Source organism: Cryptomeria japonica, chromosome 5 (assembly GCF_030272615.1).
Source record: "Cryptomeria japonica chromosome 5, Sugi_1.0, whole genome shotgun sequence".
Lineage (NCBI taxonomy): Eukaryota > Viridiplantae > Streptophyta > Pinopsida > Cupressales > Cupressaceae > Cryptomeria > Cryptomeria japonica.
Window position 1 is genome coordinate 895,733,807 of NC_081409.1, and position 72,089 is coordinate 895,805,895.

At 38.5% G+C, this 72,089-nt stretch overlaps 1 protein-coding gene across 1 annotated transcript; it reads right to left on the minus strand.

Moving 5' to 3' along the window:
• Nucleotides 1–3,994: 3,994 nt before the first annotated feature.
• Nucleotides 3,995–53,769, minus strand: LOC131033598 (chloroplast envelope quinone oxidoreductase homolog). The gene is made up of 5 exons (XM_059220286.1): nt 53,704–53,769; nt 25,251–25,392; nt 5,653–5,744; nt 4,839–5,060; nt 3,995–4,582 (listed from the first exon to the last, which is right to left on the minus strand). Exons 1-5 carry the CDS (start codon nt 53,767–53,769, stop codon nt 4,109–4,111), a joined length of 996 nt encoding a protein of 331 aa, XP_059076269.1. The 3' UTR covers nt 3,995–4,108.
• Nucleotides 53,770–72,089: the final 18,320 nt, after the last annotated feature.

The following is a 72,089-nucleotide window of genomic DNA, read 5'->3' on the forward strand; positions in this document are numbered from 1 at the left end:
AGGAAAATTTTACTTGCAGAATTTCTTATGGAATAGCCAACCACTCATTTTGAAACTTGTACCTCTTTTATAAAAGAAATTTCAAATTCCCACTACCTAATTTTTAATTGAAAAAAAAGAGATTCTCTCCCAATTTGGCCTCCATGCAAATTGATTAGGCTTAGTGGGAGGAGTTACATGCAAGGGTGGTGGAGAAGCCTCTAGAAGCTTCTTATTCCTCCTACAACATGTGCCTTAATTTGGGTGAGGGAAATTAAATAACCAATTAAAATATATATATATTCTCCATGTGTGTGTGTGGTTTATTATTTTTATTCCCTTACAATATTCATTCAATAGTTTATCCAAGGAAATATAATAGAGTTTTGTATTTAAATCAAAAAGGTGATAAATGAGGGTTGTGACAAAATCCCATGGATAAGTTGGTTAGCCTTCCCATGATGGAATAAATATATCCCAGAGCATCAAGAACTAGGATATAAAGAAAGGGACCAAGTGGGCAGCCTTGGCAAATAGATCTTTGCAATGGGAATTGAGGGGAATGGGCACCATTAATAGCTAGTCTAGCATTTGCATCCATGAACAACATTTTGATGTGATCCCAAAATTTTGGGCCAAATCCCAACCATTGCATCATGTTAAGAATAAAGGGCCAATGAATGTGATCATAGGCTTTATCAAAGTCTAGTTTGATAGTAAGAGCATCTTGGGCAGTTTGTTATGTTAGTGTAGGTTTTTTATTTTCCTTATGTTATGAGGTATTTATTTTTCCTACACATATATTATTTAAGCTTGCTTAGGTTAATAGGAGTGGTTTATATGAGGACACGTGGCGAAATACTTCAGCTACATGTGTAACTCTCCACCTCACATGGGTAGTTGAGTTACACACCCTCTTTTGGCTTGTTGTGCCACCTCTCATAACCACTATTTTGTCATTTCCTAAGTGAGTTATGGGGTAGTTGGGTTTCACACTCTCTTTTGGCCTTATGTGCCAACTTTCTCAACTCCTTTTTTGTCTTCATGTAAGGAGGTTATGCCACATGTTTTGGCATTTACCAAGAAGGTAAAACCTCCCACTTTTTAGGGGGAATAGGAGTTAATGCACCCCTTGGATGTATATGCTTATATTTTTCTATATAATAAGCACTATACTCTCACCTTCACTAGTTAAGTTAGTGGAGTGATAGCTCGGTGAGAATCTTCTCCAAATTTTCCTCTTTGTCTCTATTTCTCTCTCATATTGAAATTATCTTCATTCAGCTATTTTGATTTTCGATCATCTGTTATGTGAGGAGTTGCATGTGATCTACGACCGACATCAGATCTTGGCTCGATTCTCGATTCTCGCTTCTCGCAGAATCTCACATGTTAGGCCTTTTCAGTTGTTTCCGAGGCCAATACTAGATTATCAAGGATAAATCTCCCTCCTAAAGATTTCGTTGTCTCTGGTCACACTATCATTTGAGTAATAGGTTTTATTCCTCAAGGCAAAACTTTTGCTATGATTTTGTAAGATGTATTAAGCAAGGTAATAGACCTAGTTTCAACACTTTCAAGATACACGTAATAGAAATCTTCTAGAATGTAAAGCCATAAGGCTTGGTAGAATTCAACTGGAGGGCTTTTGTCCATAGCCATGTTATAAAGAGCCTCATCAAATTCCTCCATGGAAAGAGGTCTATCAAGAAATTCACTAGGTATATCAATCATCAATCTTACGAGGGATGCATCATCTATAAAAAGTTGTTTATAATAATCCAAAAAACTTTGCCTGACGCCTGAGTGGTTGTCTAAGAAGCAATCAGCAGATTTGATGAATGAAATTTGTTCTTTTTTGTGTTTATGCTTCAAACAGTGGAAGAAAAAGTTCGATCCTCGGTCCCCGTCCTTCATCCATTGGAGACGAGCACGTACTTGTGCACCTTTACCTTTGTAAATCTCCAATTTTCTGAGTAAATCTTCTATATGGGCGGAAGATTGCTGAAGTGTAAGGTCATGGGGATTGGTAGCAAGATGATAATGATTGTGCTCAAATTTTCGCGTTCTGGCTATGCCTCTAAAATCTGTATCTTCCAACACCGAGAGCTTGTCAAGGTTTACTAATTTCTCCTTCTCCATTGTGTCATGTTGCCTTGCTTTTTTCACTGTTTAAGCCTTGGGATTTAGCGAGCGGTTGTATCCTCTCTCTAATGATTGCTCAATTCGTGGGGTTTTGGGAGAGGTTGTTTTGACACAAGGCGGGAAGACACAGTTGTGCCCTTCGTCCGCAGTCCAACCTTTCTCCCTTTGCAACGTTTTACTCCCAATATTATTCTGCAAATCTGGTTTCCTTCGCATGCCCTACAAATCCAATCTCCTTTCACTGCTAGGGTTTCTTGGCTTATTCTAATCTCCTTTGTTGCTAGGGTTTCTTCGACCGCTATTCTTGTAGAAGATTTGAACTATTGAATACCTACTTCAACAACTTTAATATTAAACTAAACCAAATACCCTTCAACACCACACTAGCAATCGATTTATTATTATTCAAAAGATGTTGTAAATTGTTTCTCATCACAATGATAAATTATACTAAAAATAAGTCCATAGCTTTAAAGCGTAATCCGAAACTTAAAACACGCTTGAAAAGCAAAGGCGATATCAAAATATTTAAACATCTGAGTTGCTTAAATCTGGCTAATTTTAGTGTACTCCAACCTAATTGTGCTTAGGGCATAGATTTATCTTCAAAATTCGATAAGCTGGAAGGCTCTAGCAAGCGGGAGGTTCGTAATGGTTTAACAAAATTGAATGCAATAAAATCTGGTGAGTATCCAGGATCTTGAATATTTTACTTGATAAAATGTACAATTTAGAATTACTGATGAAGTAATTGTTCATCTCCAGAGAAAGTAGATTTGGTTTACCAAAGACCATTTGTCGAATCTGCAGAAATTTGGTTTTTTATTTTTAATATTTCATTAACATAACATAATTTGTATAGTACATCTATAATGAGATGCAAATTATCCCTCCTTGGCTGGGTCAATATGATAGATTTGTATATTATTGGTTTACCATATTCAAATGGAAATTAGAGTAGCTTGTTCTTTCATGTTAGATCTAAAGGTTGAGCGATTGTTTTTCTATAACCATTTAGACACTCTCGTACTATAGTTATACACATACCCAGGCCTAGCTCTCTGCTGGAATAAAACCTGATGGAATGTAATATCGCTGTAAATAAAATGAAGAGTGATAACTACATGGAAAAGAGCAATTTCAAGGACGGGAAGAAAGTTACCATTAAAAAAATTCAGTATTTGCAATTATAAAACTCGTCTATAACAAGCATTTCAACTCCATCGAATGCAATGTTTAGAGATACTATGCTGATATGATGATGTCCACTGGAATTTTTTTTGATAAAATATGAACCCAAGAATAATTATTTACTAACTAATCTGCATGGTAGCTAATTTATACGATTGAAACCTAACAAAAAAGAATTAGATATCTAGAAACAAAGTAGACCCACCATCCGAATGTGTGGAAGACAAACGTTTTTTTAACATGAAGCACCCAAATTACAAGATAAACCGAGAGTCAAGGGCATCACCGTATACTGAGCTGCCATAAAAATCATTATCCTCTGTTTCTTCGAAATTTTCCACAGGAAAACTAATATAATAAAAATTTCTATTTATATGAACTGGACATACAAAATGCTGAACTTATGAAATTCCAACTGCAACAGGACTTAAACTGATTATATTTGGAGAACCATAGAACTCTAGGACCAAAAGATAACTTTCATAAGTCTACATCTGATTCTGTATAAGTTGCATAACAATACAGTATTTACAGAGTAGCAGACTGTAGAGAGAGCAGCCACAAGCATATGCAAAAATACTATCAAACTAAACACATTGCATGGCTTATTCATCTACATAAAAACATTGTCTCTAGTATGTAATACATAGAGTAGCCACCATTAGTTTGCCTAGATAAGCAAGAAGTACACTTTTATATAACAAAATTGGAGATAGAATCTACCATTGCTTTGTCCCAATCAATCTGATCATTTTGCTATTGAAACACACGCTGATTCTCCCATATCTAAATCTTAGTTGCAGAATGTGACCACAATTTTTCCTGTGGCATGCCTCTCAGACATCTTTGTCCATGCATCCTCTACCTTTTCGAGAGGATGCTTTGAGTCAATGTGAGTTTCTAATTTACCCTCCTTGGCTAAATCAACCAGTAGCGAAAGGTCCTCTTGGATGCTTGCAATAAAATATGGCACAAGTTGCTGCTTGGCTAGAGTCACTTTATGTACGAAACTTATTGATAATGATGTTAGATTTGGGGTTAGACCAATCACCTTAGAAGAGGGGCTTAGATTAGGTTTAAATGTTGACCATGGTATATTGTTAGCACAATGAATCACGACATCGTATTTGCGCCCCGAGGGACTCTTCAAGGCTGCACCTTGAACAGTTTTATAGTCCAACACTTCATCAGCTCCCAACCCCATAACCAAGTTCATATTGCGGGCACCACAAGTGGCAGTAACATGTGCTCCTCCAAGCTTTGCAATCTGTGAAATAAACATACAAGAAGTTGGGTGATTTTTCATAGAACTTTAAAAAAAAGAAGAAGAAATTGAGATCAATATTAATTTCCAGTGGAGATACGTTTGTAGAAAAAAATGAGAAAGAAAACCAGTTTCAAACAGTAACCACTAAATTCTTTTCTAACCATAGACGAACTGGAGTCTTTGGAAATTTTCATCAAGGAAACATTCATATCTCAAACGACTATCAAGTTTGAAACATGGTCCAGGACTTTTATACCTGAACAGCATAATGCCCAACCCCTCCAGAAGCAGCGGTGACAAGTACATTGATTTCTTTACCACTACCATCAAGCTTAATGCCTGCAGAATCACGAATCGCCTGCAGTGCTGTAAGTGCAGTCATAGGCAAGCTCGCACCATCTTCAGCAGAAACCTCTATGGGCCTCTTTACGGTCATGTTTGCAAGAACCAGAGCATATTCTGCAAGGTCCCCTCCATTCTGCCATGTAATATAAATCACTCTTAATTATCTTTCAAGCAATTTCATTTTAACATAATATTTTATATAATACATCTCATGAAACAAAAGAAATGGCTAATTGAAACCTACATAACCATATAAGCACAGTTTAAAGTCTTTCAAAGGAATCAGATTACAAAGCTGAAACAGAGATTCTACAAACAGATGATGACACAATATCAAGCTGAATAGTTCTAGGCCAATCAGTGATCTAAAAACAAGTTCATCCTAGCTCACATATATATTGTAAATTCTGACCCTTGCATTCATTCTATTCATAAAGATACTTTAGTTAAACAAACAGGGATGAAGTCCAACGAAATTTTGGAATAAATTTAAATTACATAGGCTAAATTCCAAAACAAGTCAAGTTGGAGTAAACTTAATGCTGGGATTTTAGGGTTGTAAACATTTTAACACTTTTAACACGTTTCCAACTCTGTTCCATGGATTGTTGGCAAATCGGAAATGCAAACAATGGCAATAAATGAAGAAAAAAGAATAGTAGAACATCAATTTGCAACATCACTAATATTTCACTGATGTAATGTAATGGTTAAGTGGTACTTACCTTCATTCTGAGAAAGCTGACTATCTTATCACTTGCTTTAAAGTTCTTCACATCGGGTCCAATTTCAACAATCTCCCCAGCTATGTCTGTCGCTGTAATGAATTAGGAAAAAACAATCATTTTAGTAGTTATATGCCAAAATCATTTCATTTGTTTAAATTAATTTTAAATACAACAATCGTGGTAACCACTAAACATGAATTACGAGATTGAAATGAAGAATGTGAATTAACAAACAAAGAAACTATGTGAAATGTTACAAATGACCAAATTCGGTGATGGGACAGGAAAGAACATTCAGTTGCAATAGTGTTGACGTGTATTTTATACACAATCATACATAGAATAAAATACCCAAAGGCATCTTATCCTCTCTTGAATAAAGTCGCTAACTGCTGAAGATTCGCGAGAAGGATCAGTTAGGATGACTCCAATGTTCTTGTAAGTAGGGTCTCTACGTGTGGATAAGCACCAGTGGTCGTTGTGATTTGTTGTGTCATCAAGGGGCCTTACGTTGCCGAAGATTTTGTTGAACTAAACAAGCTTTTCAAAAATAACAAAAGGATAGGGTTTTGCAAGAGGTCTAATATCACAGATGAGCAACAGGACCAGATGTTTGCTACCATGCTCCTGATTGAAAAGACTAAGGAACTTGAACTTACATGGGACGCAGCTCTTCTAGATGCATTTGATCAGGTCATCCACTTGGAAGAAAGAATGAAGAATCTTCTCGAGATTCCAATTGCTGAGATCGAAGGAATCATATCAAGATTCATTGCATATGCTAAAAAGGAGCATTGGAAAGGGAATAAGATTCTAGATGAGAGGTTGTTATAGATGACATGGCACCTTAATTGTCATTGGTCTATGTCTCCTAGATTTTTGTGCCAAATTTAATATTTGGCTATGCATTTAATATTGTTCAATAAAAGGGGGCTATTTGTAATAAACCCTAATTAGGGTTTAGGTGTCATGATCTTGACCATTGATCTGCTTTTGATCTGGACCATTCATTGTAATTGAGGATGCTATTTATACCCTCATTTCATTTCATTTTGTCATGAGAAATAGCTAGAAAATCAGCATTAGAGAGAGATTAGAGTTTAGAAGCAATTTACTTTTTGTAGCAAGATTGAGCTTTGAAGAAAGAATTCAAACAATTGTTGTACATGATGGCTTTGAGATCAATGAAATATTGAAGTTATGGTGTTTTGTTGCAATTCTCTTGGTTATCTTCATGGTTGTTCAATTTTCTTGAATCATTTCTCGATCAAAGTAGTGTGTTAATTCGAAGGACAAAGTGTTGGACTTGATCTTTGGTAGGATTCGCTTTCCAAACCACTAGCTTCTTGCTGATTGTAGGAACGCCTTGCGTGGTCGACTGGAGAATACTCGAATCACTTAACCTTCAATCGTTATTGTATCTTGGATATGTACCTTCGTGGTAGTGTCTTTGATCTTTGATGTATTGAAGAATCATTTGTTACCTTAGAAGATCGCATCAATTTTAATTGAGTTGTTACTTTATGGCAAAATTGAAGTTGGTAGAATCTTGCCAAGTCTTGTCTACATGAAGTCATTCTTAGGGTTAGACTAGATTAGACCTCTCGCAAAACCCTATCCTTTTGTTATTTTTGAAAAGCTTGTTTAGTTCAGCAAAATCTTCGGCAACGTAAGGCCCCTTGATGACACAGCAAATCACAACGACCACTGGTGCTTATCCACACGTAGAGACCCTACTTACAAGAACATTGGAGTCATCCTAACTGATCCTTCTCGCGAATCTTCAGCAGTTAGCGACTTTATTCAAGAGAGGATAAGATGCCTTTGGGTATTTTATTCTGTATATGATTGTGTATAAAATACACGTCAACAGAATTGGCGCTAGAAGGAGGGCCCTAGTATCCGAAGTTCGAAAATTTTGAAGAAGAATACATTTCAAACATGGTCATGAATCACGATGGTGTTGCCACATGAAGGATTGAATCAAGTATTGCAACCAAATTTGCAGATAGACAACACTCAAGAAGATATCGTTTCAGGATTGAATCATCTAGCGTGGAATGTAAGGAGAAGTGAAGTTGAGTATAGCGGAGTCAGAATCATCTTGGAACAAGAAGAAGATAGAGCTGAAGAACATCAAAGGATCGTAGCTAGAGAACTTCGCAATCAAAGGAACCCACAATAATCTTCGCAAGACTTCACGCTGGATCGCATTGGTTCTTTCTCGCCTGAGAAACATCAAAGATTATTGAGGTCGACACCAGGCGTCAAGAATCTAAGTGAACTTCAGTTTACTTCCAAGGCGAAGCGAGTTAAAAGAGAGGACACTCCCAAAGAATTCGAACTAAGATTGGAGGAATCTCCCGAGTCATCACAAGTTCTTCAAGAACAAGTACAAGCGGCAATCCAATCAAGTATCCAGGCAATTTCTCAAACAAAAGACCAGGCTAGTTCATCAAGTCCCGTTTCAAACATTCAAGCCGCGAAGAGTACGATGGCTCACCAGGCTCCGCCTCCTCCTCCTCCTCCTCATATGCTTAATGGTGCAACTTGGCTAATCAACAATCCATCACCATTGGAATTTGCAGTCTATCATGATATGCCAAAGAATCCAGAACACTTTTGTTCCAAATTCAATGTCAGTGATTTCAATCGTACGGGGGAGGATCATATCAAGATGTTCGAAGATCATCTTCGTAACAGACAAATCGAATATGGAGATGTAGCATGTAGGCTTTTTCCCTACTCATTGGGAGAAGAGGCATACTTCTGGTTCATTCATTTGCCTATAGGGTCAATCAGGACTTGGGACGCGATGAAAGATGCATTTATTGCCAAGTTTGGTGTACCAACCACACCGGCTAAGTTGTATAGACAGTTTGTTGAGGTCCGAAGGAGAGAACATGAACCAATCACTTCTTTCAACAACAGGTTTCACCGCGCATACACGATGTTACGGCATCCTTATCTCATTGCGGACCCAAGGGAAATTTACTATGGAGCTTTAGATCATCTCACTGCTATGTTCGTAAGAACACATCCTACACCGAATGATCTAAACGCAGCATATGCAAAGGCTATTGAAGTAAGTAAGCACATGGGACAGAATATCACCGGGCCACAACTACACATAGGACCTGTCGCAGCACCAAACCAGATGCAGTCAGTTGGAATGGCGTTGGCTAACCAGACTCCAGTTATGAATCTGATTCCACAAGCAACATATCCAAACATATAGCCTACAAATCAATTGGTTCTCCACCCTGGAGTCCCGATTTCACAAGCTCCACCAGCACAACCTGTGTACCTACAAAATGCAACAAACTCGTCAAGGACACAAGAAGAAAAGGATGAAATGAAAGAGTTGATTGAACAAGTCAAGAAACTATCAACCGAAGTAACTCATCTAAGGAACCAGAATAATCAACTCCAAAGTATGCAGAGGGCCAACCATGGCCAATATGCGAACAATCAAAATTTCCAAGAAAATAACAACCAAGGTTTCAGGAATAATTATCAAGGAAATAATAACCAAGGTTTCCAGAGGAGACCATGGAATACGGCTCCCAATAATGGAAATGTGGTGACGCCATTAGATAACCCACCAAATTCTCAGAATCAAGAAAATCCTTCTACCAGCAAAGTGTTTCTAGCAGAGGCGGCCCTGTCCAGTTGGTGTAGACTCCACAATACAAACCAACATTCTGAGTTGCAGTGTCCTGAATTCAAGATCGCGGCCGACATTTTTCAACAAGAGATGCGCAGCACTGATCCACCTGAAAATCCGCCCACGACAGGATACGAAATGGTCCCAACCACACAGTACGGTCAAGCCATGATTGTTGAAAGCTGCAAGTATTCACAAGAAGAAATTAGTCAAGCACAAAATGGGAGATTTCCACCAGAATCTACCAATGGACCAATGGTACCTCCAGGATCTCAGTTCCCACCTGCATCTGCAAATGGACCCATTGAAGATTCAGAGTATTATTTTCCACCATTGAACAACAGTGTCTTAGTAGAAGGGATAAAGGAGGTATTTCACCAATCTTCGGGAGGTGTGAACCAAAGAGTTTATCATAGAAATCAGAGAAATCGAGAACCTCTAACTACGTCGATCCCTCCAAATAATTTCTCTACTCCGCCGGATCCCCAAGCCAGCAACAATCCGGAGTATCCACAGAACACACAAGAATACAGACAGAGGAATATTGCACCCCCCGTGGGTAATGAAATGAAAAGATTAGCAGCGTTGGTGTTAGATGAACTCAAGAAAGTTAAAGTGAGTCTACCACTCTACGAGTTGCTCAAGGTTTCAGAAATCAAAGATGCAGTGATCAATAGCCTAAGTGAGTCTAGTACAGTAAGGTCAAATGTTCAGGACTCAACCAACAGGACTTGAGCCACTATCAATGTGACCCAAGAGGAAGCCGATGACCAAGGACAATCCGAACAAAATGAATGCATGGTCCAGACCATAACCTTCCCAGCCAAAAGGGAAGATATGTTGGAAGGAAAGGTATTACTCAAAAGGGGCGAGACTAAGAAAAATCAGCCTACTATCAAAGAAGGCCTCGCCACTAACCAGATTCTGCTAGAAAAGGAAGTCGCTATTAGGAAAGATGTGGTCAAGAAAGGAAAATCCACAAACAAAACCGATCACTCAAAAGAGGAGAGTCTGATAAAGGACGATCATTCAAAGATCCATGAAGTGAAACATCAAGAACACAATGGGGATTCTTCAGCCCCTTCCCAAGGAAAAGATGAACCGGCCCCGTTCTTGCTATCAGTTAGAATCTTCGGGAAATTACTACACAATTGCCTTTATGATTCAGGAGCTTCCAGTAACGTGATGCCCCTAGCTGTCTGTCAAAGACTAGGAATAACTCCCACTCCTACCAAGAGAAAGGTCACTCAGCTAGACAAGACAGAAGTTCCAGTCATGGGCGAGTTGAACAATATTCATATGCAATTAGCCGCGGACCCGAGAGTTCAAAATTTCATAGATATTTCAGTGGTGGATATTCCTGATTCATATGGGATGCTCCTAAGTAGAGATTGGTCGCGAAAATTGAATGGGTATGTGTCAACTGATTTTGCACACATGTGGCTACCATGGAGAGGAGTCCCGAATCAAATCAAGATTGACAGCACTCCGAGATTGAGACTTATGATAACTGAGTATGGGGAAGACAATGAAGTCCTTTTCTTAGAATCTGATCTAGGGACATACAAGCCTAAAGTAGAGGAAGTCCTGATGATACAAAACATACAAGACAAAGACGACCAGCAAGAAGTGATAGAATCTACAGAAATTGTTGTTGAAAGTGACCAAGGATCCGACCAAGAAGATGATGGAATGTTTGAAAATTTCAGAAGGTTCGTACATAGAAACATCCAGCAAAGTGTGCAACTAGGTAACTTAACATCCGTCCGAGATCTGCTTCTTCCAAATTGGTGTAGAATACACAATGTCGTCCATTCAGAACTATCTTGTGCTTTATGTCAGACCGCATTAGAGCAAGTATACAAAAGAGCCCCACAGACGTTGATTATAGAAGAGGTTCAAGATTTAGAAGCGGAAAGCTCCTCAGGAGATGAAACTTTATCCGACACATCCATCGAAAGTCAAGAAGACCAAGAGACGGAAGATCAAGGAAGTGCAATATGGACATTAAGGTTCGATGGGTCTAAGTCTAAACAAGGATCTGGAGCCGATTATGAATTGATTAGCTCAACGGGAGAAACCTACCTCGCCGCTCACAGATTACAATTTCCTTGCACCAACAATGTAGCTGAATATGAATCCTTGATTCATGGACTATTATTAGCCATCAAAAAGGGGGCGAAAATACTGCAAGTATATGGAGACTCAGAAATAGCTATAAGGCAAATCAGGAAGCAGTATGTGTGCCATGACAAAAGATTAACTAGATACAGAAATCGAGTCTGGGATCTCATTGAAAGTTTTGAAGCTTTCAATATCAATTCTATATACAGACATCAGAATCAAGTGGCTAATTCCCTTGCACAAGCCGCCAGTTCTTTGATACCATTAGCAATGGAAGGATTGAAGAAATTCACAGTTGAGTTAGTATCAGTACCTTCGGTTCCAGATAACATCACCAATTTTCAAGTTTTCGAGGACGACAAGCACATCTTAGATTTCTTAACCAACACAGATGTCTTCTTAACCCAGATCATTGATGAAGAGGAATTGGGAGAAGCGGAATTTGATGCTAAAGGTGTTCTGAATTTAAAGACAAACACTATTCCAAAAGGAATGGTAGAATTAGAAAGAATTTTTGATCCTGATAAATTGAAAGAAAAGAAGAACCACAGCATGGAAGGAAATATGTGCGACACAATCAATCTAGGTGATGATATACAAGCTAAGAATGTATTTATTGGAAAGTCCTGCACAGCAACCGAAAGAAATGGGATTCTGAAAAACATGAGAGATTTCCCAGATGTCATTGCATGGAGTTATGAAGATCTCAAGACTTACGACACTGCAATTATCACCCACACAATCCCATTGAAGCCAGGAAGCAAGCCATTCAGGCAGAGACAAAGGCCAGTTAATCCTTTATTGGAACCATTGATATACCAAGAAGTTAAGAAGCTGCTCTCAGCCAAGATCATCTTCCCAGTAAGACACTCGACGTGGGTCGCCAACCTGGTACCTGTCAGAAAGAAAAATGGAGAGATCAGATTGTGTGTTGATTTCAGAAATCTCAACCGAGCATCAGAGAAAGATAATTATCTGCTACCATCACTAGATGAAGTGTTACAGATTGTCAACGGGTCGCAGATGATGTCCTTTCTAAATGGATATTCAGGATATAACCAAGTTCTAGTTGAACCTGAAGATCGACTAAAGACTGCTTTCACCACCAAGTGGGGAACATTTGCGTACAAGAGAATGCCTTTTGGACTCATCAATGTCGGGGCCACATTTCAGAGAGCCATGGATATCGCTTTCAGGGACTTAATTGGAAAATGCATTATTATATATATGGATGATATCACAGTTTTCTCCAGGTAGAGAGAAGATCATGTGGATGACTTAAGAAGAGTCTTCCAAAGGTGCAGAAGATACGGTGTCTCTCTCAATCCGAAGAAATGTATATTTGGAGTAACAGAAGGAAAACTTTTAGGACATGTCATTTCAGAAAGAGGAATCTCCATTGATCCTGAAAGGGTAAAAGCCATATCCACCATCAATTTGCCGGCTAGCAAGAAAGAACTCAAATCATTTTTTGGTAAGATCAACTTTGTCAGAAAGTTCATTACCGGATTTGCCGAGATTGTTAGACCTTTGAACGAGATGCTGAAGAAGGACGCAAAGATTGAATGGTCACCACAAGCTAAAAGGGCATTCGATGAGATAAAGACGGCCATCACAAAAGCACCAGTATTAATCAGTCCTGATTATCTCAAGCCCTTCTATTTATATTCCTTCGCTTCTGACTACACTTGTGCCGCTATTCTGACCCAGAGAAGTGAAGAAAGGGATGAAAATCCAATTGCATTCATGAGCACCCCGCTGAAAGATGCAGAACTCAGATATCCTAACATCAAGAAATAAGCATACGCACTGGTAAAGGCCGTTAAGAAATTCAGACATTACCTCCTAAGGGCCAAAATTTATGCAATAGTACCAGATGCAGCAGTCAAGACTCTTCTCATGCAGAATGAACTAGGAGAAAGAAGAGGAAAGTGGGTCGCCATTATCCAAGAATTTGATATTGAAATCCAGCCCATGAAACTTGTTCGAGGACAAGCTTTGGCACAGACATTGGCGATTGATGGACCAGGTTTAATCCAACAAATTTATGAATTAGAAGATGTCACTCCCGATGAATGGTACGAGGATATCGTGACATACCTGCTTAACAATAAATGTCCTGCTCGCATGACACCCACGCAGAAGAGAGCACTAAGAATAAAGTGTCAACATTACATGCTTCAAGGATCTGTTCTATATCGCAGAAATCATGAAGGAGTATATCTAAGGTGTGTTGGCAAAGATGAAGCAAAACAGATAATTGAACATTTTCATTCCAAGTTTGGAACCGGACATGGAGCCAACCTCGCTACAGCTCATCAGATCCTGAGAGCAGGATATTACTGGCCTACACTTTTCAAAGATACATTTAATCATATCAGGACTTGCCACACATGCCAAGTCGCAGCCTTTAGAGAAAGGAATCCTGCCATGCCATTGAATCCAGTGATTGAAGCTAGACCATTTGCCAAATGGGGAAAGGATTTTATTGGTGTCATCAACCCCACATCCTCGGCACAACATAAGTATATCATCACAGCTACAGATTATTGTACCAGATGGTCAAAGGCACAGGCACTCAAGGTTTGCACTACTGAAGTTGTAATCAAATTTCTAGAAGAAAACATAATCACAAGGTTTGGATGTCCTTACGCGTTGGTTTGCGACAATGGATCGGCATTCACGTCATTGAGATTCTCGAATTGGGCTTTTGAATATGGAATAACCCTCAAGTTTTCATCAAATTATTATCCTCAAGGTAATGGGTTAGCTGAGTCAACCAACAAGAACCTGCTCAGCGTTATCAAGAAATTACTAGAAAGAAGTCCGAGAGAATGGCATACCCAATTGAGATTCGCCTTATGGGCAGACAGAATTAGGACCAAGAACGCGTTAGGCATTTCACCTTATTTTTTGGTTTATGGCCAAGATCCAGTCTTTCCCATGCAACTCAGGATCCCGACTTTGAGATTTATTCAGGAGTACATGGAAGACACTGATGTTGTTCAAGCCTGATTAACGCAGTTAATGAATCTGGAAGAAAAGAGAGATCAAGCATTGGAGAATTTTGCAAAACACCAAGGAGTGGTGAAAAGATGGTTTGATCGACAAGCTAGAGTCAAGGCGTTCCGGATCTCAGATCTCGTCCTGTATTGGGACAAGGCACATGAGAAAAGAGGAGAACATGACAAGTTTGATAAGCTTTGGAAAGGCCCTTATCAAATTTCAGAGATTTTGGGAGAAAATGCATTTAGGTTGAAGACTTTAACTGGAGAAGACATCCCATTGCCTGTCAGTGGGAGGTATCTCAAACATTATTTCCAATCCTGAGATGCCCAAGGCCTTCCCTTGTACATAGTTAGTTTAGTTTGCTTTCGTTGTTTTCGTTTGTTTGCTTTTCTTCTTGTTTTGGTTTGCCTTTCGCTTTGTTTTCGTTCTTAGTTTAGGTGTTTTGTCTTAGGTTAGTTGTTTTGTCCTAAGGGGTATCCATTTGATATTGGGTGATTTTGTCATGTAACGCTCTGACTTCCTGCTAGGTTGTTGGTTGCACTTGGACAATCATGAGGTCTTTTGGAATTACAAAGGGAGTTTCTTTTAATAAAGCTTTGAGTCAGGACGTATTTACATTGAAGCAAGATTAGCTTATTGAACTCACGTATTTTTGTCCTCCAGTTATTATATCTTTTCACACTTATAATCTCCAAGTCATTATGGTTTCCACACAAAGCTGTGATCAGTGAAAAATCTAAAGTCTGACTTCAGCGCCACCGCAATCCTCAAACCCCAGTGAGCTTCACTGCTCGCGAGCCAAAGAATTGACGGGACTAAAAGCAGTATCAAAAGAAAAGATGAGAAAATGAGAAAAGAGAAAAAAAATCAAAAGAAAAATGATGAGCTGAAAAGAAATATCAAATTGGCTAAAGGGAATTTACGAATAACTCCATCGGGGCTATAGACGACTAGCCGGCAATGGAGCAATGTTCGTGAGCTTGCGGCGATAACCTCGTCGGGACTATGGACGTCTGACTGGCAACGAGGCTCTATCTAAGATGCTTTTGGAGTCTAGACAAACTATGTAGCTTATCACAGGGGAACCTGGAGATCATGATTGTCTTGTTGAGGGGAATTAACGCATTTGCACACACATGGATAACTGCGGACTTGATACTTTGTCTCAATATGATGGTCTCTTCTTGTAAATGTTTCTTAACTCCTGGTTTTTGTTGAGGGAGGTTTTCTGAGTTTTCTTCTAGAAAGATTGATTCCCAAATGTTTTTCAACATTTCTCAGTGGTGTCGCCAGATGTTGTGACCATTTCACACATCGCCCCATTAAAATGGGGGCCCCCCTCTTTTTGCTCGTGTTGCCTGTTCTTTTTCTCTGCTTTTTAGGGTTTTGGTAGTTTGTCAGTTGTCTGGATTTAGGGTCAAGCCTTAGGGTTTCTGTTTTGTCCTTTTCAGGCTAGAGTCCAGTCAGTCTTGAGAGCTTTTTTTGAGCTTCCTCTCGTAGGATGCAATTTTGAATAAAGAGAATTCGCCAGAGGCTAAGAGAGTTGGTCTATTTTCAATTGGAATTTTGAATGAATTTGTCTAAGTGTTGATGATGAAATTGTGAATTTTGTCCAATTGAGTAATTTTGACCAAATTTTGAGTTTTTTGATATTTGATCCCGAGCATTGGAAATGACTTGTTTTTGCCTTGTGAAGTGATTAAAATCCCAAAATCTTGATATTTTGGCCTGTAGGAGCAAAATCGCTCCTGTCCCTCAGTGAAGGACCGGAGCTCGTTTTCAAAAATCTTACTGTCCCTGCAGGATCAAGATGATCTTTCGAGTGGAAGTGGTAAAGGGAGGCATGATCTTTCCGTTGAATATAATTTGAAGAATTTCATGAGCACGGAAATGCCCCAGGAGTAAAAATCGCTCCTGTCCCTCAGTGAAGAATCGGAGCTTAAAATCAAACATTGCCTTGTCCTTGCAGGATTTGAACAACTTGACGATTTGAAGAGATCAAAGGAGATATGTTTTATCAATTGAATATAACTTGAAGTGCCTTTGTGAAGGAAAATGGACCAAAAATGCAAAGTTTGCTCTTGTCCCTCAGTTAGGGACCAGGGCGAAATTCAGTATAGCTCCCGTCCCTCTCCCAGGGACCAAAGTGAAATTCCTCATAGGGCAAAATTTGGGTAAAGATTGAGCAAGTTTTGAGTTTGAAGCAAGAAAGGAGGATGAAATGAACCCGTTGAAGACAAATTGAAGATTACAAAACATCAACAGGGGACTCCAATTGGCCTAGGCGCTCCTGTCCCTCAGTCAGGGACCAGAGCGATTTTTGCCTTAGGTCAATTTCTTGCCAAGTTTGAATGAATTCCAAGCCATGGATGAATGAAAGGATGCACAACAAGACCATTGAAGATAATTTTTTAAGTTGGCAAAGTGTAGTTGAGCCTGAAAATGCAAAATCGCTCCTGTCCCTCAGCCAGGGACCAGGGCGAAATGATGATTATCTTGCTTTCATCCCAAGTTTTAGACCATTCCAAGTCAGGATACAAGGAGGCAAAGATATTTTGAAGCGTCTTGACGAAGAACAAAGTTATAAAGATCGCCAAAATGAAGGGTTTGCACTAAAATGCCCTAGTTCGCTCCTGTCCCTCAGTCAGGGACCAAAGCGAAAATGTTCAAATGAGGCCAAATTTGGGTTGCTATTCACATTTTAAATATTTGAGAGGGAGTGAAGAGCATCATTTTAAGCCTTGAAGATAATTACAAGTTGATATGATGGAAGATTTTCACTGTATACCCAAATTCGCTCCTGTCCCTCAGTCAGGGACCAAAGCGAAATTCCTATGAGGGCCTAAGTTTTGAAGGTTTATCAAGTTTCAAGTGGCCAAAAGGGATCAAAGGACCTCATTCTACATGGTGAAAGCAATTGCAAGTTGATACAAGCAAGGATGAGCCCCAAAACATTGAAGTTCACTCCTGTCCCTCAGTCAGGGACTAGGGTGATAATCATCATACTAGCCAATTCTTTCAAAAATCACGCCAAGTCAAGGTTGTACAGGGTTGCACAGGGTCAAAGTGATCTTGAGAAGATGATATGCGAGAAAATCAAACATCAAAAGGTGATCAAATTGAACCAAGAAGCTATATCGCTCCTGTCCTTCAGGCAAGGACCAGGGCGATTTTCACATAATCACTCATTATCCTTCAAGATCACGTCAAAGCCAAGGTACACAAGATCAAAGATATCGTTTGGAAGGCGATGAACGAGAATTTGAGGTTAAGAACGAAGAATTTTGGCTAAGAGCATAAAGATCGCTCCTGTCCCTCACCAAGGGACCAGGGCGAAATCCATCTAAACATCTAAATGCCTTGTTAAAAACGAATAAAGCAGGCGTGGAATGAAAGGACAACGTCATTACTTGCCATATGATGAAGATTGGTGATTGAACAAGCAAGATCAAGGAGAAAACACCAAGATCGCTCCTGTCCCTCGCCAAGGGACCAGGGCGATATCACCTCAGGAGGCATTCATTTACAAAGTCAAGTTAACCAAGTTTGAAATTCCCAGCAAAAATGCCAATTTCAACGTAAAGATGGAGATTTTGAACGTCGAAAGCACGAGATTCCAGGCTAAAATGGTAATTCGCTCCTGTCCCTCAGTCAGGGACCAGAGCGATAATGGTTTGCATCTTTCCCTCCTCCAATTTTGGCGCTAAACATTTTTTGAATTTTTATTAAATGCTAAAAATCGATAAATTGGAATATTTAATTGATAGCATTTAAAATTTGCGCAAAACATTTATTTAATTAATTTTGCCTATTTAAAAATCGAAAAAAATTAATTATAAAGGCAATTAATTAATTTATTATTATAAAAAATTGGAGCGTTTGGATTTATTTTATAAAAGTCGGCCCTTGTTATATATTTAAAAATCATTTTAATTTCTTTATTTTGGCAAAGTCGGCCTAGAGGTAAATGAGAGGTGAGCGCTTATAAAAGGAGGGTGAAAATTTTCATTTTCACATTATCATTTTATCATCTTTCATATGCGATTTTGGAGAAGTGCGATTGGTATTCAAGTGGAGCGAATTTCCATTCCAAGGAAGGCGCAAACATCGTCAAGGGAGTGCGAACTTGAAGTTAAAGTAAGGCAAACTTGCCAAAGACATTGAAGATCACATCAAAGACCCCAAGGGTGGCGAATTGATAAGGAGGCCGTTCATTTGAAGAGGGATCACGTTGAAGCCATCTAATTTCGATTTTTGCCTAGGCGATTCTCTTTATTTTGCATTTTAGAGTTAGCTCTCAAGTGAGGTATGGCGATGTGATCCCTTGTTTTAAATTTTGAATAATTTTGATCGTCATTGCTTCAAGTTTTGAATTTTGAAATTTTGAATTCCAGTAGCTCAATCGTTTTTTAGGAAATGATAACTCAAGGATTTATCATGAAGTTTCCTAAAATTAATCTAATCTATGTTATGCATTGCAATATCTAGTTACTTATTATGAAATGTTGTGTAGGTATGGCGACCCCGAAGGCGGGAGCATCCACCAGTCGTCCAGCTCTCATGAAGGAAGATCAAAAGAACGAAGAACTGGAGACCAAGATCGTGTCTAAGTGGAGCAACATTGGAGATACCAACTTGGGCAACTTCAGCACGAAGAAGTTTTGAGAGGTCCCTTACATTGGCAAGCCATCACCTATCGCCAGGAGGATAATCGAAAGTGGCATCATTAAGGCGGCCGGCTTCCCTCCAGCAGTACAATGCCATGAGTTGATGATCGAGTGTGCTCGTCATTATGATCCTCAATCCAGAACAATCGTGTCCAAGGAAGGAAACACTTTAGCTTATCTTTCAGAAGAGGCTATAAGTGAGGCTTTCCATCTTCTAGAGCACAGAGATATTGTCTACAAGAGCATAGAAGGAGCCAGGTCGATGTACGAAGATGATCCAGATGCTTGCCTAAGCATCATTAACAAGAACTGGTTACTCAAGAGTCGTCCTCGCCTGAGCAAGATACCGAACACACCACATAGGATCGATTTCCAGGAGGAGTACAGAGATTTGATTACAATGCTCAACCGAGTCACAGGAGCCCCTCAGGCCTTCTACTTTGAGAAGTGGATGTTCTACTTCATCCAGGTGATAGTTTAGGGTAAAGGAACAATTCATTGGGCTATAATGATTAGCCATTGCTTGGACGTACAGTTGAGGAGACTAAAAGCTACCAAGTCCTTCCACATGAGTTCATACGTTATATATGCTTTGATTAGGAGCTTTGAGTACGCAGGACTACCTCACAGAGGAGTGATTGGAAGAGGACCCGGTGAGGTCAGAGTTTGTGATTCCTATGTCCACTTGCATCATCCGCCAGGAAGCAACTACAAGCTAGTTAATGATACCTTCACGATGAACATCACAAGGACATTGCAAGGCGGGATCCACAATAGATTATCTCAGGATGCACAGGAATTAGTAAAGAGGTACGGTGCTTGGTTTATCCAATTTCTGAAGTTTACTTATATCAGAGTTCATGGATGTCCTTCACCTCCATACATGTTGCCGAGATATCCGACAGACAGAATAGTGTTACTTGAGGTAACAAGACAGTTGGCAGCTTATGCGAAGGCTTTCAGACACAGACATGGAAATGGAGTTCCCGTACCTATCATATTGGGCAATTCAGTTGAGGTATGTCCTAATGCTTTAGCCATGGATGATGCAGAGAAGGAGTTAGCTTTGTATTCTTTTTCATTCTTTGCCTTGAGAGAAAGCTTTGATCCGAATGGATATATAGAGGAGACAGTCGGTAGGAAATTTAAGCATGAGTTTCAGATAGAGGATTTTGTGATGAATCTCTTGGATGATCTTGAAGTAAAAAGAAAGATGCATTCTAGATTGCCTTTGGATTTCATCAGGAAATGCAGGATTTACAGAGTGACCAACCAAGCTCAGGACAGTGGCAGACATCTCCAATCATCCTATGATCGAGAAAGCAAATCAGTAAGGTTAGATTGGAATGAGCCCGAGGTTGTGGATCTAGATACTTTAATGGCTCCAGTCTTGTCTTGTACTCGCAGATGGGTTGATGTACAGCATCAGAAGTTGAGAGAGCAGGGCATAGCTATGACTTTCACCTTGGAGGAGAGACCAGCCGAAGGTGGAGCTAGTGTAAGCGAAGGCAATCCTAATCCTAGAAATTCAAGTGAAGGCAACCTTCGAAGTGCAAGTGAAGGCAATCTCCATCCAAGAGGCTCGAAGAGGAAAGAGAGACCTGGAAAGAGAGAATCTTCCAAGAAGAAGCAAGAGGCCAACCGAGATCGTTCATCTGGCACATCTTCTCAACAAGAGAAAAGGACACTTGAAGTGGAAGAGTCTATGGAATCGATGGTACAGAATGATAAAGAAGGACAGGCACTGCAGGGGTCGCCAGATGGATCTCTCCAAGATTATGAGCTACATGAAGACAAGAATAATGACAAAGTAACATCTCCTCCCAGAAAAGAAGAAGCATTGCATAAGGAGATACAGGTTAGAGAGACAAGATCAGCCATCCCAGATTGGTTGAAGGAAAGATTAACAAAAGTGATCGTGATTGAGGATGAGGACAATGTAATTGATTTAGAGAGCCTTGTTGGACATTCTCAGGAAGTGACAGAGAAAAGGAAGGCTACCAAGATGTCCAAGATGATTAGAGATGAGACTGGATCCAGAAAATTATAGATAGCTACACCGGCGGTGGACAAGTATGAAGGTGAGATCCTAGCAGAGGAATATGATATAGAGACATTTGAGCTAGGTCCATCCACAGCCGAGCAGACACTAGATGATGCCACAGATTCCTTTGAGGCATTGAAGGACAAGCTTAGAGAAGAAATGGAGAAGAGTAGAAAGCTTGAGAGAGAGGTCGGTGCATGGAGAACATATTTTAGCCATCTCAATCAACCTTTAGGACGTCAGGATCCAGCAAGATCACCCATACAGGCACTTCCCCTTCAATCAATTGGTGAGGCAGAGAGATTCAGGAGTATGGTCCAGCGTATGAGTACTTGGATGGATAAATCTCATACAGTTGCCGTAGAATTTGCAACAAGGATGATGAAGACTATTCATAGGGCTATTCAGGTTCTTGAGATCATCCACAATTTGATGATAACGGTAGCCGCTTTTGCTCATACCAAAGATGTTATCATTCCTGTCTTGAAAGTAATCAGACAAACATCGAGGAAGGTCTTAGCACAGGAAAAGATTATGGATGGAGGACCTCACAGTTTACTTCGGTGGTCAACCTTACTCCAGATGAAGGAAGTTCTCTTCGAGGACATCAGTACTAGATGCAGTCATGTTGAGGAGGTGATCAACCCGATCCAGGACAGAGTATTTGAGGTACTACGTACCATTCTTGGCAGGAGGATCGAAGTTGAGACAGATGTGGATTTGCAGGAATTGGAAGATAGAATCAAGGTCATCTTTTGCAAGGACGCTAATATCACAGATGAGCAACAGGACCAGATGTTTGCTACCATGCTCCTGATTGAAAAGACTAAGGAACTTGAACTTACATGGGACGCAGCTCTTCTAGATGCATTTGATCAGGTCATCCACTTGGAAGAAAGAATGAAGAATCTTCCCGAGATTCCAATTGCTGAGATCGAAGGAATCATATCAAGATTCATTGCATATGCTAAAAAGGAGCATTGGAAAGGGAATAAGATTCTAGATGAGAGGTTGTTATAGATGACATGGCACCTTAATTGTCATTGGTCTATGTCTCCTAGATTTTTGTGCCAAATTTAATATTTGGCTATGCATTTAATATTGTTCAATAAAAAGGGAGCTATTTGTAATAAACCCTAATTAGGGTTTAGGTGTCATGATCTTGACCATTGATCTGCTTTTGATCTGGACCATTCATTGTAATTGAGGATGCTATTTATACCCTCATTTCATTTCATTTTGTCATGAGAAATAGCTAGAAAATCAGCATTAGAGAGAGATTAGAGTTTAGAAGCAATTTACTTTTTGTAGCAAGATTGAGCTTTGAAGAAAGAATTCAAACAATTGTTGTACATGATGGCTTTGAGATCAATGAAATATTGAAGTTATGGTGTTTTGTTGCAATTCTCTTGGTTATCTTCATGGTTGTTCAATTTTCTTGAATCATTTCTCGATCAAAGTAGTGTGTTAATTCGAAGGACAAAGTGTTGGACTTGATCTTTGGTAGGATTCGCTTTCCAAACCACTAGCTTCTTGCTGATTGTAGGAACGCCTTGCGTGGTCGACTGGAGAATACTCGAATCACTTAACCTTCAATCGTTATTGTATCTTGGATATGTACCTTCGTGGTAGTGTCTTTGATCTTTGATGTATTGAAGAATCATTTGTTACCTTAGAAGATCGCATCAATTTCAATTGAGTTGTTACTTTATGGCAAAATTGAAGTTGGTAGAATCTTGCCAAGTCTTGTCTACATGAAGTCATTCTTAGGGTTAGACTAGATTAGACCTCTCGCAAAACCCTATCCTTTTGTTATTTTTGAAAAGCTTGTTTAGTTCAGCAAAATCTTCGGCAACGTAAGGCCCCTTGATGACACAGCAAATCACAACGACCACTGGTGCTTATCCACACGTAGAGACCCTACTTACAAGAACATTGGAGTCATCCTAACTGATCCTTCTCGCGAATCTTCAGCAGTTAGCGACTTTATTCAAGAGAGGATAAGATGCCTTTGGGTATTTTATTCTGTGTATGATTGTGTATAAAATACACGTCAACAAATAGAAAAATATTTCGATAAAAAAGACTAGGTTTTTGAAGTAACTAAACACTGAGCACTAAAGCAACAAAAAACAAAACTTAGACTGGGTAAATCTAAAGGGTCAAACCCCAAATTATATGATCCAAGTGCAAATACAAATATCCAGTGAACCAAGGAATCCATGGGGAGTCATTAAAAATTAAAAAACCATATATCAAAACTAGATACCAGTTGTGTCACAGGTTCATAGCAACACTCAGGCTAGAGTTCCTCCTAAAGAATACAAAATTTACATCACAAAATTGTTTTCCATTTTATATTGCTAGATTTACCAGGAAAACTAAGAAATAACTTCGAAGTTTTAGCTACTCTTTTAAAGGATATTTTTATTTCTGACTAAATTTTAGCTACTCTTTTAAAGAATATTTTTATTTCTGACTAAGTTTTAAAAAATAGACCTGAGCCTGCTCAAATGTTTACAGACATTACCTACATTATGCAAAATCCTGATTTCTTTTTATTTATGAAATCATGCAACAAGAAAAGGTAATCTAAGGATATATACCAGTGCAGAGTGACCCCAAGCATATTTACATACGCTTTAGTTCCTTTGTAATCACTCTTCATTTTTGGATCTTATTTTATTCCAAAAATTGCTAAACTCCAATTTATCAATATAGTTGAATTGTGAAGAACTCTCAACCATTTATGTGCATAATATACCTAGAAATACTGACACTCTTGAAAACAAGGCCTAAAAAGACATTATTCAATCAAAAGATGTAATATTTGATTTGGAACTGATAAACGTAATTATACGGTCCAATCAAACAAATAAATAACCAATTGATGACATTGGGATTATACTCATTCTTAGACTTCTTAATTATAGTGCTCTTAGTCCCATTTTATGAGCTTTACACGAGGTTTGATCTACTTAAAGAAAGTCAAGATAGAGCACAAGTTATCATTTTCTGCAGTCAGAGATTTCCAAGTTACTCCTCAAATACCTTTATACCAATCACTCCTAGTTTTTATCTAGTCCAGCTAATCCATTTAGCTCTCTCAAATGTTTTCACTTCTTTGGTTGATCTCTCGCCATGGATCTTTGAACCATAGTAATGTGATAAACGCAGAAGTTCTATTTTGGACAGACCTATCTCTCAAGACTCAGACTTCCTAGAAACTCAGAGTTTAGTGAATCAAGCCAAACAGACTCATTTTGTGTGAATTGGACTAGAACTCAAGAGTTCCTGCCAAGATCGGAAGAGTCTATCTAGTATGGTTGGAACTTACATTGGGAATCCATATGCAATTTTATGATCTCATAGACAGTAGGAGACTTATACTGGAAGCTTGTAATCTCTACATTAGCAGATCCCTGAATTCGACCTTGAACACTTCTGGAGTTGGACCCACAAATATATATCCTATTTTTACGATAATGGGATATACCAATTGTACACAGAGGGAGATACTGCCAAACTCTAACAAATGGTTAGGGACTATAAAGTCCCGAACTTGACAACAGATTCAGTATGTAGATCTCATGGATGGTTGTCACATATGAAAGGAACTTGCTGCTTTGCATCCACGTCTTTCCAAGCAGTTGCTTTGTCTCTACTCTTAGAGCACAAAAGATCATAACAACATTCAGAGCTGTTCTTTGCATTGACAGGCACTCACTAGTTTTTCTTCTCTTCGGTAGTATTGTTACACATACTCAGTTTTTCTAAAAGGCTTAAAATAGGATCAATTTCATTTTTCAATTAGTGGTTCTTTTTGTTACACAGATCCTGGTTTAATCCAGCTTCAGGATCTAAGAATTATTCGGATTTTCAGATCCAGCAGACTTAATGGTCTTCTCTAATTGATATTCTGTTGCAACTTACATCATGCATTATCTAGTTAGGTTATACATCCATAGAAACAGTGTTTTAATGAGTAGGACAGTGAGATCAAACATACATCATGCAAATATTGTTGATCTCTGAAACTTTATGCAAGAAAATGGCCTTGAAATACAAAGATCTACTCTCTTACCTGGAGTACAAGGTAATCCACTAGGATAAATTGGACGAAATTTGCCTTGTTGACATTTGCAATCAAATGGATTCAAACTAGCTGCCTCCAACTTCACCAACAGTTCACCTTTCTTTGGAGTAGGGATTGGAATATGCACAAGCTGCAATATGCAGAAACATTGTCTCATGCATCTTTGAATAAATATACAAGCTAAATTGTGATGCAACAGCATGAAATTTACGTGCATTCTTTACAAACTGATTTCACAATAAGTCATTCTTTATCAGGTGGAACAAAAGGATCAAATATTTGCAGCCATAACAAATGAGCAGACTGCCATAGATTACATGGTTGAAACATCTAAAAAAAATCCTTAAAGAAGTTCAGTGAGTGTAATTTATTTTCGTAGCCTTAGCTTATAAATAAATGTCAATTTTGCAGAAGTGACTGATGCAATTTAATAGGTTCTTCAGACCCCCAAAATCTGAAAGACATTTAGATTGGTTGTTGTCATCACCATCACAACCACCACCATCATCATCAATAAGTTGCTTATGATCATGATAATTATTATTTTCCAATTTAAGAACTAGCTCTGTCAGACGCAAATATTTATTTTAGTGCATGGGCTTCCTCATTCATCTGGTTAGAAATTTGGAGACAAAAGTACTTTATATTCCTTGTAGTAGATTTCTGGATAAGATCATGTGCAAGTTTTTAGATCAATGTTTCGGATCACACTCTGTGATCCATCGTCAGGATGAATGAGAGCATAAGAAGCAAAAAATGAGATGTTGCAGACCAAGAGGAACCTTAAAAAGGTGGGAGAAGGGAAAGGAAGGAAACAAGAGAGTACGCAAACCAAGGGGGAAATAATAATAAAAAACTAAGATAAAGATAAACTTAAATAATAAACCTCAACCAAAAACCAAAAAGACAAGTAAAATAACAAAGGACCAAAAGAAATTTAACACAAAAACACCAAAGAAACCAACACACAAAAAAGAAGCAAGAAACTAACCAAAACAAAAAAGACTAAATACAACAAAAAGCCAAAGAGAAACCTATAAATATAATAAAAACAAACAAATACTAATAGTAATGAAAAGAAGAAAAATAAGAATAAAATAAAATAAAACTAAAACTATACAAACACACTCCCAAACATAATTAAATAAACAAACAAAAAATGAATCCAATTATATATATATATATATGAGAAAATCATGATTCAGAAGCTGAGAACCAGCTTGCACGAACAAACAGTGAAAATGGCAGATGAAGCAACCCAAAAAAGTGCCATTGGAATAAATAGAGCAATAAGCTCTTTTTTCTAAACATATTTCCCGTCTTTGGTTGTTTTATGGTTTGTGCTGGGAAAAGTGTTTGGGTATGTTTTTTAATTTTGAAGGTAGCAGAAGAATATTGATTGCAAAAAGAGGACAGAAAGTTGTTAATCATTCCTGCTCTTTTCATGATCAATATTCCACTGTCACATCCTCACCACAATCTAAACTTAAGGGCATCAATCTCTTCAGTAGGAAAAATAAATTGCATGCCCTTGATCTCAATTTCAGATCTTTGATCTGTTTCAAGTGTATATATGCACAAAGTAATTTGTATGGGCTTTCTATCTTGTAAGATAGAATATTTACTAGGCAAGTTGATCACCTTGTTGGAAAATCTGATGTCAAAGAGGCCTAATCTAAACAATTGCAACTGAATGCCACGACAGAATATCAATCAGAACATTAGAACACAAAAAGCAAGACACCAAAAGTAATAGTTAACAAGTGGGGCAACAGTTTAAAATAGGAGCAGAAGTTAAATATAAAATCAGGAAGATAAAACTAGGACTGCCATTTGGTTTTTGAAAGCATGGCTATGCTTATAGTATTTCCTTTCATTGTTATAAGTAGATGTTTAGATCATTGTTAAGGTGGCAAACAATAGATCAAAAGAAAAGAATCCATGAGAGTGTAGAAGAAGAAATTTAAAGTTTTGATTCGAAGTTCAAATGATGTTGAAGTGGAGTAACAGATTAATTTGATTTAATATAAAGAGAAAATTGTTCCAATAAGTCTTGAACGGATTTTAGATCTTTTTGAAGGGAATTTATGCTTTTATATCTTGTTCTGCCCCCATTCCATACAAAATTAGGTAACAATTAGAAAGATTTAAATCAAATTAATGAATTCTGAGAATTTAAGAATGAAAGATAATGAAAAAGTTATTGCGGTAAACATACAATGAATAAAATGAGAACATATAGTGAAAAGTAATGTGATTGTGAAGGATATCTCAGGACCCGTTACACCCAAGTGGTTGTATATTGTTATTACTTTGAAGAATTCAATACTTAAAGAGTGAAGAGTTGATTGGATCATTACTTACCGATGAAGGTATAGTGTATGGGTGGTTTAGATCTAGTGTTTATGTCAAAGGTAAAGATCAACAATAATTAAAGAGAAAGCACTAGTTTTTCTCAAAGCAATAAGGAGGAAATCATAGCAAGGGCTTGGTTCTAACTTCAAAGGAAGAGGACAAAGTATAAGTGTATATGGTGAAAATGGATAGCAATAAACAACAATATTGAAAGACTAAAATGGATTCAACCACCAAACCCTAGCCTAACAATGAACAAAGATCCACCATAACATATGAAGATAACCTAAGACAATGCAAAATAACTCAAAAAAATCACAAAGATTATACCATCACATGTCCACTAGGGTTTTTGATCTCCATTCTTCCTATCTCCATTGATCTTGTTTGATATGCTTGCTCTCAGATTTTTGTATGCACAAGAGCTCAACAAAGAACGGAATGTGGTTGCAAGTAGGATCGTAGTGTAGCCAAGTCCTCCAAAATTAGTCATTAGGGTTTGGTAATGAAGAAAGCATCTCCTTAAATAGAAGACACAATAGAAAATGGAGGGTTAAGATTGAGAGGTGTAAAAAGAGAGGTCGGCTAGGATTAGAGGGTAGGTATAAGAAATACCAAAATAATGAAAGGGGTAGGTAGTGTAGGAAATAAGAGATGAATGACATGTGTCATGTGTAGAAAAGGTTAATGAATTAATTAAATAAATAAAGATTTATTTAATTAATAGAAGAAGTAGGGCAATTAAATAAATAAAATATTTATTTAATTTAGGAAAGGGATAATTTAAATAAATAAATGTATTTATTTAAATGAGAAATAAGGCTAGAAGAGGATAAATGAATTAATTAAATAAATAAAGATTTATTTAATTAATAGAAGAATTAAGCTAAAGTAATTAAATAAATAAAATATTTATTTAATTAGACATGACAATTTTAGGTGTCTACATTTTGCCCCTCTTTGAGACAATGCGGCTTGTCGCGTTGTTTCAAAGAAGATAAGATGAACTGATACAGAGTTGCCCCAGGATGGGAATGATATGCCCCCTCGAGAGATTGGATGAAAAAGTCTGGAAAGATTGCAGACAATCTCGCGATAAGAAAGATGGGATAGAATGGACTGATTGGATAAAGTGACAAAGTCACGGGATGAGGAAGACTGACTCGGGAAATGAGGGCGAGGGCCAGGGTAGGCTATAAGATAGACCACGGGCAAAAGACATCCTCATTGTCATTCACACCCTTACGAGATCACAGTGCAGAGCGAGAAAAGAGCAGCAGCAGTCAGCAGCGATGGCATTCGTTCATAGATTCGACCGTGTCCGTCGATTCCAGCGACCAGCCGATGCAGGAGAGCCAGTAAGTACCCGAAAACCTCCTCGTACTTTCACGCATTTCAAGTTTTGTCATTAATGCATGTTTAGGAGCAATAAATGCGCTAGAAATAGGGTAGTTTAAAAGTGCAAAAATGCGCAACCGCGTCTGTGTCAGCGCCAGGCGCGTCTGTGTCCAACAGGCGCGTCTGTGTCGGGTCCAGGCGCGTCTGTGCCTGGAACCGCGTTTGTGTTGAATGCGGACGCGTTTGTGAAATTCAGTAGCGTCTGTGTTTTTTAATAGCGTTTATGTCATGCAGGGACGTCTGTGTTCCCTGGTCGCGCTTATGTCTGGCATAGGCACGTTTGTGTTTAGGAAGCGCGTCTGTGTTGCAGAAGCGCGTTTATGCAGTCTATAAGCGCGTTTATGAGTTAAAAGCGCGTGTGTGTTGAAAAAGTGCGTTTTATGTGTTTAAATGCATGGTTTTAGTCCTTTAGGTCAAATCGGCGGTTCTGTGATGAACATACGCTGTCGATTGGATAAGCTGCTGAGAGGATACACTCCAGCAGGTCCTCTAGGAAGATTAGGATAGATCAAGGCACTTTGTGATGAACAGGGAGCACCAGGATATGCAGCACTTTGTGATGAACAGGGAGTGCGAATGTGAGTGACACTTTGTGATGAACAGGGAATGTCACACACGTAGTACTTTGTGATGAACAGTGAGCACTACTAGGATAAATAGCAACACTTTGTGATGAACAGTGAGTGTCACTAGGGTAGATAGCCATATGCATTTGGGTAGCGAGTAGCATTTGGGTAGCGAGTAGCATTTTGTGATAAACAGTGAATGCCACGATAACTAACAAGATTGATTTGCTTGACTGCAGGAGTATTTGCCGATGTTGGAGTCACGGGAGAGATTCCCATCGACTCAGAGACTGCGTCCAGAGTTGTCCATCCAGGACATGATTTCCATTGAGGAGATGGGTCTCACATATATGCTCTATGTGCCCGAGTTTCGGGCAAACATGGGGTTGCTGACTGCATTGGCCGAGAGATGGCATTCAGAGACATGCACGTTTCACCTGCCGATGGGTGAGATGACAGTGACACTGGAGGATGTATACAGGATATTACATGTTCCTATTGATGGAGAGTTGATCCCCTACGACCGTGACGGTGACAGGGAGGCCTTGAGACGGGTTTTTCAGGATCCTGAGTTGGAGATGAGAGCAGGGCATGTAGCCTGGGACACCATGACTGCCACAGGATTGGCATTGCCGGCAGTTATTGGGGGAGTTATCAGTGGATACCTATGTCCAGACAGGGCCACACGAGGATTGGCAGTGGGCTGGGGAGGGGCCTTGGAGACGCTGATGGCAGAGCACACTAGGTATGCATGGGGGCCATGTGTCCTAGCACATTTGTACTATGAGCTGCATCAGTTTGTATACCACGGATCAGTGGGGCTGGGCTGCGGTGTGACTCTATTGCAGGTGTGGGCCTATGAGCACCTTCCAGTGACGAGGCCGATTCATTTCAGAGGCAGAGGACAGGGACAGAGTTTTGTTCATTTGTATGCCATGATCACATCCCAGCCTCGGATTGGGAGATTGGAGCACTGGAGGAGAGTCATTGATGACATTGATATGGTGATCTGGAGGCCGTACCTGGGGTGCGAGGAGTGGGGGGACGATGCACTGGAGCTGCCCTACACCTTCCGGAGCAGGTACCTGATTGGGCGGACGCCCTATATATTAGAGAGACAGCTGGTGGATAGGGTATGCAGGCAGTATGGCCGGATTCAGAGGATGCCCCGAGGCTCGGGTATGTATGCCTGTACTGTTAGAGATCAGGTGCAGTTTGGCCCACTGCTATCTTATGATCAGGCAGTGATGCAGCTAGCGGAGATGATGCCGATGCCATGGGACATGTGGCCAGAGGTAGATGATGCAGGGATGGACGCAGAGTACTCTGCGTACTGGGCAGAGCATCCATTTCCGAGGTTGACAGATCCGGCAGAGCCAGTGGATGGAGAGGGTGGAGGAGATGATGATGAGGGAGGAGGGGATGCAGGTAGGGGCCGGCGGAGGCGGAGGGGAGTGGTGGGAGAGAGACGGGTAGCACCTCGGAGGGAGGGAGGTCAGGAGAGAGCAGCTCCAGTGGTGAGAGGACGGGGTGGACTGCCCCTACAGGTGCCAGCAGCACAGGGTCCCAGAGAGGGACAGAGACAGGTGCAGCCAGAGGGACAGAGACAGGTACAGCCATAGGTACCTATACAGGCACAGGGACAGGTGCAGGCAGAGGCACAGGGACAGGCACCTGTAGAGGAGGAGCCACAGGCAGGGACGGAGAGTGGAGACTCCGAGGAGGATGAGGTGGTGAGGCTGCGGGAGATCTGCCAGGGCCAGGCAGATGAGATTGAGGATTTGGTTCGAGAGAGGAACCACCTCAGGATCAGGGTCCGAGATACAGAGCGGGAGAGGGATCAGGCCATTCAGAGATATACCGAGGCCGAGACAGCTCTGAGGGCAGGTAGGCGGGCAGCAGAGGATGCAGGGGCAGGCTACGCCTATGTTTTGCGAGCGGGAGAGGAGATCGCCTACTGGAGGGATCTATATTATGCAGCCGTGCCAGCAGAGCAGCGGGCTAGGAGCTTCCAGAGGTCGTCGCGCACAGCGACGGCTACGGGAGGGAGCCGCAGGAGACAGGCATCCAGCGGTGGGGTTATGGGGCCTCCACCACCACCAGAGGGACAGGGGGATCCAGGGGCAGGGCCATCTACAGCTCAGACTCCGTCGAGGCGAGGTGGCTCCGAGGGAGGGAGTTCCTCATAGCTATAGTGGGCTCCCATTGTATCAGTAGATGTATCATTGTTGTATTGTAGACACCTGCGGGTGATTCTTTTGTAGCCATATGATTCTTTTGACATCATTGTATTATGACACATTTGATTGATTATATATATGAGATGATTCATCTTTTGCGGCAGCTATATGCATGTGTACCTTATGTGATGAGATGTTCTTATGTGATGCATGTTTTATGATATGGATGCTTATATGATGCAAGGCCATATATTTTTGTTCTTTCATGTTGTATATGTGATGCATGATGCGAATGAAAATGTATGTGATGCAAATGATTATTTACATAATGAAAATGTGAGATGTGCTAACATGTGTTGTATGCAGGATGTGATGCCATTATAATATCTATATGTATGAAATGCTTATATGTGGTGATGCAGGTGCAACTATATGAAATGCAAATGTTTTTGGTGTGTCATTATACTCAGTCATGTGATAGCGGGCTACGCGGACTCGAGAAGGACAATGGAAGTCAATCAAGAAAGGGGGATGGAAGACAGAAGATATGAACGTGAAAGAGCTTCTTGTGCGTTATCATCATTGAGCTTTATTATGGCAGAATAGGTTATGACAATCGAGGCATATGTTCGGCCCAGAAAATCATTGTACCTGTTTGCATGGAGATAAGACAGTCACAAACAAGGAATGCCCCAGTTCACACTAGACTCACAGTGTCCTCATATCCTTGGACAAGTCATAGTATTACTAAAAGACAATCCACAGACAGCAAATGCAAATAAGTGACGATACCCCATCCTCGCCTTTCTAGTCAAAGACATCCTGGAGATAGAATCTCTAGTCAAAGACATCCCGGAAAAGCTAAAAGACATGTCACCAAAAAGATAAAACCAAAAGAAAACCAAGACTCGACACCCACATCCACTGTAGTCCTTAAGTTTGTGTCTCTTGTCACTTGTTTAAGTCAAATTTTGATTGTGGTCACAATGTTCACTTTCACAAAAAGGATAGATAGCACTGAACCATATGTTGTCTGAGTCTGTTAAAAGATTTGATTTTGTTGAAGCCCATTGTTGCTGCTGTGTCTCCTCGGAAACTGACTGAATCCATGAAACTGATACCTTATTGTGGAGAAGATGGAACTTTATTGCGGATCTGCGATGCAAAATGTTGCTTTATTGCGAATTGTGCGCGGATAGACTGAAGAGAGCTGAAAGAAACTGTATTCCTCGAAACATGTGATGTTCTCGGTTCCACACCCATTACTAGACGCAGGAATTGGCCGTAGTCACAGATAGGATCTGATTTATTATGGATGGAAAGAGAGTGAAAAGGGAGGGTTTATTATGAATGGCTGACCAATCTTGGGTAGATCAATAACCAGCCATGATGGGAATGGGTAAGTTTATTGTGAGTGAATTGGTCGTGATTGTGTGCGAAGTGAAAGAATGAAAGGGAATCCTGAAAGAGGGAGGAGCAAAGTCCCTACGCATGGCGCTGGTGACCCAGTTTTCACCATGGTACTTGCCCAGGGCGCCACCGAAGTGGTTTTCACCGTTGGACGAAATTATTTCTCTTTACTTTTTTTTTGGATTTTGCAATTTTTTTGTTGTCACAAGGCGCCTGTTTGCCAGGTTTTCACCAAGTAACGATTTTTTTGTTTTAAAAATTTTTTTTTGTATTTTTGAATTTTTTTTGATTTTTTTTTTTTGTGTTTTTGCATTAGGATACTCAAAAAGAGCTTATGTGTAGAACCTGCGAAGGTGCATGCTGTTGATAGGATCCTCCAAAGATTCACCTTCTGTAGTTGAGAGCTGATATGCCCCAGATCCATATGCTGCTGTGATGATGTAAGGACCAAGCCAGTTGGGTTCAAATTTGCCCTTCTTTTCTCTATCTTGTTGATTCTTGGGGTTCTCTCTGAGGACTAAGTCACCTACCTCAAATGTGCGAGGCTTGACCTTGTGATTGTAACTGCGACTCATTCGTTGTTGGTAAGCCTTGAGATGATTAAAAGCAGTATGTCGTCGTTCCTCCAGCAGTTCTAGTTCTTGTAAGCGAGAGACCCTGTAGTCTTCATCGTTGATTATGTTTCTCAAGGAGACCCGTAAAGAAGGTAACTTGACCTCAATAGGCAAGATGGCTTCAGCACCATAGACAAGTGAGTAAGGTGTAGCTCCTGTAGGTGTGCGGACACTGGTACGATAGGCCCAAAGTGCGGGATTGAGTTGGACATGCCAGTTACGGCCAGCGTCGTCGACTGTCTTTTTAAGTATTTTGAGAATTGTTTTGTTAGACGCCTCAGCTTGGCCATTACCTTGGGGGTAATATGGTGTGGAGAAACGATGAGAGATATGGAATCGCTCACAGAGTTCACGAACATCCTGATTCTTGAAAGGACGCCCGTTGTCGGTAATAATGGAAGTAGGAATCCCGTATCGGCAAATGATGTAGTTCAGGATGAAAGTAGCGATTTGTTTCCCAGTAACTTGCGTGAGAGGCACGGCTTCAATCCACTTTGTGAAATACTCTGTGGCTGTGATAATGAATTTATGTCCGTTGGAAGAAGGAGGGTGAATCTTGCCTATGAGATCGAGTCCCCACTGACAAAAGGGCCAAGGAGATGCAAGTGGCTGTAGTTCTTGTGCTGGTGCGTGTATGAGGTCTCCATGAATTTGACACTGCTTACACCTCTTGACAAACTGATATGCATCTTTTTCCATAGTAGGCCAGTAGTATCCAGTCCTGATGAGTTTCTTGGCCAAGGTAGGACCACTAGTATGCGGACCACATATCCCTTCATGCACTTCTCGTAACGCAATCTGAGCTTCGTCACTCTCTAAACATCTAAGGAGGGTGCCATCTAGACCTCGTCGGTATAGGATATCAGCTAGGATAACGTATCGGGAGGATTGGCGGATGAAAGTGCGGCGTTGGTTGTTCGATAAATCGGGAGGTAAGATGTTGTCGCGAAGGTATGTGAATATGGAACCATATAACTGGGATTCAGGACCAACAACACATATCATTTCCGTGAGAGTGATCTCATATGACGGAATCAGCAGGTTGTCAACCAGGAACTCATAACAGGTCTCATTTTGTGGTAGGTCAATGAGTGAAGCAATTGTAGCCATGGCATCAGCAGCGCGATTCTGTTCTCTTGGTATCTGCTCAAACTCTATCTTTGCAAAGTGTTGTTTCAGATCATCTACCAGTTGTTTGTAAGGCATTAGCTTTTCATCTTTTGTTTGATAATCATCAGTTGCTTGACGGATGACAAGTTGAGAATCGCCAAAAACACGAAGTTCCTGGATCTTCCACTGAACTGCAATTCTTAACCCCGTTGTTAATGCCTCGTATTCCGCTATATTGTTGGTGCAAGGAAATGATAAGCGGTATGACTTTGGTATAGAATCGCCTTGGGGAGTTATAAAGAGTATACCCGCTCCTGCCCCGTGCTGTGTGTATGAGCCATCAAAGTATAGTTGCCATGGCTTTGCAGGTGATATTGTTAGAATGGACTCATCTGGAAATTCTGACTGTAGAGGAACATCATCTATCATGGGAGCATCTGCCAGTTGATCTGCAATGGCTTGTCCTTTGATTGCTTTTCTGTCCACGTATTCAATGTCGAATTCACTCAAAATCATTACCCACTTGGCCAGTCGCCCAGTAAGTGTAGCTTTGTTGAGCAGATATTTTAGTGGATCAATTCTGGCAATCAACTTGGTCTTGTGAGTGAGCATATAATGTCGTAATTTTTGTGAAGCGAAGACCACAGCGAGACATGCACGCTCAATTGGTGTGTAGTTGAGCTCATATCCCACCAATGTGCGACTGATATAGTAGACTGCTTTTTCCTTGCCGTCAGGTATTTGCTGTGCTAGTAGTGCCCCCAGTGCTGTTGGAGTAGCTGATATGTAAAGTAGCAATGGTTGATTCGGAATTGGTGGCATCAAAACTGGCGGGTTCAAAAGATAGTCTTTAAGTGCCTGAAAAGCCTGTTGACAGTTCTCGTCCCATTTGAACTTAATGTTTTTGTGTAGCAGGTGCTGGAAAGGATTACACTTATCTGCAAGTTGTGCTATGAATCTTCGTATGGACTGGAGTCTCCCTTGTAAAGACCGAAGTTGACTGATATTCTTGGGTGGCGGCATGTCCAAGATAGCCTTGACTTTTGCTGGATCCGCTTCTATTCCTCTTTTAGACACAATGAATCCTAGGAGCTTCCCGGAGGTTACTCCAAAGACACATTTCTTTGGATTTAATCTTACCTTGTATTTTTCCAGCCTATCAAAAGCAACTGAAAGTATGTCCAAGTGTGTATTTCTGTCTATTGATTTAACCAAAAGGTCGTCGACATAATCTTCCACCTTTACATGCATGAGATCATGGAAGATAGTCGTCATGGCTCGTTGATACGTGGCACCTGCATTTTTCAGCCCAAAGGGCATGACATTCCAGCAGAAGGTTCCCCATGGACAAGTGAATGATGTTTTATGTTGATCTTCAGGTGCAATCCTGATCTGATTATATCCAGAGAATCCGTCCATTAAAGATAACATCTCATGGCCTGCTGTGAGATCAACAATTAAATCAATGTTTGGTAATGGGAAATCATCCTTCGGACAAGCCTTGTTGATATCCCTGAAGTCTGTACATATTCGGATGCTGCGATCTGGTTTGCTGACAGGTACTAAATTGGAGATCCATTCAGGATAATCAATTGGGCGTATGAATCCGACATCTAGTAATTTCTCCAGCTCTGCCTTGACTAATAATGCCACCTGTGGATGCATTTTTCTCAATTTCTGTTTTACTGGTTTTGCCCCCGGTTTGACTGTTAAATGATGCATTACTAAGTCGGGGTCTAGTCCAGGCATATCAGCATAAGACCATGCGAAGTTGACTTGTCGTTCCTTAAAGAAGCTTATGAACCTTGCTTTCTCGGCCTCTGTCAATGATTGAGCCAAAAATATGTTGTGTGGAACCTCTGCTGTACCAATGTTTGTCTTTATAGTCTCCTCTACCAACATGGATGATTTTTCCTCGTATGATGCGGGGAGAATGTCAAGCCTTCCATCTTCGGGCGCCTCAGAGAGGTTTTCACCCTCAGATACGTCCTTTCTTTTTACTTTTTTAGAGTCAGAGAGCGCCACAGTGTGGTTTTCGCCATAAGACCCTTGTTTTGTCTTTATTTTCACATTTTTGCGACTAGAAGGCCCGACACCCTCACCAAAGTATGCCATGTTATTTAGCTCTATGGCGTATCCTGCTTTATGGTCTCCAAGAGGAAGATCATCGCGAATGCCAAGATAATCCACAATAGCTTCGTCATTTTGAAATGTATCAAACTGTGGTGGTCCATCTTGATCCCAGTCAATGAGTTGGGGGTGAACGAGGGGAAGGTCTTTAGTGTTTTTAGAATCCGCAAGGCTAATAGTGAAGATGTGGTTATATTCAGGTATGTCAAGGTAGTCATCGAGGTCGTCAATGGCACTCTCCTCATCAGTGTCGATCGTGAGTGAGTCCAAATTATCATCACTAGTAGCACCCTCAGGGACAGGTGTCCTCATCCTATGTGATCCTGACCTAGGGCCCTGAAACGAAGCTTGTGCGGGATCCTTATGGGTCGGTTCTTGACCAACTCTGAATTTCTTGTAAAACTCCTCCTCCTCTGTAGGTTCATCTGGCTCTCTAAATGTCTCATTGAGTTCATAATCGCTGGAGGATTTGTCTGAACCCCATTCCCACTCATTGGAGTCTGTGGAATAATTATCCTCTTGTTGAACTTCAGCCACTTTGACTCGCCATATCTGTTTTGTTCTCTTGTTTTGAATCTTGGGGTTTAGAAAACCAAGCCCCTTAGAGCGTTCCCTTCTTGTAGTTAGCTCAGGTTGCAGAGGCTCCATGACACCTTCTTTGCGTAGTCCGAGAGGACTTTTTCCATCATACCCGAATCTCTGCAGAATTTTGAAACCTTTACCATAGTTTTCACAGGGTATTATAATTTGATCATGTGTATCATCTTCAGCATCCTTATATAGCATTTTATATAAACTTTCTTCCTCTAGTTCGCCCCATTTTTGAAAGACGGTAGGATCCCATTTGAGGAGCATGATGGAGATTTGCTTATTTGGATGTGGTCTCCCATATTCCTTGGGGGAGTTCATGACTTGTCGTAAGAACATTGTTTGATTCAGAGTATATTCTCCCATGCCTTTGTCTTGAAACTTGGCTCTAAGTTCACCTTGTTTGGATGTCGAGGGCTTTAATGACTCAGGATCAATATATGCTGAAGAAGGAGTAGCCTCACGATTGCTGGGAATGATAATCTCAGTATGTGATCTCAAGTTATTACAATATATGAATGGATTTGGATCACCATTGACCGTTACCTCGACTCCATTATGAGGAAATTTGATGCACTGATGGTATGTTGATGGGACCGCTCTCATTTCATGAATCCATGGACGTCCTAGCAATATGTTATACGTGAGGTCTAGATCCAGGACTTGACAAATCACGTCCTTTGTTACTGGCCCTATTCTGAGTGGTAAGATGACCGTGCCCTTGGACGAGCGCTCTTCATCATCATAAGCCTTAATAGTGATTTGGTTTGTAGCATTCACAACTTTGTCAGAATATCCCAATTGTCTGATGGTGCTCAATGTACAAATATTAAGACCTGCTCCTCCATCTATCAGGACTCGTTTTATTCGGTGTTTATGTATGAAGGCTTCAATATGTAGAGGTGCATTGTGAGGCTGACTTATGGAGGCGTCATCGGCTTCTGTAAATGTGAGGGAGTGTGGAACGGATAGGTATCCCACCATGGCTTGAAACTGATCCACGTTTAGATCCGTAGGGACAGCAGTATCTCTCAAGGTTTTGTCAAGGACAGCTTTATGTGCAGGAGATATACGTAAGAGCTCAAGAATAGAGATGAGTGCGGGTGTTTTCCCTAATTGCTCTACAAGATCGTACTCAGGCTTAGTTGACGGAAGATTGGTATTCTTAGAAGAGGTTCCTGGCAATGTGATCTTACCTCGACGGGTTGTAACATGACATTCAGAGGTAGCTTCGGATGAAGATCCCACACCTTTTAGGACAATTTTAGGTCGCTGAGGAGGATTCTCAGGATTTTTATTTTTGATAGTAATGGTAGAAATATGATTGTCCATTGAGATGTGATTAATAGTGGAATCATAATTGTAAGATGTTCTGGTGTAATTGGCTTGATCCTCTGTGACTTTGCCTTTTCCCTTGTCATGTTTTGGGAATGGTTCCTTAAACACCTCATGCTCTTGGTTAGATGAATGTCCCTCAATCTCAATATCTCCTCTGTCAATGAGATCTTGTACAATGTTTTTCAATCGATGGCAATTACTTGTCTTGTGACCCTTGCTCTTATGAAATTCACAATATTCATCATCATTCCACCAATTCGGTTTTACCTTTGGTTCATATGGAGGAAAATCTGGGACCGTGATCACTTTGTTTGCTACAAGCTTTTTGAATACTGATTCAAGTGGTTCTCCCAATGGAGTGTACTTCCTTCGTGGTCTAGCAGCCGTTTGATTGTTCACTTGATTGTTGGTAGAATTTGATCCAGAAAAGATGAACTTTGGTCTCACTGTGTTAGCATCAACAACACCATCATTAACTGTGTTCTTGTTCTTGTTCCAAAACTTTGGTTTGTCTTTTCCCTTAAAGTCCTCTTTGTTTTCTTTGAATAGTTTGATAACTCCTTGTTCAATTAAGACTCTTTCTGTTGCTAGGCCCTTTTCAATGACATCCTTGAATGTAGACAAACAAGCTTTTCTGAGATCATAACCAATAGCCTTGTTAACATTTTGTGTGAACATTTCCACCATTTGTTTTTGCGGGATTTCACAAGAGCATCTGCTAGCTAAGTTCCTCCATCTTTGCAAAAATGACGCAAAAGATTCTCCTTCTTTTTGTTTCGTATTGCACAAGGTAGTAACTGAGACATCTGTTTCAATGTTGTAAGAGAAATGTTGAATGAATGCCTCTGCCAAGTCACCCCATGACTTAATACCAGGAGGTAATTGAGAAAACCATTCCATCGCTTGATCTCCTAAGCTCTGTGGGAACAACCTCATTAAGTATGTTTCTTCTGCCGCTACCTCAATGCAAGCTGTGAAGAATTGTCTTATGTGTGCCTTGGGATCTCCTCTCCCTCTATATTTGTCAAATTTCGGTGTTGCAAAGTGCGGAGGAAACGGAGGCATTGGAATGCTCTTATCAAAGGGATAAGGGCATATATCTCTCATAGTATATGTGGGTTTTGATGTGCCCATGTCTTCCACTTTCTTTTGTAGATCTCTAATTTGTTGCTCCAAATTATTTTTGGGAGGAGATGGATTTCTTGTAGCATATCCCATGTTTGAAACACCCATTTGAGGAGGAGCTTGTTGCATGTATGGATGATACTGATCGTAGACATGTCCATATGGAGGTCTATATTGTTGCGACATGTATGGAGCACTTGGCATAATTTCTTGTTGAGGAACCCCATATCTGTTTTGTGTGTATAAACCATATTCAATGGGCCTTTCATTTTCCATTGTGTTGCCCCCAATTTTGGCATGAGGTCTCCTTGTGTCAAAATTTTGAGGAAGTCCTTGAGTATCCATTTGTCTTGGTTGACCCATATCTTGAACATGTGTTTGAACATAAGGCCTCCATGATGGTCTTTGAGTGTAAGTATCGTGCATTTGAGCTTGTGTATGTGGGATTGCTGGTTTCTGAAGCAAAACTGATGGTGACTCCGGCATCATATTATTTGGTCCTCCACTATTTGGTTGAGTTTGTTGTGAAGGTCTACTTTCCATAAGTTGAGATAAGTCAAAATCATGTGGTATCTTAGCTCCACTTTGTGCCATCATGTTTAGAAAGTATTGACGATCTCTCCTCATTATCTCTTCAACCAATCTATTGAATTGAGGATCCATTATAGATTCTTGTATGTCTCCTGATAGTATTGAAGAATTGTCCACATTATCATTGTGTGTAGCGTTGTGTATAGCGTTTGCGCTTTCCATATTTGGATTGTGTCTATAAACATTCATGTCTGGTAATGTAGTGTGCTCAGGATTGTAGAAGACATCATTGTCATACTCATAAGAACTCATGTTTACGGGTCCTTGAGCTTCTTTAGCTTTTCTCCTAGATTTTTGAAGACGGGTTTCAACCATGAACTAGGTGTTAGACCAATATGTGAGAGACTTAGACGAAAATGACAAGAGTATGTAAGACCAAGAGTTGTATGGAGTGTAAATGAATCTGAAGTTTACTTGCAATGTCCAAAGTGTAAGACCAAGTATGTATGTTGTAGAGTAGGTGTGACTTCCAAAGAGAAGATAGTTTCTCTTGATGAGGTAAGCTGACCTTGACTCTAAGTAAGACCAAATGAGACCCAAAGGTAAGAAACCTTGATGAGGGATCACTTAGCAAAGTGTTGTAGTATGTAGTGTGTTGACAAAGTATAGTGAGGACAAGCAAGTGACCTTTTTGACTCAAGTTTAGACAAGCATGACTGTAAAATGAGGTATGAAGCAATGATGGACTGTGTAAGACCTTAGAACAGGCTGAATGCTAGATGAACCTGAAGAGATAACCTAGGAAGCTCAAGTGTGCCGAAACTGATTTCTTTGTTTTCTTGACTGTTAAACTTTTTTCAAATCCTGACACAGACGCCTCTGTATACTTCACAGACGCGGTTTTAAGACACAGACGCTATTCTGTTTGACACAAACGTGATTCTGAGATTTCCTGTTGATGTTTGCTAAGACTGACAGATTTTTGCAATTGTGGACACAGACGCGCCTGTATACTTCACAGACGCTATTTCCAGACACAGACGTGTCTCTGTTCGACACAGACGCTGATAAAAACACAGACGCTATTCTGTACTTCACAGACGCGTTTATCCGACACAGACGCGGTTTTTAACAGACACAGACGCGTTTCTGTAACCTTAGTGCAATCTTTCCTATCTGTGAATTTGTTTTGCTGTGACCAAATCTGATTTTTCGACTATTTTTCGTGACAAGAGGACACAGTGTTGATGACCCAATGTTTGCAGACTGTTTAGACTCCAAAAAGTGTGTTGTTTGATGTAAAAAAAATTTTGCATACACTTGAAGACACAAAAGACACAATGTTTTGCTGTTTTGTCTTGATTGTTTGAGTGTTTATCATAAGTCAAGCACAATTCTTATGGCTGGCCAGGACAATAATTGTTGATCCCACATGGGGTTTTACCCCCGAGGCTACGCTATTCAGAGCGGATACTTAGATGCTTGACCTCACTGGCTCCACCCTCGGCACTCACTTCTCGGGTCAGCCAAGCATCAGTCCCCATGAAAACTCCCCATGGCGAACTTTGTATCTCTACTAAGAACCGTATGTGTGTGGGCCGCTACCAGAGGTCCGACCTCCTGCCTCAACAACTAGAAGGATTTGGGCATCTAAAACAATGAGGTGCTAGTAAGGGCATCCGCTCGTGTGGCCATACATGCGGCACTTTCAGCTCTGTAAATACAGAAGGCTCCCAGCCGGTAGGGGTTACGCCCTACAAATGATCAAATAAATTTGATCAAACGGGTTTATGGGGAGACATAGTGTCGGTATGAACTAATCAGCACACGTTATTCATAGTTTTCACCATGAATACATTTGATTATAGTGGCTTGGAAGAAGATGGCTTTTCTTTTGCTACCACTTGGGTCGTTCTCTTCTCACTAGTAGTCCTAATGACCACACGGGAAGACAGGCCCTCTAAAGAATAAACACAAAGAGCCTATTGCTCAAGACACAAAAGACAATGGTTCAATTTTAGTGCACCAATTGAAGTGTTTGCTAAGCTATGAAGACAAGGCACACAAATAAAATTACAAAACCCTAGCTAAGGCCCTGCAACAAAATTGTTAGTAGTTTGGGTTGTTTCAAATGATAACCCCTTCCTGCAAGCACACAAGTTAGGTAAATTTTAAGAAAACCCAAAAAGACTTTGTGAAAAGGGGCCTTCAACAAAAACGTATTTGTCTCCAAAGTAAGCTGCACAAACCAGGTTAGCTAGATCTGCAAAGGTTAGCCAAAAATAAACCAGATCTGAAACCCTAAGTACAAAATCCGAAAACCCGAATCGAAAAACTTGAAAAAAATTTTGTAAAACAGAATGCACAGACGCTGTTATACCAGACACAGACGCGTCTGTCCGACACAGACGCGGCTCTGTGATTCGCAGACGTGATTTCAGAACACAGACGCCTTTTTATTCTGCAGACGCGATCAGAGGGTTCACAGACGCGACTTTCGGAAACCTGCAAAAATAGAAAATGACAGAAACACAGACGCGATAAAAGATGTCACAGACGCCTCTGAAATACAAAAACGCGATCCGAACACTCGCAGACGCGAAAAAAACCTAAAATGTCGTCGAAATCGTCCGATCTGCAACTTCAAAAATGCAAAATCTGCAACAAAATGTTAAATGCAAAGGGACAAGAGTCCCACCGGGCGTGCCAAAATGTATATGGTGAAAATGGATAGCAATAAACAACAATATTGAAAGACTAAAATGGATTCAACCACCAAACCCTAGCCTAACAATGAACAAAGATCCACCATAACATATGAAGATAACCTAAGACAATGCAAAATAACTCAAAAAAATCACAAAGATTATACCATCACATGTCCACTAGGGTTTTTGATCTCCATTCTTCCTATCTCCATTGATCTTGTTTGATATGCTTGCTCTCAGATTTTTGTATGCACAAGAGCTCAACAAAGAACGGAATGTGGTTGCAAGTAGGATCGTAGTGTAGCCAAGTCCTCCAAAATTAGTCATTAGGGTTTGGTAATGAAGAAAGCATCTCCTTAAATAGAAGACACAATAGAAAATGGAGGGTTAAGATTGAGAGGTGTAAAAAGAGAGGTCGGCTAGGATTAGAGGGTAGGTATAAGAAATACCAAAATAATGAAAGGGGTAGGTAGTGTAGGAAATAAGAGATGAATGACATGTGTCATGTGTAGAAAAGGTTAATGAATTAATTAAATAAATAAAGATTTATTTAATTAATAGAAGAAGTAGGGCAATTAAATAAATAAAATATTTATTTAATTTAGGAAAGGGATAATTTAAATAAATAAATGTATTTATTTAAATGAGAAATAAGGCTAGAAGAGGATAAATGAATTAATTAAATAAATAAAGATTTATTTAATTAATAGAAGAATTAAGCTAAAGTAATTAAATAAATAAAATATTTATTTAATTAGACATGACAATTTTAGGTGTCTACAATAAGCATCCTTTGTGAAGAGGTAAGGCAAATTTATTGTAGGAAGGCTGCAAGTGCAGTGTTATTATTGCAAAAGATTTGATTATATAGAGAGACTTCAAATGATAAAGTTTGTACTATGTATAAGAAACAAGGAAAAAACATAATTGCTACTATAGAGATGACAAAGAACCAAATCTTCTCATTGACAGTCAAAGCAAGTGAATCAATTTTTAGTTATATTACTTGTTGACGTGTTTTTTAGGACTACGTCAAACATAGAATAAAGTACCTATGGTCACCTTACTCTCTCTTGATCAAAATTAGTCCATATGCTAAGATTGCATGAAAAGTTGAAACGGCTAACTCCAAGGTTCCTTCAATGCGTGGACGTGACTTAGTCAGTTGATGGGTTTGTTGTTAACCCGAGGGGCCTTACATATGTTCACCGAAGATTTGTAGGTTCAAGGATTTTTATGCTAATGATTTGCGCTGAAAGCTCTATTTTTTGGATTTTGGGGGTTTTAAAATATGCTGAAAGTAAATGAGAATAGGGTAGAGAGAACTATGCTACGTCTAATATAATCCTAAGAACAAGAGACGAGATCACTCATGCAAAATCAAACCACGTTTTGTTTCACTAGCAGAGCACAACCACGCGAAGGTGGTGCAATCTTCAAAGGGTGTGTAAAGATTTTTCAGATCACCAATGTAGACCATCAAATCGAACAATCTTCATTGGTAATCGAAGTTAAGCATACACACATAACAGAGGCTCAGGCTAACTTTGCACAGTATGCAACAATCAACTGCGCACCAAAAGTATGAGCTCAGACTTTGCAGCAAGTAATCCTATCAAATCCAGTTCTTCTAACAACATAAAGCAAATTTTATTCTAACTAAAGAGAGCAAGACCATGCAGATTGCTAAAATAGAACAAGAATACACCATCAAAATCGAACAATGTATTAAGTTGGCTACTTCAACAATCCTTAGCAACAATCTCTAACAACAATCTCTTCTCCCTTACAAATGAGGGGGGTCACCTCTTTATATAGGCTTCTGGCCTTGACCACATGCAAACCCTAATTAGGGTTTATCCCTAAAATATTCTCCACGCAAGATGCAACAAGGTGGGAATCAACAATTAATACCCATCATTCCCATATACAATTATTTCAAAAGCCCAAAAATGGCGTCCATTAGTGCATTCAATGCACCCCATTACATCAAACTTGCCCAAAATACAACAAACATTCCCATGCAAGAAATAAATGCCCATCATTCCCCATGCGACAACTACATGCGTAGAGAATCTGCCATAAAACCATTAACAAGACGACTGCATGCAAGAAGATTCCTCATGCATTCAACATGCATTGACCGGGCTGCCACTAAGTCAAAAATATTCCAATAGTAAATGCGCCGCCACTATTCAGCCAAAAGTTTCTCGTCCAAGAATGAACAACCATTATCCCGTTCATTTATTGCATATGCAATGAATTTACTGATGACAACCTTCAACTCTCCGACGGAAATACTTGGCACATTTTCAATATCAAACTCCATCAAAGTAATTTCCTCCTCTTGGAAAAGAAGCCTTCCCATTCCATCATGATTTCTTGTGTCCTCTTCATTGTACTAGAAAATGAAGAAACATTTGCAAAATGTTCCTTAGTGAATGAACCTACGAAGAAGAACTTGTGCAACTGAGATTTCAGGGAGTTCACTGTTACTCCATTCTGATTGAGTTTCTTTGTGAACAATGCTTCAATTGCATTGATGACTTCTTCATGCACCCTTCTAATCGAGTCTTTCAAGGTTAAAGACTCCATACTAAATTTGTCAAAGATGTTCTTTCCTGAGAAAACAGTGCAGAACCATCAAGGAAAGTCATAAGCCTCATTCTCCTGAGTTACTTTCCCATCAATTAATGTTCGCACCAAAAGCTTTGTTAGAGCCCTGAGCCGCGGAATGGTTAAGTCCTGATATATGTGAACATCTTCCCACAATCCTTCCGCTACCTCCAATCTGTTCAAAAGGGCCATGAACCTTGAATGAAGCTGAGCCAAGTCCTCGATAAGTTTTCCTGCTTCAGTGTAAACATCCTCTATCCACTTCCTGGAATTTTGTGCCATTGCTCTAATTACTTTCATATCATCAACAACTTCCTTAGGAAGAGAAGAAGGAGGAATGAAGGACTTGCCTCCCTGAGTGGTCGTTTAAAACTTATGATGTACTCGCATAAAGCTCTATTTTCTTCCCTTAACCTCTTACATTTCGCCTTTGTCTTCAACATCTTTTCCTTCATGGCTAAGGAAGATCCTTCGAAGTCTCCAATTACTTGTCCCATGGAAGCAAGACCAAGATCAACTTGTCTGATAACATAATCTTCTTGCCTGATTTCATTCTTGTCCTTATCCATTGCAAGCTCAACAATGTGCAAGGTCTGAGATCCAGATTCTTCCCTCATAACCTTAGAAAATTTTCGGGGAGACTTCTTTCTTGCTGGTTGATCCATCCTCTTCAACAACTCTTCTAATTCCCGGGCTGGATCAATTTCTTTTTTTGGTTCCTTCATCAACCTCTCTATCAACCAATCAGGAGTGGGAATGGAGTGACTATGGATTTTCATGTGCTCTTGCTCTTGTGATTCTTCCTCCATTTCGCCAAGGATGGCCTCTACAAAACTATCCTAATGAGTCTCTTCCTAGTGTGGAGGACTTTCTTGTCTTTGACCTCTTCGTTGATTGGGTCTATGTGAAGCACTAATGTTAGTATATCTGGTGCTAGAGTATTACCTGGAGGTGGATCTGCTAGATGTGCGAACATCTCTACCTCATGTACATTGGAAGAACTTGTCGATGACTACACCCTTTCTTCCCTTACTCTATTCTGCAGAGGTTCTTCATGTTGCATTCCTTGTTGAACTTCCTAAGGAACTTCCTAATGGATTTCATGCTAGGCTTCATGATGAACTTCCTACTGGATATCTTTCTTCCTTGTTGTCCTTGGCCTCTTCAGAGCACTTTTCCCTCAATCAATCTGGACTTCTCCTTCTGCCTGGGCCTGTGAAGATCCTTCAGTTGTTTCACTATGGGAATCTAGACTTCCCATCAACTGATTTGTCAAATGAACATTTCCTTCTGTCAACTTCCTTATCTGCTAATCAACCCAGTGCTTAGTGAATTTTAGCACCGGTCTAGCCAGGATATTCAAATCATCAATTTCGGGCTCCGACCAGTCTGGCAATTGAATAGGCTGATCTTTCATTTTCTAAAATTCAGATTGCATTAGGTCCGAATTCTCTTTCACCTGATCTGGCACTTGGTAAATTTCACTTATCCTGATGGTGTCAAGGGGTAGTTTGGAATACATTTTCCTCTGGACTTCAAGGTCATCCTCGACACTTGCCCAATAATCTTCTAAGTGAAATTTGTGTATGAATTTCATACCAACAACCTTTCTGATTTCGCGGTAAGGATCATGCTGAGCTCTCGATGTATAAAATGGCAGGCGATAGAATACTAACTCCTTCGATGAACTCTCAGTTGCTTCCAAACCTGGGCATATTTCCATGAAATCACCTAGGACAATTGAGAATTCAATAGACTACTTCTTCTTCTGTAGTTGATCATAAGTTGTCAACTGCCTCATGAGTTCCAACAATATGAATTTGTCAGATGGATACCTTGGCAATTTGTATGACTAGAATGAGAATCCCTATGTCCTGATGCAGGTGAATTTTGGAAACTGTAAGAACGTGGTTCCATACTTCTGAACCAAGGCCCTTGGTTGTGGCAACACCCTTACGTGTAATTGTTTCTGCATAAGCCGCGTCAAGTACATAGTGAAGGTGTCGTTCGCTAGCCTATAAGAACTAACATTGTGAAGATGCAGCTAAGGATAACACTCATGCACTTTCAATTGTGTTGGTTCGCAACCCATGATTCCACTTGCTAGCAAACCATCAAATCCTCCCCTTCGTGCAAGCATATAATTACGTAGGAGCTCATGAAGAAGGATTGAGACTTTCTTTCTGTCAACCTCATCTGTTGTTCGTGCAAGTAATGACTAATCAATATGGCCCAATCAACTAGCTCATTTGCATTCATGATCTCGCCGATGTAGAAGAACATCCATGTTTCAAAATTCATAGTATGTGAACATCCTATTACCCTACTCAACATCTTTATCAAATCCACATATTCATGTTTGAACTCAAAGATAGTGAGTCTTTGGCATTTTGGAAATATGTGGCCTAGGCTTCAGCCACCATTGTTTGTTGATCATGTCAGCACATCTGGCAGGACCTGCATCATACACTGTTTGAGCTCCATTGATAGTCCTATATGTCATGGAATGGTGTGAAGGAATTCTGAAAGCTTCACCAATTGACTCCAGAGTCAATGTTGCCAACAACCTGTCATCTGACGTTGAAATTGTCTTTCGCTCCGAATTATAATGCTTTGCACATTCTAAAATCAAATGTGGACACTGAATAGCAGGAGGAAAACATGTTGCTGCCAACAATTCTGCTCTTGACAAACTTGATAGTCGTTGGTGATGGATTATGTCCTGTTGTTCCGAACATTTTGACCTTGAAGGAAGCCAGGTTGAATGTGCCCAAATTTGTATCGCTAATTTCCTTCCACCTGGAATTCCTCTGGGAACTAGGAAGGAAACCTTTCATCTCTTCCTTGATCAGTGTTTTCCTAGTGATAGTAGCCACCTTGCTTGATTTCGTCGTCCTGAAAAGCACCTTGAAAATGATAAAAAATCGACTAAGTATGACCCTTCTTCACTTTTCCAATTCTTCTTTCTTAAATCCTGCACGTGAGAAATGAAATGCTTCTCCACGCTTATATAGAATTCTTCAAATCGTACTACTAAGTTGGGAGGCATTAATTTAGCAATTGAATTTAATATGCGTCATACTTTCCCAATCATTGCGCCATGCAAACGGAACTTCCCTTGTTATTGAGTTCAAATTTGGAAGCTTCACTTAATGCACTAAGTCATGCATCATACTTAGAATATTCCCTTTGCCAATTCATTAACTTTCCATTCTTTCAAATTTTGGAGGGAAATTGGAATATTCTTCATGATTCGCTTGATTCTCCATCTTAGCTTGACTTTTCCTGCTCCGGGAGGAATTTTCCATGCTTCTCCAACATCTCCTATTTTTTAGGGATCCTCCTAAAATTTAGGAGTTCTGGGTCAATTAGAGAGAGAAATCTCTCAAGATTCCAAATCTATAAAAAATTCCATATTCTGATAAGATTCGGTGTCTAAAAATGGAAATTTCAAAAAATTTCCCAAGGGAATTTTTGCTTTTCATTTCTCCTTGACCCCTGGTTTTTCATGCCTTAGACAAGTTTTTTGAGTTTTCAATCCTGAGCATGGAATTCTCTCTTCGTGGTGGAATTCATCACTTCCAAGCCTTGGAAGAATTTTCAATTTTCCTGACTGGGTATAGGATTTTGACTTTGATGGATAAAATTATTTCTTTCATGTTCTCCATGGATACCTCTATTTGGCATCTATATTCTTCCTTAGGCGTTATTTCCATTGTGTATGGAACTTGGTATTTTCCGTGTTCTCCATGGATTCCCCTCTTTAGCGCCCTATCACTCCTTTGGGCATTATTCACCTACGGCAAGGAATTCACAATTTCTTCAATTCTCCTTGCACTCTTCATTTTGGTGCCTTCCTTCTCCTTTGGGCGCTATTTCACCCTTTGCTTGGAATTTTGGATTTTTGACACTTTCCATGGAATGTTCATTTTAGCGCTCTTTCTAGGCTCAGGGTGGAATTTCTTCATGGAGGAGGAATTCTTGATTTTGTCTATCCTTCCTTGACCCTTCCAATTTGACGCCCTCCTGGGGAGTAGGGCGGATTTTTACATAGGTGGAGGAATTCACACTCCTTTCAATTCTTCCCTGACCACTCCACTTTGGCGCCCTCCATCATTCCTAGGCGACATTTTGCTTTGGTCATGGAATTCACACTTTTTCAAACTTTCCATGTTGACCTCATTCTAGTGCCCTTTGACCTTCTTGGGCGGATTTTTGGTGGTGAGGAGGAATTTGGCAATTTCCATGCTATCCATGGAGACTTCATTTTGGCGCCCTCGCCTGGCTTTGGGCGGATTTTGACCATGAAGGAGGAATTCAACATTTTTGTCCATTCTCCATGAGCATGCTATTTTGGCGCCCTCCATCATTCTTAGGCGCTATTTTTCATTGAGGAAGGAATTCACCATTTTGTCCTTCTTTCCATCTCCACCTGAGTTTGGCGCCTTGGATTCTTCATGGGCGCAATTTGGCATGGGTGAAGGAATTTCATTTGTCTTGGATTCTTCATAGACTTAGATGAATTTTTTTGGATTTCCCTTTTAGGAATAGATTCCAAACACTTAGTCATTTTGACTCTCCCTGTAGTCATTTTGACTCTCCCTGTCTACTTTTTGACTTTTCCGAATTAGAAGTAGTCGTGAATGCTTGGCCTTCATCACTTTGCCTGCATGGTCCTGCCAAAAATGAACTTCCAAAAATAGAAACTTTTAGAACGCCAATGTTAGACTCCTAGAACAGGACATAGAATGACTTTCTATAAATAGAAACTTACTAAAAATAGTAAGTTTGATTTTTGGCAAAATGACGACATTTTGAGACTCAGTAAAATCCCTAAAAAATAGGAATTTTTAAAAATAGAAAGTTGCTCCGTTTTGACTCAAATTTTCTAGGAGGCTCCTTGAAGGGTCTTGAGTCCAGTTATATACTCAGTTTTTCCAAAACCCTAATAGAAACCCCTAAAATCTAGGACTAAAGGCAGAAACCCTAAAATTGACAAAATAGGCCCTAGACTTCATCAAATTCACTCAAACGAAAAGCACACTTAATCAATTTGACCCCAGAACACTTGCAGAGCAGAGAGACTGACGAGACTACCACCAAAAAACCACAGGAAACAAAACCAAACGACTAGGAGGACCTAAAAAGTAGGGGTTCCCCATCTAGGATGGGGTGATGTGTGATTAGGTCACAACATTACTATTGAGGATGCAAGTTGGTTATGGTGCTAAAGGTATCAACACCTTAAATTTTTCTGATTTCATATGTTGTATAAAAGAAATATAGTACAAGGGTTACCAAGATTCAAACTAAAGAAAAGGAAGTGTATACTTGGAAAGCATTATAGGGACATGTATCTTGAGAGTGCATGGAGTGCAAATCAACAATTGGAGCATATTCATTCAAATTTGTGTGATCTTATGTCTAAGGCAAGCATATGTATGAACTATTATAGGAGTAACTAAATACGTATGCTTAATTTTTGAAGAACAATAATGATGATTTTGATGCATTCAAAATATTAAAAGTTATGCTAGAAAAAGAAAGTGGTAGACACAAAGTGTTTAAGAATAGAGTCCAAGTGATACTTAACAACACCTTATACACCACAACAAATTGGAGTAGCAAAAATAAAGAACACTGGAAGAAAGGAATATAGACATAATGTTTTGAGCAGAATCAATTAACATTATTGTTTACATCATGAATAAGAGCCCAACTGTTACGGTAAGAAATAGGATACTATACAAATCTTGGTATAGGAGGAAGCCTACATTATCACACTTGAAATTATTTGGTTGCTTAGCTTATATTCACATAAATCATGAGAAAAGAAAGAAATTGGATGTTAAGTGTGAAGCATGCATATTTACAAGCTATAGTGCAAAAAGCAAAGCCTACAAGTTTTATTCCCCTCCGAATAGAATGAGCATTATTGCAAGAGATGTTTTATTTGTTGGAGAAGTCTATGTAGATCATTTGGAGAAAGACAAAAAAATAAAAAGACAAGGAATGGTTTGGGATCGAGAAGAAAACCTAAAACATCAAGTTCAAGCATTGTTACATAAAGTAAGATGGTAATTCAAAGACCTCCAAATATCAATTTTAGATAAGAATTTCAAAAGAAAATTAACGAGTTAGAGAAAACAATAAAGACAATGAATTGGTTCATTATGCATTTTATTCAAATAATAAGATGAAACCTACTAAATTTCAAGAAGGAGAACTTGAAAAACAAAAATGGAAATAAAGCAATGGAGAAAATGTTAATGTTATTGAAGGAAACAAAACTTGAAAATTTGTAAAGCTACCAAAAGAAAAAAAAAGTAATGGGAACTAAATGGATTTACAAGACAGAAGTGTATAAAATTGATGGTAGCTATTCACAAATACAAAGCTAGATTGATTGGAAAAGAATATACTCAAAGCTACAATATAGTGTGTGGAGACCTATGTACTTGTCATAAGGCATATTGATATTATCATTAGTAGCATATAAAGGATGGAAAATACACCAATTAGATGTGAAGAGTCCACTTCTGAATGAATACATTGAAGAACAAGTATATGTTGATAAATTACTAGGATCTGAAAGGAGAAGACAAATAAGAATATGTTCACAAGCTAAAGAATGTGTTCAATGGTTTTAAACAAGTATCAAGAGTGTGGTATTCAAGAATTGATATCTGGTTTATAGCAAATGGATATGTGAGAAACAAGAATGAGCCTACATTGTATTTCAAAAAGGAAGGCAACGAAATAGTAAATATGTATGTTTATATGTTGATGATTTAATCTATATAGGAAGCTCAAATAGAATGAAAAAATATGACAAAGAAACCATGATGAAAGATTTTGAAATGACTGATTTGGAACTAATGCAATATTTTCTTGGCATGGATGTATGCTAATCTCGTTGTAAGCTTTGTATTTGTCAAGCTCAACATATGCAAGATATGTTCAAAAAGTTTAATATGCTAGTTTGTAAAGGAGTTGGTGTACTTGGAGAAATATTAATGAAAGAAGATGGTCACTGAAAATAGATGAAAGGAAATACAAAAGCATAATTGGAAGTGTAATGTATTTGACAACTATAAGGCTAAATATTATATATTCAGTATATAGAAAAACATTTACAAGCAGCAAAAATAATACTAAAGTATGTGAAAAAAACAAAAAGGATCATAGAATCCATTATTATTTAATTCAAGATTAAAAAAAATTAGTTTGCAGAGGATCATCAAATAATAGAAATAACACATTAGGATATTGTTTTTACTTTAGGAAGGGGATTGATTACATAGAGTTCAAAGAAGCGGAATGTAATTGCAGTATCTAGTATAAAAACAGAGTATTTTATATTAAAATTTATATTAAACAAAGGAATAAGAGAGAACTTCGGATAGTTGAGTTGGGCAATGGAAAACATAATCTACTGCAAAATATGTGTGAGAGATCTTTGAATATTTGGGAGCCAGAAAATGAAGTTCAAAATGAAAAACAAGCACTCGTAACTTATCTTTGGATATTTGTGAACAAAATAAAACAAAACCCAATTACTTCAAATGAAATTTAAAGTGAAAAACAATCACTTCGAACTTGCCTACCATATCATGCACAATTACATAACATAAATACTTATATTAAAAGTTACACTATCACAGAATTTTGCATGTCATCCTCAAACCTTACAAACATTTCACTAAGAGTAAGAAATATATATAATTTATAAATATATATACAAGAGAAAACAGTTATACAAGTAATTTTACCTTAAGAGCTTCAGTCCCTCCTCCATATTTGCTGTATTGAACCGCTTTCATAAGCCTGGAATCCATTTCTCTAGCAATAAATCACTATATCATAAATCTAACTGCCAATAGATATGATATTTCTTGTTTAAATATAACTGTGTAGAGCAAAGCTTTGTTCAGGCTCATTAAATAGCTAGAAAAAGGACTGCGCGGTTTTAAGATTTTTTAGACTTGATTTGCTTGCCATGTAGTATTCAAATTGTTGACAAAATTTTATTGATAGTAATGGGTTAATAAGTAGAGTTTCTGGCTTATTTTTATGAATTTTACTTAAATATTATTTGGTTTAATGGTCAATGCTGATTTTATATTTGTTTACACTGAAAAAAAAAATGATAAAAAATGTTCTAATTTAGATTTAAAGTTATTCTTAATATATACTTATAAACCCCCTGTTCACACTGTCTTCTAATAAATTAAATTGATATTATATATTTATATTTGATTTAATGGTCAACACTGATTTTATATTTATTTACACTTTAAAAAAAAAAGTTGTTCTCATGAAGATTTAAGGTATTCTTAGTACACACCCTGATCACAATGACTTAAAATAATTTCAACTGCTATTCATGACAGCACATACTTATCTGCTATATATATTTTTTAAATGGAACGGATATTTCTTACGTAGGATACATCATTGTATCAAAATGGCTATAGAACATGTAAAGACTCCCCCTATCAAAACTAAAATTATAATATTAAATTATTTATTAATTATACGTTATATATTAATTAATAAATTTCAGATAACGTGTTCACTTTTAAGGCCTAGGAGTAAAGTAGGGACTTTTGTTGTAGGTTTACATTTTTTCAGAATTATATTCGTTGACTTTAACTTTTAATTTTTTAGTTTAAAATTAAATAGGATTGAAAATGTATGTATTATAAGGAGTGTTTTACACAATGTATTTAGAATTTCTAAACATTTCTTTTATTCCACTTCGTGGAGGCCTTGGTTCTGGGTGGGGTTTGGGGCATGTGGACCTGGTCGCTGGTGGTGCTAGTAGATGGCTGGTTTCTGGTGGTGACAACGGTTGGTTGGTTTCTAGTGGTGATAGTGGATAGTCTGGGTCCTCCAAAGGCTTCACGTATTTGGTTCTGGCAATCTCGCCCTCTCGCAAGGATTAGTACAAGGAAAAAGAAGACTGCCATCGAGGAAGGGTGGTCCCTCCCAGATGACAACCCTGACCTTGCCTAAGGATGGTAGAGATCCATCTCCTTCAGCCACTGCTTTAGCCACTTAGCGGTTTCTCTTTGTGTTTTTTGCTCTCCGAACTTGCCCCGCATTTAATGTGTTTTTTGATTATATGGGCTATGCCTATTTGACTCTTGAGGGGTGATAGTGGATCCTGCTACTTTTTTATGAATAGTGTACTTTATCTTAATTATTGGAAATGAGTACTATTCATCAAAAAATTAAAATTAAAAAAAAAAAAAAAAATTAATATTATTAAATATCTTCATTAATTTTATTTTATATATCGGATAATAAATATTAAATAAGATGAATCGATTTTTAATATTTATTAGTAAAGCAGAGCTCGTATAATATGTTTATATTTTTAATAATTATGTTTGTTGATTTTTTAAAATTTAGATGAGAGAGAGTAAGAGAGAAAAAAATTATAGAATATGTAAAGAGTTTTTTATTAAAATCAAATATTAAATATTTTTCAATCCTATGTAACTCTCATATCATGATGACCTTATACTCACAAGAAGATGCCAATATGTGGCCAAACAATGAACAAATACTTCCTTAGTTGAGGACAAAGTCTACTAAAAAAAAATCCATGTCACCTTCAAGTGGGATGATAACTCTCCCATAAGAAAATGAAATACATAAAAAATGAATTAGTGAATACATATTGTAAATGTATGAAAATGTGAATCTAAATAAAGGAAAATGCAATGCAAGATTCAAACTCACAATCCACACAATCACAAAATGAACTATAAGATTAATGTTCAAATCAAATGATAAAGAATAATACCAACACACAAACCTTAGGAGACTCCATTGTTACTTGAGAGTGCTTGAATGCTTGATATAGATTTGCTCTTAAATTTCATAGCTTAACTTTAATATCATCATGATAATATGAAGCTTGATGCTTGATAGTGATAGTGCTAGCTCTTGATAATGGTAATGCTCATGAAAGTGATAATTTGATTATAGTGTAGGTGCTCAAAAGTGCTAGCAATGATCTTGATCCCCTAAAGTTCTAGGGGAAAAATGAGTGGGTGAAGATTTTATTTATGTCTCACATTATATTTGATCAATGATGGAGATAAAATGACAAGGTCAACAAATGAGAAAATGTGAGAGAAGGCTATGGTGGAAGGATAAAGAAAGATTTAAATGCATAGAGGAAATGAATAAAATATTAATTTTACTTATTTGAGGTGAGAAAATTAAATAAATTATTTGAATTAGCTAATTAAATATTTTATTAAAATTATTTAATTATGATAGAAATTTATAGAAATTAGGATCTTGGGATACTAACCATTATAAATAAGATATAAAATAAATGAAATGAGAATCATACATGCATAAATGTACACATTACACAAGATATACATAAGGAAAACTCTTTTGGGTAAAAAAACTCCATAAAATACTTAATGTAGTGTCGTAAATTATCATCGGGCCAATTTGCACCTCATGTTTATGCCCCTACTTTACCGCGTCTCCCCCTCAACTCCTATCTGGGTCCGTTCAGTGCCTTAACTCCAAATTTTATGCCTCATACACATACCAAGTGATTCCTCAGAGAGGTGTCCTCCTCCTTTGGCCTAAAAACTAGTACCTAATTAAGGAGGAGCAGGGCGCTCGCACCTTGGTCCCCCTCATTGGGGCCCAATTTTCAAGGAGGGGGTGAGAACTAATTCTTCGGCAAGAAAATAAATTGTGGCTTAATATGACTGTAGGAGGTCAACCTAATCAATAAATTGACCTAGATCCTCATATATAAAGACATTAATCAATTAATTTCAATCCTAAGACTCCAAGCATTTGACCTAAAGCATTCAAGCATTGAAGTGTTCATCATCAAGCATTTCTAGAGGTCTTCAAAGCTGCATATTCTTCATTCAATCATTTTGGAGGAAATTACAACATGCATATGCAAGCAGGTGTGTATGATTAGGGTTTTGTCATGTTCATGCCATTTCATACAACATATGTGATTACATTCAACAAGCAAAGCATCATTATCAGACATTACATATCTAAGGTATATCTTTCCATTATTTATTTCAGTATTTACAATATTTCATTCAAGGTTAATTCCTAAATTAAGGTTTGACTTAGGCAAATCACTATTTCCCCTTCTTTATGTGCGTAGGAAGCATGTAAAAAGTTGTGAACTTTAGGATAAGCTTTATTTATAGAGACAAATCATTCCCCCATTGGAGTGCGAAAAGTTTGGAGGACTAGAACGATCGTCACACCAGTTTCAACAAATTAGGAGGTCCTTCTCGGAATAGGTATGAATCCTCTTACAATCATCTTACAATCATCAGATCCAGGTCCATGGCTCGATCCAACGATTGTAGCTCATTGTTTGTGGATATTTACTTCAATATCAGTCTATTTACCCTAATTTCAACATCTTCAATAAATGCTCAATAGGTTTTTATAACCTTATATTAGAATATTATATAAATGTTATAATGATACGACTCTTAATAATGTTATGTTCTAACACCCCCCTTAATATTAGGGGACATCACATGTCAATTTTCATTAAAGAAAAAATAAAGTACCTCAATAACATAAGTCTTCTTTGACAATGATAAACAAGGACACAAGTATATGTCGACATGAAGATCATGCATTTTGGACAACATGAAAGTCATCTTGTCATAATTTGTAATTCCAGCATTTTAAAAATGATGCTATGAGGGTCTTATAAAAAATTTAATGGAGTTGTGACCTCCTCAAATTAGCTTCTCCCCAGGTTCATTACATAGTTCTTGTAGGACTTAACACAATGCTTTTACAATAAGAAGACTTACAAGGAGAAGAATTTACAATATGCTTGTAGGACTTTAGCACAAATGTGCCTATAGGACTTACTAATACCTACCTACAATATTTAAAATAATAAAGAATTTACTTATGCCTACCTGCAAGCTTAAAGGACTTACTAATGCCTATATAGATCTTATTGTATGCCTATTAGGACTTATTTATGCCTACTTGTAGGATTTAGCCACTACATGGTGCCATTGAAATGCACACTCCCCCTCAATGGCATCACCTAAGGTCAAACATTGATTTGAATTTGTAGCATAATGCCTAAAGGTTTCATGCATATTAGGTCTTACATCTAGGATTTAGCCACTAGGTGGTGTCATTTACACTCCCCTCAATGAAGTTGCTTAACAAACCAATCATTGCATAGATTATTTAATAAGTGATGGCTATGATTACAATATATAGAATGTGCCCATGATCTTCAATGTGTTTTTTATGGTGGTATTGCAGACAACTTTTATGATGAAATACTTTCACTTTAGTAAGGTGCCCATGTTCTTCAACGTGCTTTTCTCTCTTTAGAAATGATATTCTTTGGAAAGAGTAAAATTTAACTTCAAGTAAGATGGTACTTTCACATGTATCCAAATTGAACTCTTTCATAAATCTTCAAGACCATATTGATTCTTCAAGAGTTAGGATTAAGTTAAGATTGAGTTAGGATTAAGTTAAGATAATAGAACCACTAAATGGCCTAATTGACCATTATATTGGGGAGGAGAGGAATATAATAGATCTAGCCTTGATAGACTAAGATTCTGATAAGATTTTAAGCTCCTTGAATAGGGGTTTCTCCTCCCTAAATTAAATTGATTTGATTGTTTGATAATTAGGGCAAAATAGGTGATAATTGCAGTGATTTGATAGAAATAGTAAGTTATAGATGTCCCACGGAGCCACCAACTTGGATCTAAGTAGAAGAAGATATTTTATATATATTCCCAGAAGATCGCACTATTTTTTGGGGACCAGGTAATATCAATTCTCCAGGGTCCTCCAAATTTCTCATCATCAAAAGTTGAACATGTTCATCTTTGCAGATCATGTTAATCTTCTCGAACACAGCTTTGCACCCGATCCTGCACACAGTAAAAAGGGGGAAATTGTTGGGAATGGGGGTTTTCCTTCGGTCAAACCTCAGTTTTGGAATTTGTTGGTAAACAGATTTGTCACTGTGGTCGTTTATCTGAAACTGACCTTGTTTGCCCAATGAGCAGTGACAAACGTTCCAACAGGTGGAAAGATTGAAGTGAAACCACAATCTTCCTCTGCATTTGAGAGGGGCAGCTCCCTCGTATGATAGGGGTATTTAGGATTTTTGTGTACTTTTAACCTGAAAGTACATAAAGGATAAAACATAAAACTAAAAAGAAATAAAGATAGAAACCCCAACAATAGACATACGACCATGAACTAAGATTTCTCAACATTAGCAACAAATTACAAGGGGAGTTTATAAGGTAATATGCATAGACATGAGATGATGATAAAGAAGAATGACAAATCTCAACATATGGAGAGATAAGATACTTCAACACATTCAAACTGAGATACCAAAGGTTGCTTGTGCATCATCACATCAATTGTACAAATCACATATGCATAAAAAGACTACCAATTTGACATACGAGAAATCAGCAATGATAACACATGAATACATTTAGAACACACGAACTAAGATGTATTCTTCGTTATCCTTTTGGAAATATACAAGTCCAGAATCCTTTCTATACATAGTGCAAATTAAAATGTCATTACAAATTTCTCCTAGAATTCCAGCAGAGTTTTCTCCTCTGTAAAAAGTCCTCTCCTTACAATGCAAAAGCCCTCTATTTATAGGCTTCTAGGATAACTACCTTATAACCAACTTCAATCCTAGGTTAATAACTAACCCTTTTCTGCGTAAATTTATTTTATGCACAAAAGAAGTGAACTTTCTAACCTTTGGTTACAACAAGCGACATAAGTCACTTTTTACAAAAATAACAACTTGAAACTTTATAACTTTGATGAAAAAAAAAGTTGCAAGTTATATTGAGGTACTCTCCATCTTTGTCTTCTTCATTTATGGTGCTTGTAACCATCTCACTATCCAACCATCCACAAGTTGCTACTTTGATCATTTGCATAATGAAGTAGCAATTTGCCATCAACTTTCCTTATTCCAACTTCACATCATCTATAATGGATAAACTGCTTTTATATAGACCCTTTGCAACATCTCAAAGACAAAAAAGCTTTAGAAATGATATATATATAGATGTTATCCATGATAAATGATAAATTAATATCAAAACCTGGACTTTGAGCTATCTTTCCCTATCTTTTCATAATATGTATGACCCAATTATTCTATTTCCTTCTTTGTGATGACATTCCTTGGGGCGATCAATCAAGCTTCTAAGGTGCCTCGCATTCTGTCATTTGCATTTGCTTGAAGTTTCTAAAGCATTTTCAAGAGATCTATTTTGCACACTTGCTATAATCATTGCATTCCATTAGCTAGCATTATTTAGAGGCATTCATGTCCTATTCCCCAACATCCATCTTTAACATAGATTTTGAGAACACTGTGAAAGATTTCCAAATAGATATTTACACCTTATGTACGCTTCCAAGTTCCACAAGCAAGTCAATCATGGCATCTCAAACCATATACTTGACAAAAACCTCCGTAAACCGTGGTTTGGTGGATGTCCATATATCATTCAAAAGCTCCTGCTCACGGGCCAAGAGGATATCAACAAAGATTTGGGCTCTGTACTCGCCAATTACATCTGTTATGTGCATTAACTCTTTGAAAGTTTTCAAAGTCTTTTTGACTAATCCGTTTTGTGCATATCGTGAGCTAACATTTCTTTGAGGAAATTTGTTAAATAGTTGGGGTGCAATGTCTAAGATTCCACATTTCACATGCATGTCAAACAATTCAAATAGTTCGGATTCAAATTCATTACTTGCTTCTCTTCCTGTCAAATACTTCACATGCTTCTACATTTTGCATTTGCATATAATTTTCCACTCTCTTATGCTTTGATGGATGCCTCTTTATTATGTGTGCACCATTATAGTGTGAGTCTATTTTTCAGATTGTTTCATTTATCATCATCACTAATTTCACCGGCGCAAGAAAATATTCATTTGCTCAACTCATCTTCATTAATGTACGCTCTCTTTTCTTTCACATTTTATATGTTTGCTCTTCCAAATTTGTTTCTCATTTCATCAAACAAATATCGTGCCTTGTCTCTGCTTTGCATATCTTTGAGGGATTCTTATTTTAAGGCTTCCACATTTTGCATCTGTGTGTCTTCCAATGGCGGAGTTGCATTTACAATATTTGTTTGTTTAGTGTCTATTGTAAAATTTTAAGTATATCCATTAATTGCATTAGCTTGAAAGTTTCTAGATCTTTTTCATCATATTTATTTTCTCCACATTTTGCAAGCATATTGGTCGTAGCAGTTGCAACTACAACGTCTGACGAATTCCTTTGTCTTTTATGCTTTGATAAATATCGCCACCACGTAAGGAACTGGCAAAGGTTGTGGCATTAAAATCTACACCTGTCGTTATGTCTCTTTGGAGCATTTTGTCATACTGTTAGCATGCCTTGTCTATGCTTCCGCGTTCTACAACACCGTATTTTGTCAAACACTTCATGAGCATTGTCTATAATTCCATATTCTGCATTTTTACAAATAGTTCACTTGCATTGTCTGTGCAATTATATTCTGCCTGCATGAAGATCAATATATTGTTGGGAATTGTGAAAACTTTTTCAATGACTTCATTGTTTGTAGCTTGTCTATGCCTTCCACATTTTGCATACATATTTAAATTTCATGGCATGTGAATGCTTCCTTAATCTGCAATTATGTCTTCCAGTGTAGCTACAACTTCGACATCTGGTGAACTCCCTTTCTTCTTCAATGCATTAATGAATGTTCATAACCTATTGTTTGATGTTTCTTTTTAAAAACTCTTATGGAGGAGGTTAAGAATGCTCCGTTTTGGAGCATTCCTAACCTTTTTGACAAGGCAGGCCCACAAGGTTAGGAAATGAGGTTAGAAATGCTCAGTTTAGGAGCATTCCTAACCTTTTTGTGAGAGGTTAGAAATATGGATTAAGAATGCTCAAAAACTGTGCATTTCTAACCATTTTGACAAAAGGTTAAGAAATGAGGTTAAGAATGCTCAAAAAGTGAGCATTTCTAACCTTCTTCTTCAAAGACTATGATTTTGACCTCGGAAACCATTGATCACGGAGGAGAATAAAGGAGGAATGCAACTAACGTTTTTAGATAAATTTTTCCCTCAAATGATAAAAATAAAAATAATCTAAAATATTAAATTATTTATTTGAAAAATAATTTAAATATTTTAAATTTAATGCTCATGCTTGAGAAAAATGACATAACTTTCAAATGGTAGGGAGTTAGGTCCTTAACTTTGAAACACGCGTCAATGGTAGGGAAATGGGTCCACACAATTATTTACACCTCATGACAAATCCTAGGATGAGATATTTTAATCATTTTTGGGCGAGGGACACCAAAATTTGAAAGTTTAAAATAAGACAAATTATGAACCGGGTTCAAGCGAAAATTGGCCACATGACACAAATGATGCTTAGATCCCGACTGTCAACTGTTTTCCCTCAATTCTTATTAATTTTCAAAATTCATCCACTTTTCATATTTTGACTGGCAAGGACCTTGGATTGTGTGTTCACTGTTTACGCGTAAACACCTATTGGATCTTCATTCAACATTGAGATCGATTTGAAATTAAAATTTTAGGTATGCCAAATATGGGGGCAACAGAATTAAAATACTTTCCTTTTGAGGGAAAGGTTGAAAATGACTGAAACACTAATGATATACCTTTAATGAAGCTTTGTTTGTCTCCATAAAGGAATTAGGGTTTTATATAAGTTATCTTCATAAAACATATAACACGAATGTCATCTCCAATGCTTGAATCTTGACTTCACTTCTGCTTCAATGCTTGATACAAGACTAATTGTTTTCTCACTTGAATTCGTTAGAGTGTAATTGAGATATTGAATTCTTGGATTAGGATTGATTAGGTTTAAAATGAGATGGGTAGACTTGCTTTTGTACTTTCTTGTCAAAAATCCGATTGAATTTCTGCAACAAGCCGACATGGGGCTAGATTTATCACTCATCAAAGGTGATCGTTAGAGGGGGCAAATTTGGGGCCTAATTAGGAGGCCCAAGGCGTATAGGTTTTGGTAATAATTAGGGACCAGGATGTGGTACATATTGGTCCTAATTTGGGACTGAGGCATGGTACATCTTGGTCTTGCATATCAAGACTTCCAAACTGAGGGCTAAGTTGAAATTTGGTGAAAATGTGAAACAAATGAGTGGTTTGAACAGAATCAGTGTTGCACTCAAGCCTTGGAGGACAAAATGCCTAAGTGAGGACAAAATTGTAGGTGAGCACAATTTAGGATGCTATAGTCATCTATTGTAAATTTTATGTATAATGTTTTTTTTCACCTAATAAGTACAATAATGAAAAATAATATAGCACATAACAATGATTGAATCATGGAAACCTAAAAATAAACTAAGAAAATTCTTAAATATTAATGTAATAGAACATAAATTATAATTTTTATTTTTTTTTGCATCCACAAAAATTAGCTATATGTAACTCATCCAAACCTCTTGAAAATAGCAACATAAATTTTCTGCGTTGTTATAGGACAATTTTCACATAACCCAATTGAGAAATCAAGAAAATAGGAACTTAGAATCCATATGCAATGAAGAGATGACACACACATCAAACATAACAGTTGTTATACCCTGAGAAAACCCTCATGAGGGAAAACCCAGCCTCCAAAAGTATCCATCCACCATGTATTAATCAATACTGCAACATTAAAATACACCCATGAAAGCCTTTGAACCTCAAGCCACCATCAAACAATGAGGAAATTGTGGCTCTGTCATGCCCTAGATGGGTCAATGTGAAGAATATCCCCTGATCTTGTGGAAATTGATACCTAAAACCCTAGAATTGGTGGGTAGGTTGTTGAGAGTGTACGAATCCCCTACCCTATTACCACACATGGATGCGATATTTCTCATTGCCATAAAACCTGGCATTGATCTTCCAAATGAAATCATTGTGAATTTTGATAATGAATCTTATTCCTGCTCTATAGAGTTTTTGGGTGGACTCAATGTGTGTTATCTTTGCAGAAAAGAGGGACATATTAGAAAGAAATTCCCTCTTATTAAAAATAAATAATCTGGTAAATCCCCATAGATGTTTGCTTCACAAGAACCTATGAACCCTAAAGAGAATTTTGGTGGTGCGAAGACCATTGCACCATTAAAAACCCCATATTTTTTTCCATAGACTTGATATTCCCCCCAATCAACTTCTATCTCCCAACCTTGGGCACAAGGGGATGCTCACTCTATTGGGGATGTTGGAGTCTCTAATGTGTCCCTTGCTTCCAAATTGGATAGGTTGAACAAGGTTGTTCATGACGCAATCTGCTTTAAAAGTGGAAATGTTGCTCCCTTGTCAAGCCTAGGTTCTATTGTTGATAAGAGTTCAGAGACTCTGGTTGGCCCTCCCAATCACAAAACCCTCAATCCCCAACAGATCATACTTGATAAATTCAAGTGTATGGTAGAAACCAAAAAGAGAATTGAGTCTCAGATTAAAGCAAACTCAGGATCTGGCAAAGAGCCAATGGGATCTCTAGGAGACAAAAATATGCAACCCCTCAAGTCTCCCCCTACTAGGGTTGAGAATAGAAGTGTGTTTAGTGAAAACTCTGCCCTTGATGGTCACCTGACTATGTAGGTTAGTGGGGGACAACCAATAAACCTTCCCCCCCAAAAGAGTGGGAAGCCTGGTACTGATGCTCATGATATTGAGGCCCTAGAAAGAGATGTTTCCCCCAATGCCCCTCCTCATAGCCACATGACTACCATAGGAGAGGCTGCCATCAATCCGGCTAGTGAGCTTGCCCCTAATTCTGAGAGTCTTGAGGGTTTCCCCATGATCTATGAGTGTGATACTTTCCTAGTTGTGGAATGCAAATATTATGTATGGGCTATTGTCCCCTATCAAAATGATGCGAAAGAGGAGTTGACCGCCAAAGCCATGGATGAGGCGGGGGCCAAGAAGGCTAAAAACAGGGGTAGAACCAAGAACAAAAAAAAAGCACCATTGTCAAGTCCCCACCTCTCGAGGTTGAGAAAGAATTTGCATTTAAGAGGAAAAGAGGAAGACCATCTGGATCAAGTATCAACAAGATAGACTGCATAACCCCTAAGAAGACACTACCCGAATATTTTCAAGCATTCAGATCCCCCATGGAAACCTTCCCCTAATTTACCATGAATTTGCAGTGTGTTTCATGGAATGTTAGGGGATTGTAATCTACAAACAAGAAATATGTGGTCAAGAGGTTCTTGAGGATGATTAGTAGTGTGGACATTCTCCTCCTTGAGGAAATTAGGGTCATGAATTTTTCTCTTTATATTAACCTAAAATGGATTTGGAGAGATGCAAACTACTTTACCACCAACCACTCCAAGGGGAGAGGTGGAGCTACTATTATGGTTTACCCTAAATGGAAGAAACATGTCACTAGATGGGGTTGCTCTCCATGTAGCAGACTTGTGTGGTTGATCTTAAGGTCGAGGAGAAAGAATTTGGCATATGCTCTATCTATTCCTCCAATGATTTTAGAGAAAGGATCAACCTATGGAAATGGATGGTGCATTTGGATGACATCCCCTAGCTTATGGGAGGAGACTTTAACATGATAGAGCACTCTTCAAACAAGTAAGGTGGTACCAAGTTTGAGTGGAAAGGGGAGGAAAGGTGTTTTTGGAGCAATATGGTCAATAAATTAAAGTTGTTTGACCCTCTGGCAGGTAGAAAAATGAATAAGGGGGGTATCTGGTATACCTGGTGGAATTTTCAACAAGGGACTAGAAGGACATATAGCTGCTTTGACAAATTCTATGCTTGTAAAGGCTTCTTATGCTTCCTTGATAGAATAAATAGATATAATGTCAAGGTTATCCCTTACACTCTTTCTAATCATCACCACATCTGAACCACTATTGTTATAGGCTCCTCGCTTCTGCAATGTCATATCCATGGAGGATCCTTTGCGTTGAATACTAGACTCTTGCTTGATGAGGATATTTCCCATGCAATGTACCTTATTAGACAGCTTAACGTATGATTGTATCTTTTGGGAAGGAAAGGGATAGGTGGAATCAGAATACTTGTAGCTAGAGAATCTTGTTTCAGACAGTGAGGAAGAAAATTACAAAGGATAGTAGGGCATTGGAGACTAAGATGCATGATGTACTCCTTAATGCATAAGATGAATTAAAGAAGATCCGTATAACTCTAATGCCCAAGAGGCCCTAAGAAAAGCCAAATATACTCTTAGAAAGATCCAGAATGTTAGAATACAGGGTATGAAGACTAGGGCTAGGCTGAATTGGATAGAACATGGAGATAAAGGGTCAAAGATGTTTTTCTAGTTTCTTAAAACCAAAGAAGCCAAAGGAAATTGTAGTGTCGTAAAATTATGACCCTAGCAATTTTCGACTGCATTAAGGTCCTCACGCATGCGAACTCGAATCCTCTAGCTTGATCGGAGACTAGAGAGTGCTCGGCTTGCTAAAATAGTTTCTTCCTTGGCCTCTGCATCACCCCAACTACATTCTTCCCTGGAAAAAGGGGTAGGACAGGGGTGTGGCACCCCTGTCCCTGCCCTATTTTAGGGCAGGACCCTTCTTAGAGTGTGTCTTGTGGGTTGTACCTCGGGCAGGAAACCTCCCCGATATCAGCCCGTAATGCAATCGGTAGTTGAGCAGTAGTTGAGCAGTGAAGGAACCCAGTATTACTATTGTAGCAATGAGATCAACCAGTAACCCTACCTGTTGATATGCCAAACCCTAACTGATGGAGCTTGGTGAATCAGTTGTGTTGATTTGCGTTGATCTATGATCAAATGGTAATCAGAGATGATTATGCCATGTATGCATGTTGCATGTGATGAGTTTCAAAGTGGTTTTTGGCAAATAGAGATAACTATTTTATCTTGGGAATGAGTGAGTGCTTTGCATTAAGTGTAAACCACGTGATGTGTTACAGGATTTGATGAGCAGTGATCAAGGAGTGGTCAAGATTGTCTTGTACAATGTGCAGATGATTGCTATGTAATCCATCAGTCATGTTTGAACCGATTTGTTTGTAATCTCTATGAGATCTTATGTTTGTGATGTGTTATCGACCTATTGTTTTACTTATAAGGTCGATGAGTTGTTTTGTTGTAGTGTTGACAATTTTGGTTAAGTGTCAATGTGATTGATTGTCGAACCAGAAGGAGTATCTATATAATATTTGAAGGCAGATAGGAGCATGAAAAGGATCTGATCAAGTAGAATAGTGATATTACCAAATCAACAAAAACCTTGTTGTTCTCTAACAATTACAACAGTTAAATCTCTTAACTGGGTAAGCTTTAACAGGCTTGGTGTTTTCTAAATCCTCTAACCAAGTGATCCATTAGCTTGGATTTCAAATCCTCTATCGAGGTTACTCCTAACAAGGTAATGCCTTTAATAGGGTATTGTAGTCAATCCCTTAACTAGGTAGTCCTTAACTATATTTGTTCCTAACATGACATTTTGTTAAGCTTTAACAGGCTTGGCTCCCAACAAGGCAAACTTCAAAAGAGTTCAGAATACTTGTAATATGAAATGTGATTTTACTAATATTAGTAAAATGATTTGATGTTTTGGTTAAATGGTTTGAGAGTTTCAGATCTGTTATACTATTATTCTGTTATGCCAGTCAACCGGTAAATTGTCAAAGCAGTTGCAGTTTGTAGTTTAGTGTTTGAACCAGTTAGTTCAGTGATTGATTTATGAGTTGATTTTTGAGTTTGGTGAAAGTTTAGTTTGTTTTCTATCTACTGATTCACCCCCCTCCTAGTAGTTGTCTAGATCCTTATTGATTCATCATATCATCAATTGGTATCAGAGCATTTCAGTTCCTCTAGTGTCTAAGCCTAATAGCTTGAGGTAAAGATCTAGGAGAACATTATGAAGAAAGAAGGTCCAAAGTTCAATAGGGAAAACTATAGAATCTGGAGTGATAGGATGAAAATCTATATTAAGAGTCTAGGAAGCCAATATTGGGAACATGTGGTTACCAATTATACCTTACCTAGTGGGATTCTATCTAATGATCAAAAGAAGGAACTACAAGAGAATAATCAAGCATTAGAGGCCATTATCAGTTCCTTGTTGAATGTAGAGTATGTTGTTGTTAATAGTTTGGAGACTGCTTATGATGTGTGGAAGAAACTTGAAGAGATATATAGTGGTGATGATCGTGTGAAGATTGCCAAAAAAGAGAGTTTGAGAGGTAAATTTGATGACATGCGGATGGCTGAAGGTGAGAATATTCAACAGTATGGTCAGAGGATCAAGGAGATAATCAGTGAGATTAAAAGTGTTGGTGGTAAAGTGGAGGATACCACAATGGTTAGCAAGGTGTTAAGAACCCTTCTACCAGTATACTATATCTGAGGTGCAGCCATTTAGGAGCTAAAGTCTATTGATAAAACAAAGATAACTCTTGACTCCATCATTGGGAGACTGACTTCTTTTGAGCTAAACGGTTATGATGGAAGTATTCCAAAATCAGAGTCTACATTTATAGCTTCAGTTTCTAATCCACCGGTAAGGAAAAATAGAGAAGCCAGTCACAGTCATGAGTCTAGATCCAATAGAGAAGTTGATGATGAAGATAGTTTGGTTGAGTTTGAAGCACTGTTGGCCAATTGGTTACCCAGAGGTACTGGCAAGTACAGAGGTAAATTACCTTTGAAGTGTTTTACATGTAACCGGATTGGACACATTGCAGCTAACTATCCAAATGGAGACAACGAACATAAACGTGAGAAGTATAAGAAGTACAAAGGCAAAGGCAAAAGAGATTAACTCATTATTGTTGATTAACTCATTATTGTTGATGGAGGTATCATAGATGAGGAGTCTAAAGATGATGCAAATGAGGATATTGTCTTTGTTGCCATTAAAGATGAGATATTTGATCAAAAGGCATTAGTCTCTCGCATGGATAGTTTTGATGATTGGATTATTGATAGTGGTTGTTCACACCACATGACCGGTGACCGAAGTAAATTTCTTACTCTGAAGGAATTTGATGGAGGTGTAGTGAGATTTGGAAATGACTCGCCCTGCATGGTAAAAGGAAAAGGAACCATTTCTCTTAATGGAAAGAGAAGTGTAGATGTTGTATCCTAGGTTGAAGGATTGAAACACAATCTTCTAAGTATTGCTCAACTCAATGACAGAGGTTATCCACTGGAATTCAAGAATGGAATGTGCAAAATCTATGGAAGCAAAGGTGAGTTGATTGCAACTGGCAAGCAGACAAAAGGTAACCTATTTCACCTAAATTCTAAAGTCAACAATTATTTAATTGCTAAGGTAAAATATAGTTGGCTTTGGTATCGAAGATTTTGTCATTTAAACTTTGATAACATTGTCAAATTTAGTAAGTCCAAAACGGTAAGAGGTTTGCCTCAGTTGGACAAACCAGTGAATGCTCTATGTAAGGAATATTAGTTAGGGAAGATGACATCCTCAACTTTTAAGAGTAAATTTTTTTCAGTGGAACATTTGCTAGATTTGGTTCATAGAGACCTTTGTGGACCAATAAGGACTAGAAGCATTCAAGGTGATCGGTATTTTATGATCTTCACTGATGATTGCTCAAGAATGATGTGGGTCACATTCTCGAAGGAAAAAATAGAAGCCTTTAGCAAGTTCAAGGCATTCATAGCCTTAGATGAAAAGGAACATGGAAAGAAGATAAAGTGTCTTAGAACTGATCAAGGTGGTGAATTTACTTATGAGGAATTCACTAAATGTTGTGAAGACAATGGAATTAAGAGGCAGCTTTCTGCTCCTAGGACACCACAGCAAAATGATATTGCAAAGAGGAACAACTGGCTAGTTGTTGAAGCTGCTAGAACTATGCTAATACAAGGAGGCATTGCTAAGACTTTCTGGAGAGAATCTGTCAGCACAACTATCTACACAATGAACCAGATACTGGTTAAAAGAGGTAAGGATAAAACTCCTTATGAGTATTGGTATGGTAGATCGCCTAATGTCAGTTACTTTAAGGTTTTTGGTAGTAAATGTTTTATCAAGAGAGGTGATTATGTTGGTAAGTTTGATGCTAAGAGTGATGAAGGCATGTTTTTTGGTTACTCCACCAAGAGAAAAGCCTACAGATGTTACAATAACCAGACACAAAAGATCATTGAAAGTGCTAATGTCTGAGTAGATGAGTGTCCTGAAGATACATAAGAAACTAGTGAGGAGAAGAAGGAAGACGAACCTTACATTCTAATCTTGGAGCGAGAACTAGTGAAGCCAGAAGTTGGTGAGATGAATATTGAAGTACCAGTTCAACCAGAATGAGTAGATTCTGTAGAAGATGAAGATAGTGAGCAAGAAGAACCTGATTATCATGATCATGTTATTCCAAGGTATGTAAAACTCAATCATAATCCTGGGCAGATTATTGGGGATAAAGATGTTGGAGTGTTGACCAAGAGAAAAATAAGGGAGAATTCTTGTATGATCTCCACTATTGAGCCCAGAACAACAAAGGAAGCCTTTGGATATGATCACTGGATCAAAGCTATGGAAGAAGAGCTTGAACAGATTGAGAAGAACAAGACATGGACCCTAGTACCCAAACCGGAGAACAAAAATGTAATAGGTACTAAGTGGGTTTTCAGAAATAAACTGAATGAAGATGGAGTAGTAGTCAGAAACAAAGCCAGACTGGTATGCAAAGGTTATGCACAAGAAGAAGGAGAAGACTATGGCGAGACATTTACACTAGTTGCTAGATTGGAAGATGTTAGGACTCTACTTTCATTTGCAGCATATAGGGTATTCAAAGTATATCAGATGGATGTGAAGTCACCATTTCTAAATGGAATACTAGAAGAGGAAGTCTACATTGAACAACCAGATGGTTATGCTTTGACTGATACAAAGGATATGGTGTGGAAACTTCACAAGGCACTATATGGACTAAAGCAAGCACCAAGAGCTTGGTATGAAAGACTACATTCACACTTGGTGAAGATTTTTCAAAGAACCAATGAAGACAACAATATATATCTCAAGACTGAAGGAGATAAGATACTAGTTAGTGAGGTATTTGTGGATGATATTATTTTTGGCAGCAATGATGACATAAGCAATGACTTTGCAAATGAGATGAAAAGTGAATTTGAGATGTCTCTAGTGGGGGAGATAAAATTCTTTATAGGTTTGCAAATTCAACAGATGAAGAATGGTATATTTATCACACAGTCCAAATATGTGAAAGAAGTATTGAACACATTTGAAATGGGAGACTGTAGACCAGTTGGGACACTAATGGTTACATGCTATAAATTGTCTAAGGAGGATGATGTTGCATCTGTTGATGAAAAGGAGTATAGGTCAATGATAGGAAAATTGCATTATGTTAATCACAACAGACTGGATATTGCTCATGTAGTTAGATTAGTTGCCATATTTCAAAAAAATCCGAAGGAAACACACATGGTAGCAAATAAAAGGATATTTAGATACTTAAAAGGTACTATTGATTATGGATTATGGTATCCATATGCAGGTACTTTGATTTGAAAGTCTATACAGATGCAAACTAGGCAGGAAATGTTGATGACAGAAAGAGTACAACCGATGGTGCATTCTTTCTTGGAGGAAGGCTTGTATCTTGGAGCAACAAGAAGTAAATTTGTATATCATAGTCGACTATTGAAGCTAAATATGTTGCAACATATATGAATTGTACCCAGGCAATCTGGATGAAACACATTCTAGAAGCTTTTAAGTTGAAGATCACAAAACCGGTAAGGATTTTCTGTGATAACACCAGTGCAATAAATATTTCAAATAACCCAGTGTTGCATATCAAAACCAATCATATTGAGCTGAAATATCATTTCTTGAGAAAGCAAGTGTAGAGTAAAGATGTGATACTGGAGCATGTATCTACAAAGGAACAACTAGCATATATATTTACTAAACCTCTGCCTAAGGCTACTTTTGAGTATCTTAGAAGTCAGCTAGGGGTTGTGCCCCTACATGAGGTTAGTTGAACAAATGTGGAAGACATCAGTCCTAGAGCTTATTGAAGA

Coding starts and splice junctions, on each gene's coding strand:
- LOC131033598 (XM_059220286.1), bottom strand. CDS start 53,769: ATGGATTCCAGGCTTATGAAAGCGGTTCAATACAGCAAATATGGAGGA. Junction 25,393..53,703: donor GAGGGACTGAAGCTCTTAAG/GTAAAATTACTT, acceptor TGCATATTGCAG/CTTGTGCATATTCCAATCCC. Junction 4,583..4,838: donor TTGGGCATTATGCTGTTCAG/GTATAAAAGTCC, acceptor TTTATTTCACAG/ATTGCAAAGCTTGGAGGAGC.